Source organism: Hemiscyllium ocellatum, unplaced genomic scaffold (assembly GCF_020745735.1).
Source record: "Hemiscyllium ocellatum isolate sHemOce1 unplaced genomic scaffold, sHemOce1.pat.X.cur. scaffold_568_pat_ctg1, whole genome shotgun sequence".
NCBI classification, from domain to species: domain Eukaryota; kingdom Metazoa; phylum Chordata; class Chondrichthyes; order Orectolobiformes; family Hemiscylliidae; genus Hemiscyllium; species Hemiscyllium ocellatum.
Genome location: NW_026869120.1, coordinates 2806 through 74894, shown reverse-complemented (window position 1 = coordinate 74894; position 72089 = coordinate 2806). Strand labels below are relative to the sequence as shown.

The window sequence follows — 72089 nt, the reverse complement described above, 5'->3', positions numbered from 1 at the left end:
GCAGATAGTCTCCCGAGGCTGGAATTGAACACATGTCCCTGATGCTGTGATGGAACAGTGCGAACTACTGAGCCACTGTGCTCACCTGGGACCTCCTGCCAGCCTAATGCAAAGGGAATTCCGCCAAATCCAACTCTCCCAGGATAAAATCCCATTGCTAGCAGCTGTGTGAGTACAATATCTTCAGAAGCAGAGTAACATTTTGGACAATCTCTCAATTTTTCCTTTTGTCATTAGTTACACTAATATTTGGACAAGGTTCTTTCAATGTGAAATTGCAGAGATTGTGTGTGTGTGTGTGTGTGTGTGTGTGTGTGTGTGTGTGTGTTTTTTAGAAAGGGAAATATTGATTATGTATTTGCAATACCCAAACAGTTTGCCATCCATCTTTCCATCATAGTTGGAGTAACATTGCTCTGGATCATAAACGTGCTATTTGAGCAGATTACAGAAACCAGCCTGACTTGTTCCTAAAACTGACCCTGACCCAGTCTGAGACCGATATCATCGGCTATATCACCGACCTGGTTACATTTAACATTTGTTGTGAGCAGTGGAGGAGTGGGACTAGAAAAGGAAACAGTGACCCAAAAAGCCGGGGAACTGTAGACCGGTGAGCCTGATGTCAGTGGTGGGTAAGTTGTTGGAGGGGATTCTGAGGGATAGCATTTACATACATTTGGGAAGGTAAGGGCTGATCGGGGTAGACAACGTGGCTTTCTGCATGGGAAATCATGTCTCATTAATTTGATTGAGTTTTATGAAGAGGTGACAAAGAAGATTGATGATGGCAGTTTGGTAGACATTGTCAATATGGACCTCAGCAAGGTGTTCACAACATTCTGATTGGTAGGCAGATTAGTAAGGTTCGGTCACATGGGGATACAGAGGAAGCTCGTCACAATTGGCTTGAAGGAAGAGGGATATTTTTCAGACTGGAGGCTTGTGAGCAGCAGTGTGCTGTAAGAATCAGTATTGAGTTCACAAAACATTTCATCATTTATGTAAAGGATTTAGATGTGGATATTGGGACCACAGTTAGTAAGTTTACAGACAACATCAGAAAGGTGGTGTAGTAGATTATCTCAGAGTACAACGAGACCACAAATAGATGGGACAAAGGGGCAAGGAGTGACAGATGAAGTTTAATTTAGATAAATACGAAGTTAAGCATTTTGGGAAGGTAAATCAGGGCAGGAATTACATACTTAATGGTAAGGGCCTGGTGAGTGTTGTGAAACAAATGGACATAGAGCTGCAGGTACATTGTTCCTTGAAAGTGGAGTCGAATGCAGACAGTGTGGTACAGAACAAATTTTACACATTTGCCTTAATCAGTCAGAGCATTGAGTATCGGGGTTGTGGTGGCAAGTTGCATCTGTACAGGATGTTGGTGAGGCCACTTTAAGAATACTGCATCCAACTCGGTTTTCTGCAGAAAAGATTTACACGGATGTCCCAGGACTGGAGGTTTGAGCTTTAGGGAGAGGTTGATTAGTTTGAGGTGTTTCCCCCTGGAGTGTTAGAGGCTGAAGGGTGACATTATAGAGGTTTATAAAATCATCAGGGGCATGGATATTCTGAACAGCCATGTTCTGCTCCCCAGGGTAGGGGAGCCCAGAACAGGAGAGCATAGGTTGGAGGGGAGAGGACGAATGATTTAGAAGGGCCATGAAGATAAATGTTTCACACACAGAGTGGTGTGTGTACATAAAGTGCTTTCAGAGGAAGTGGTGAAGGCGGTTACAATCGCACATTTAAAAAGTATCTGAAAGAGGAGGGATATTGGCCAAATGCTGGCAAATGGAACTGGATCAGATTTGATATCTGATCGGAGTGAACTGATTGGACTATCAGGTCTGTTTCTATTCTGCATGACTCTGATTCTATAAGACGGATGATGAAAATTCTGAAAGTACGTTTCAAATCAGAATCCTCTTCACTGGAAGTTTATCATGCCTCTATGTTCGCGTTGATTGAAAGTTGCATTAGTGAAGTATTTGACAGAAAACTGAGTCACGGATAATGGGACGCAGACAGGAAAGTGGGGCTGAGACCCCAACCTGATCAGCCACAATCTTAGTGCCTGGTGGAGAAGGCTCAACGTATCTAATGACTCACTCCTGTCCCTCAATCCCGTGTTCCTGTGTTCCATTCAGACCATTAAACCTATTAGGCAGGAGCATTTAGAGACTACTTACTTCTATAACCTGGTTCACAGAAACAGAGGAGATCATTCGGCCCTTCAAGACTGTCCCCCATGCTTTGAGGTGATTTGAGGAATGTAATTGTAAAACCCAGGCTGGGTATGAAAGAGGCCCCTCATCTCTCTTTACAGAGTTTCCCCTCTCTGAAATTGTGCTCCATTAGTTGGTCATGTTGGAGACCCAAATTCACAATGAATACAGCCCCCATAACTCACCCGGCGATGGCTCACAAAATCCTCTGCTCTCCCTGACAGCAATATTCAATAACAGAACATCCATGAAAATTATACCCACTAATTTTCTAATAACAGAATGCGAGAACATCAGACACAGGGGCAGGTCATTCACTCCCCAAGCCTGCCTTGCCTTTCACTAAGATCATGACTGATCTGCTCTTGGTCTCAAATCCTCTTTCATACCCAATTCTTCATCGCCCTCAACTCTCTGACAGGTCAATGTCCATCTACCTCCTCTTCAAATACTTTCAGTCATCTGGCTCCCCGAACACTTTTGAGAAGAGACATCGTGACATTCAATGCCACCTGTTTGAAGAAAACCCTTGCTGCTCCTATACCATGGCCTATTGATATGAACAAAAGAGGTTGACACAAGGGGTCAGGTAAAAATGACTGGCCCTGATATCAAGGCTTCTGTTGACATCAAGTGCTTAACAAATCTGAACTGAATGGGAATCAGAGAAAACTCTCCAGTGTTTGGAGTCAAACGTGGCACAAAGGAAGATGTCCATCATCTCAGTCCTGGGTCACCTCTGTGGGAGATCCTCAGGGTAGCTTCCTCTTCACAAACAAATTCAGCTGCTTCATCAATGTCTCCCCGCCCCCACCCTCCTCACCATAAGATCCGAAGTGGGGATGGTCACTGAGGATTCCACAATGTTTAGAATAATTTGACGCCCCTGTCAGTTCTTGAACTGGACTGCGTCCATGTTCAGCAAGACATGGACTCCATTGAGGCTTGTGCTTTTAAAGAGTCCGTAACATTCATATAGAGGACTGTCTGACACTGCACATTGCCACAGTAAAATAAGAGTTCATTCCGCATCTCACACTGGTTTCACAGGAATATGAGGAAGTCGTTCAGCCCATTGACACTATTGGAGAAGAACAAGGACAGCCCATTCAGTGCCTCCAACATATTATTCAGGAAGAGAAGGATTCTAGTGTGATGGGCCGCACCAGAGCCCCTCGATAATATTTGAAGGTGGTAGCCTAGACTCTAATGTTTTCCTCTTTTTAACAAAATGTAAAGTGTCTGTTCCAGATGCAATGTGACTGGTCAAGCAACATGGTGTGAAGCATAACGCCATTTACTTAAACACGATAGATTAAATAAAACCAAAGAAAGAGGAATTTAGAATAACGTAATTATATTGGACAAGTTAACAGAATAATAGATCTAGGAACTAATAATAATGAACTGTTCCAATACTGGAAAATCACATGAACACAGCTCTTGGCAAAAATGAATATTCAGACACTGAATGACACAAATATTTCTCCAATTCGGGATTTAAAAACAGCACCAAGAGAAATTCCATAGAGAGTAGCTGCCAGGAGACATTCACTAAAGTTTTCAACTCGTTGGAGACCCCAATAATTTCTGATGTAACTGAGAAACCAAAACGCAGAAATCCTAATCTGTGAGAGCTGACCACACCCATTCCATCTGCATTAAAATAAACCTAAGGCATCACTAGTTGTTTATTCAAGTGGCCTTAACTAGCCAGCTTGGTAACGGTCATTCAATTTCTCTCGGAAAAGAAACCAGAACAAAATAACCTCTTAAAGCTACAGCATCATCGCACTAGTCAGCACATCGAGCTGTCATACAGGAACCAGGGGTAACCAATCAGGCCCTTGACCCTGTCCAATCGGACGAGGAGGAAGCCAGTCAGTCCCTTGAGTCACTTACACAGGAACAGTAGGAGGCCATTCCCCCTCAATGCACTTACACAGGGGCAGAATGAGGTAATTGATGCTGATTCCTGATGAATGGCTTATGCTCGAAACGTCGATTCTCCTGCTGTGCTTTTCCAGCAAACCACTGTCTACTCTAAACTTCAGCATCCACAGTCCTCGCTGTCTCCTAACTGATGCTCTAACATGATGAACAAGTGGAGCAGAGGCTGCACAGACAGACTGCTCCACGTTGTTACTCGTAGCTCCGTCTGTCATGATACACACGTGGGACTTTAACGTGGTTTTCTCGCGGTGAGGAGGGAAGCCATATGTCTTGTGTGAAGTCTCATGAAGGCATCTTCCATCTCCGAGAAGCCAGCCTGGTGCTCTCTGTGTAGGGTGGAAGCTGGTGGGAATGGCGACCTGTTTCAGATGGAAGGGATTGTGGCTGCTGTTGGGGATTGTGAGTAACCTGACGTTCAGTACGGGTTCACCCGACTGCACAATAACGTGGGGAGAGTTAATTTAGGCATATACACTATTAGGACAGTCACGTTAGACTGATGAATGGACTCTCTAAGTTCAAATAATGCTGATCTTGTTCATGTTGATCTTGTTTAGTGCACGTCCTGTTCAGTGTAACCGTATGCCTTACTCTGTCCATGTCTATTTCCATCCTATGTAAAGCTGAAAATGTGTTGCTGGTTAAAGCACAGCAGGCTAGGCAGCATCCTAGGAACATGAAATTTGACGTTTCGGGCCAGAGCCCTTCATCAGGAATGAGGCGAGTGTGCCAGGCAGGCTAAGATAAAAGGTAGGGAGGAGGGACTTGGGGGAGGGGTGATGGTGATGTGATAGGTGGAAGGAGGTTAAGATGAGGGTGATAGGCCGGAGTGGGGTGGGGGCGGAGATGTCAGGAAGAAGATTGCAGGTTAGGAGGGCGGTGCTGAGTTGAGGGAACCGACTGAGACAAGGTGGGGGGAGGGGAAATGAGGAAACTGGAGAAATCTGCGTTCATTCCTTGTGGTTGGAGGATTCCCAGGTGGAAGATGAGGCGCTCTTCCTCCAACCGTCGTGTTGTTATGTTCTGCCAATGGAGGAGTCCAAGGACCTGCATGTCCTCGGTGGAGTGGGAGGGAGAGTTAAAGTGTTGAGCCACGGGGTGGTTGGGTTGGTTGGTCCGGGCGTCCCAGAGGTGTTCCCTGAAGCGTTCTGCAAGTAGGCGGCCTGTCTCCCCAATATAGAGGAGGCCACATCGGGTGCAGCGGATGCAATAGATGAGGTGTGTGGAGGTGCAGGTGAATTTGTGGCGGATATGGAAGGATCCCTTGGGGCCTTGGAGAGAAGTAAGGGAGGAGGTGTGGGCGCAAGTTTTACATTTCCTGCGGTTGCAGGGGAAGGTGCAGGGAGTGGAGGTTGGTGTGGTTCTGCTCGCCGAGCTGGAAGATTTGCTGCAAACGTTTCGTTCCCTAGCCAGGGAACGAAACGTTTGCAGCAAAAACTTCCAGCTCGGCGAGCAGAACCACAACAACGGATACCCGAGCTACAAATCTTCAATCAGATTTTAAGTGGAGGTTGGGTTGGTGGGGGGTGTGGACGTCACGTGGGAGTCACGAAGGGAGTGGTCTTTGTGGAACGCTGATAGGGGAGGGGAGGGAAATATATCCCTGGTGGTGGGGTCCGTTTGGAGGTGGCGGAAATGACGGTGGATGATACGTTGTATGCGGAGGTTGGTGGGGTGGTAGGTGAGAACCAGTGGAGTTCTGTCTTGGTGGCGGTTGGAGGAGCGGGACTCAAGGGCGGAGGAGCGGGAAGTGGAGGAGATGCGGTGGAGGGCATCGTCGATCACGTCTGCGGGGAACCTGCAGTCCTTGAAGAAGGAGGCCATCTGGGCTGTACGGTATTGGAACTGGTCCTCCTAAGAGCAGATGCGGCGGAGACGAAGGAATTGGGAATATGGAATGGCGTTTTTACAGGGGGCAGGGTGGGAGGAGGTGTAGTCCAGGTAGCTGTGGGAGTCAGTCGGTTTATAGTAGATGTCTGTGTTGAGTCGGTCGCCCGACATAGAAATGGAAAGGTCTAGGAAGGGGAGGGAGGAGTCTGAGACAGTCCAGGTGAATTTGAGGTCGGGATGGAAGGTGTTGGTAAAGTTGTTGAACTATTCAACCTCCTCATGGGAGCACGAGGCAGCGCCGATACAGTCATCGATGTAGCGGAGGAAAGGTGGGGGGTGGTGCCACCAGCGTAGTTCCGGAAGATGGACTGTTCCACATATCCTACGAAGAGGCAGGCATAGCTGGGGCCCATGCGGGTTCCCATGGCAACTCCTTTAGTTTGGAGGAAGTGGGAGGATTGGAAAGAGAAGTTATTCAGGGTGAGGACCAGTTCAGTCAGTCGTAGGAGGGTGTCAGTGGAAGGGTACTGGTTGGTGCGGCGGGAAAGGAAGAAGCGGAGGGCTTTGAGTCCTTCGTGATGGGGGATGGAGGTGTACAGGGACTGGATGTCCATCATGAAGATCTGTCCGGCTATGCTTACTCAGCAGTCTCCACTGCTCATAAATACAGTGTTTCCCTGTACTGAGGGACACGTGACAATAAATCAAACCAATCAATCCTGGGTAAAGTATGGGATTTCTCTCCCTGTCAATGTCTGTTTTGGAAATAAGAGACCGCTGCCACTCCTCGTGTTTCAGCATCGAAATTTCTTCGTCTCTCACACTCTACAGGTTAAACACTCAGCTTCCTCACTCTATCCTCATGTTACCATCATCCGTGTCTGTGGTACGGGAATCATTCCTTACAAAGGATATCAAATCTGTACAGAATGTCCCAAATGCTCTCGCAGCAAGGTTCTACAACAGCCGGAAGATGGCTTTACTTATGTACTCGAATCATCTTACAATGAAGGACAGCATGCCATTGACTGCACCCATTACTTACACAGGGTTTGATTCGGAGCGGTCAGCATAGACTTGTGAGTGGGAGATCATGCTTCCTAAATTTCTTAGAGGCCTTTGATGAAGTGACCAGGGCGTTTGATGAAGTTTGATAAGTTTCCACATAGCAGGCTGCTCAGGAAGGTTACAACACGTAGAATGCGTGGGAACTGTCCAATTGGATACACAGTTGGCTTGATGGTAGGAAGCAGAGGGTTTAGTGGAAGGATGTTTGTCAGACTGGAGGCTGGGTCCATTGCTGTTTGGTATCTATGATTTGGTTAAGAATGTACAAGGTATGATTAATAAGTTTGCAGATGACACTAAAATAAGTGAGAGCATGATCAGTGAGGAATATTATCAAAAATTGCAGCAGGACCTTAAATGGGCCGAGAAATGGAATTTAATATAGAAGCGTGAGGTCTTGCATTTTGGAAATTCAAATCAAGGTAAGAGTTTCATGGTGAATGGGAGGGCCTTAAGGGGTGCAGTGGGCAGAGAGACCTTGGTGCTCAGGTGCACGGTTCCCTGAGAGTGGAGTCACAGGTAGACAGGGCAGTGAAGAAGGCATTTGGCACATTGGCCTTCATCAGGCATGATATTGAGTATAGAAGATGGGAATTTATGCTGCAGTTACACAGGGCTTTGGTAAGGTCACACTTGGAGTATTGTGTTCAGTTTTGTCACCTTGTTATAGGGAGGATGTTATTAACTTAGAAAGAGTGCAGAAGAAATTTACAAAGACGTTGCCAGGACCCAATGGTTTCAGTTATAGGGAGAGTTTGGACAAGCTAGGACATTTTCTTTAGTGTGTAGGAGACTGAGGGAGTCCTTATAGAGCTGTATAAGATCACGAGGGTCATGGATAGGATTAATGCTCTCAGTCTTTTTCCAAGGTGTAGAGAATCGAGGACGCGAGAGGATCAGTTTAAGGTTAAAGGAGAAGGAATAAAAGGGAACCTGAGAGGCCACTTCTTTACACAGAGGCTGGTACGTGGATGAGCTGCCAGCAGATGTGGCTGAGGGGGTACATTAACAACATTTCAAAAGCATTTGGAAAAATACGTGGACAGGAAAGGATTAGAAGGTTAGGGGCCACTGCAGTGAAATGGATGGAAATTTACAAGGTGGAGTCGAACCCCTCTGTTAATTAAAACCAAATACCCAGAAAAGCTCGCTTCACCTCGTAATCTGTTAAAATATGAGTCACACAGATCTCCTACATTCCACTATTTAAACAAAGATTAACAAGTTTATTTCTTAACTTTATTAGTGAACACTAAACAACAGCTATTCACAAATACAAACCTCTCTTTTCTTAGCTACTTACTATCTGACTCCAACTCTGTTAAAAAAAATATGCTGTTCCAACAACCGTCACATTAAACATTACAATCTCAAGACCATACAGTCTCTATCTTCCCCGCTATGTTCACTCTTTCAACTGCTGATCTCACTGGTTCACTTTTTTAATGCAAATAGGTTTGCATGAACATGTGTCTTTGATAGAGAGTGTTTCAGATGGCCAGTTAGCACTCCTGCTCTACAGCAGTTGCTCTACTGTCGGATGGCAGTAGCTCTCCCTCCAGTGTTCAAAATGCTGGGTTTATATATTCCCCACGATATAATAATTCTCATAATTTGATTACTTTCCAGGTGTCCAAACAATAATATTCAAATTCTGTTGGCATCTGGTATCCTGAGCGTTATTTAAACTCTTTGGTTACATTTGAATGGCTGTCAAAACAGCAACCAAAACTCAGGAATCTATTTCTCAGCTAATGGTGACATGTGGAACAGTGTAACCTTCAGCTGGCATCTGTGGCTTTAATTTCTATTCAGCAAAACCCGATCTGTTTTAAAGTGTCCATACATATTTTTGTCTTCATAACATCTCCCCGCTTCAGAAAATAAAATGAACTAGCAGAATGAAAAGATGGCTACATTTGTTTTCCTCTAATTCTTAATCCCAATTTTATGAAATACAAAAGTATTAATCTCAGTTACATCATTCATATTAATTCTGCACACCAATACAACACTGGAATAAGTCAAAACATATCTACACTTTTTCCTTTAAATCCGCGAAAACACATCTGCTATCACATTATAGGAGCCACAGCATGTACATTTTGTAAGTTTAAAGTTGGTGAAGTAAGACTCCAATGAAATAGTCTCATATTCTGGTCTTTAAATATTCCAAAACATGTAAGAGATTTGTCGTTGTCCACAACCATCTCCGACAATTTGTTTGTCATATAAACATTAAAATACTGTCAGGTCAGTGTGGAACTTAATCATTCTTGTTCAATAATGGAGATTTTCTATTTTTTTCTGTTGGATATTGAGTTTTTTCGACAAGTAGCCAATTAGCCATTCAATTCCATCATCTTCTTTCTGTATCAATACATCTCTGACCCCTATATCCCGAGCATCAAACACAATCTTCAAAGGGTTTCAGAATATTTGGTGCAGCTAAAACTGGTGTAGTGATTAATCCTGCTTTAAAATTCTCAAATACCTCCTGGCATTGTTCTGTCCACCACAATTCTGTGTTCTTCTTCAGTAAATCCATCAGTGTTACAAAGACGCTGCTGAAGTTTCGAACAAACTTCTGATAGAATCCACTCAGTTCCAAAAACCGAAGCACCTCTTTCTTCGAGGATGGTCGTGGAAATTCCTCAAAGCCCTTCGTTTTTGTGTTCCATGCGGTCAACCTTCCATGTCCAATGTAATGTCCCAAGAACGTCACCTCTGCCTTCGCGAATTCTGTTTTCTTTAAGTTTATTACCAAGTTTGCTTCTTGTAATCGTTCAACGTGCTCTGCCAACTGTAACATGTGAGCTTTCAATCACTTGCTGAAGATCACTACATCGTACAGATAAGTTGCACAATTTGTTCATATGGCCACCCTTCTATTCTTGAGTGTTAAATGTGACTGGTGCATTATACATCCAGATGAAATACTCGATAAAGTTTTTTTTGTCATCTCCGGTATCTTTACCAGGTAGTTTAACTGACTTCACACTTTTTTTTAATTTGAAAGGGGCCTGGCTTTGAATGGTTTTCTTATCATTGGTGGCGAAACTAATACGTCATCCCCACGAGAAATCGTCAAAGTTTCAGAGTTTTTATCTGCCACGTGCGTCACTCTACACTGTGCCCTCTTCAGCTGCTGTTTAACTAACTCACCTACTCCATCCAATCTCTCCCTCACCTCTGATACATAATCCAAGTGTGAGATGTCTGACTTTGGTCCTGTCAATTTATATTTAATTAATTTCTAAGGACCTGTCACTTCATGTACGAATGTTACGTCAAATGAAGTAAAGTGAGTAGATTTATTTGGGGCATCTCTAACGGCAAACAATTTAATGGGGCACCTTTATCCCAACCATTCGGGTAATCCTGACAGTACGCTGTATGCATGATCCTCAGTGTCTGATGCTAACTTTCCAAGGCTCCCTGGGATTCAGGATGGGACGCCCTTTATTTGAAGTGCTGTATGCCTAAGCTATCCATGACTTCCTCAAACAGCTGAGCAATAAAATGAGACCCTTGGTCTGACTAAATCTCTCTGGGCAGTCCACAGCGAGTAAATAAAGCTACCAATCCCTCCACCTTCATTTTTGCCTTAACACTCCAATAATGGAATTGCCTCTGGAAATCTGGGAGACACATCCATTATGGTCAGCAAATATTGTTTTTTACTTTTACTTTAGAAAGGGGAGCTACACAATTAATCATAACCCACATGAAGGGTTTTTCGAATGCAAGAATTGACAACAAAGGTGCTGGTTTTATTACTGCCTGTGACTTACCTACCATTTGGTATGTATGTCACGTACAACAAAAATGAACCGCGTCCTTGTGCATTCCAGGCCATTAGAAATGCTTCTGTACCTTAGCCTGAGTCTTCTTTACACCTAGGTGACCGCCTGCAGAGAGTTTATGTGCGACCCAAAACACTGTACATTACTGCTAACACAATCTGGTGCACTTCGGCGCATTTCCCTTCTGCAGTAACCTATCGGGGTCTCCATTTTAATTTTATGATTCTATGTTTAAGTTAATAACGTTCAACAATATATTCTGATTCCTTTTCTGTGTGTGTGAATGTGTGTATATATATCTGTTGTAAGTCCATTAGACTTTCTGGACTAAACACCTCTGCCTGATCCTCTGCTTGTTCAGGTTTTTCCTGCACCGTTACATTAAACAGGGTGTCAGTTCACTGAGCATCAACTCATTTGTCTTTTTAGTTCATTTCTTCTTCCTGCTGTAACTTATGACAGTGGGATCTTGTTACTACGCAGTCTGGAAAATATCCTGGGTAATTTTCTTTGAACTCACCAATTCCCTCATCTTCCTTTGGCTTCGCCACCACAAGGGGTGCCTCTCCCAACTTGCTTCCTGCTAAATCGTTCCCAAGAACAAGCTCTATTCCTAGAACAGATACTCTGTTACTCACTGTCACTGTTACTTCCCTAATCTTGATTTGGCATTCCATCCTGATGTTACATAAGGGAATGCTTAATTTCTGTTCCCATTCCACAAGTTATCACGTTCTTGATTATAATGCCAGAAAGAGTGAAAAAAAAACTTTCAACTCTTACTATTAGAGGGTGAGAGAAAGTGAGGGCGGCAGATGCTGGAGATGAGAGTTGAAAAGTGTGGGGCTGGAAAAGTCCATCATGTCGGCAGCATCCGAGGGGCAGGAGCATTGACGTTTCAGGCATACGTCATTCATCAGGAAAGTGGGGCGTAAGGAAGGGGGAAGGAGATTGAGAAATAAATGGGAGGGTGGGGGGGTGGTACTAGGTGAAAGGGAGCTTGGGAGGCAATTAGTAGATGTAGGTGGGTGTGATGGTGATAGGTCGTAGAGGAGGGTGACAGGACACCTATCGGTGGTAGGACAGCTGGAACCCTCAAACTGTACAGCATCAACGTTGACTTCACCAAATTCCAAATCTCCCCTCCACCAACCTCTCCCAGATCCAACCGTTCAACCGAGCACTGCCCTCTTGAACTGCCCTAACTGGCCATCTTCCTATCCACCTATCGACTCCACCCTCCCCTCTGACAAATCACAATCACTCCCACCTACATCGTCTTATTGCCTTCCCAGAGACCCTCCCACCTGCCCAGCTACTACTCTCATATTTATCTTCCAGCCCCCTTGTCCCCCCACCACCTTCCGGACGATGGGTTTCTGCCTGATATGCGATAGTCCTGCTGTTCGGAAACTGCCTGATCTGTTGTGCTTTTCTGGACCCTCACTTCTCAACTATTAGAGACTGAGCAGAGCCTGTATCTCACAAAATTATAATTTCTTATCCTTCTCCCCTGTTCTTTCTGAGTAAACGTTACCTACAGAGGCGAATTCTTTACAGAGATCAGGCACTTCCTCCATACCCAGTCCTTGCCTAGGCTGTGCAATCTTCTGCAGCTCCTCGGCTGCACTTGGGGTTTCCTTTACCAGTTTCACTAATGTCACTGGCTTAGCCTCTTCTACCGCATCTTTCCCCAAAGTGTCTTCCTTTAACGCCCCGCACAGTGTGTCCCAGCTAACTGCAGTGAAAACAACTTTTTCCATGTGCCCTTCTTAAACCATCAGTACTGTAATTCTATGTGTTCCACTCCCTTACAGTGAGAGCACCTGAGGCCTTTCACCACCTTTCAACCCCCTTGGGCTTCCTTCTTCACCTGTGGTAAACTATTGTGAGCTACTGTTCGCTGTGTAATGTGTGATCTTCCCTTCTCCCAATTTCTATCCCTCACAGGATGAAATTCTTGCCAGAAGCTAAATTTCATCAAATGCCTCAATGCATATTTACCTGCCATTTCTGCTGCGCTTCTTACTCCTTGAAAAAATATTCATTCACATGAATTCTTACCATCTCTGGAAGTAAGTCTTTTAACTTCTCCAGCAGATTAATCTTCCTTCAAGCCTCACAAGTCTTATCCATTTTTAAGGTCATTATCTACCTATCAAATGACTGTGGTTAATTCTTTCAAACTCAATGTAAGTCTGACCTGGTTCTGTCTCTATTTTTCTGAACTTCTGTCTATATGCTTCTAGTACCAATTCATAGCTAAGCAAAATAGCCAATTCGACATCAAGATAATGTCTTGATCCCTCATCTGACAGCGCTGCACATACCTCACTAGCTGTGCCCACCAGATTAGTCTGAACTAGCATTACCCACAAGTTCACTGGACACGTCATCTGCCGTGTCATTTTTTCAAATGAAATAAAAAACGTTTTGACATTTTTCTCACCGAAATATGACAAGTTACTAACCAATTGTATATATCCCTACGTTCTCCCTTCATCTCCATCCTGTTAATTTAACTTTCTTACCTAATTCCCAACTTCTGAATTTCAAATCCTCTCTCTCTTTCTTTCTCTTCTCTTTCTCTTTTCTCTCTCTGTTTCCGTCCCTTTACTTATCTTCTAACTCCAGTTGCCACATTTGCAATTTAAGTTTTTATAACTCTACTGCAGTTGCCTATTTCTCTGATACATCAAAGTGCTTGACCAACTCCATTACAATTTCAGCTTCCCTTTTCTCTCTGGTTAAACCCAATTCCAAACTATTGGCTCATTCTAAAAAATGTCCTCTTTCTTTCTTTCTAAATTTCCTTGGAAAATTTCGGAACCTCTTCAGTAATGTTAAAAGCCATTTCCCTCACTTTTCATTTAACCAACCACAAGTAACAAAATTAAATGAATTTTCCCAATGGTTTCATTTGAAGCTCAAAGTCACTAATTGCAATGAGTTGGAATTTGCTGGGATCTGTTGTATCTCAGATATGTTCAAGTCTGTCCAAATTCCATATGGCAAGGCCCCAAACTGTATAACATCAATGTCAAACCCCTCTGTTAATTAAAACCACATACCCAGAAAAGCTCACCTCACATCATAATCTGTCAAAACGTGAGCGACGGAGAACTCCTAAATTCCACTAATAAACAAAAAAAAAACAATTTATATGTATGCAAGTTAGCTCACTGAGCTTGACGGAATGTTTTCAGAAGTTTCGTCACCATGACTATGTTTCTTAAATTGGGTGATGTCATTTCCGGTTGTTTTAACAAGAGAATGTAGACAGAATCTAAATTGATGAGTTTATTGATGGACTTCTGCTTAGAATACCATTTCTCTAAGAAGGTCTTTGCGTGTCTTAGTATGTGTGTGTGCTTTGTCCCAGTCAAAGTGGTGCCCTTCTTTGTCTGTATGTATGGAACATAGTGACAGTGCGGCATGTCTTTTGGTGACCAGTTGGTGTTCATGTATCCTCGTAACACGACAACAGGACAGTTTCAATGGTGGAAAAAAGATTTTATATACACTGTTTAATCAATGTGTGTGTGCAGATAAGTCACATATGATGTATAATATTGATAAAATATTAAAACATGATTTGATCCTTTCAACGTTCCCTCTTTTTCTGGGATTCCCAACTCTAATCTCTCATTCTTACCAGGATGTGTGCTCCAAATTCTTGATTCTGGTGTACCAACTTATTTCAATATGTTGGCCTGCTGCGTTCTTTCCAAAGCTTGTGTGTGTCATATCATTGGAGATAAATATTCTGGCATCAGACTCAGCATTTGAATATATTACTCTGTTGTACGTGCACTGTACAAAGGACCACAGCACACAGGCATTGCCAAAATATTCGGGGATGTTCATCTACTTCTTTCGAGAATGTGGTTTTCTCATTTTCCATATCTTCATATCTATATACTCTCTCTCTCTCGTTCTGCCTTTGTAGCTGGTTTAGAATTCCACCAATTATTCTTCGTGTCCCATCTCTTAAAGCTCCTTCTTTTAGTTTACATCTCTTCAAGATGTAATGTGGTTATAATTAAACAATGTAACTACAAAGACACGCGGGCGTAGCAGGCCAGAGTTAATTGCAAGGGGAGCTGAGCAAGAAAGACCATGGAGCAGCAGTGGGAGGAGGTTCTGGGGATAATTTGGAAGATAATACAAGAAATGCAACCCCAAGAACATGAAACATACTCATGGGAGGACAAGGCAGCCACGAGTGATAAGGCATCAAACCAAAAGAGAAAATATACAATGTGGTGAAGATGATTGGGAATCCAGAGAATTCATTGGCTCTGAAACTACATAACTCTGGTATCACTGACACTACAGAGCTCTTAATCATGGTCAGGGAAAGAAACAGAGGAAAAATAATCACTTTAAACACACAAGACTGTATTTCTCAAGGAAAAGGATTCAGGTGAATTAAACATTTGAATTACGATCAGTTAAATACTTTGCGGAGTGTGTCAGATTGGAAGCAAAACCCGGGGAGACAGACCAGCAGCAGAATGAGAGTTGAAAATTGAAGTATTCCCACATCAGAAACCAGGTTAGGTCACTGAGTGCAGGGCTGATGGGTGAATGGGTCTCAGTGAGAATCGGGGAACAGACAGCAGAATTGCATTGCAGATATTGCAGCTCCAAACTGCGTATTCATGTAGTGCTTTAGACCACAGCAGCAGGAGAAGCAGAACAGCATCCAACCGCAACCTGAAACTTTTTGCCAGGATAACACTTCAGTCTGTCATTACCATCAACACCATCTATGGCTCAGTGACGAGTGTGGGTGGACATGTCAGAGTCAGAACCACATGAACCTTAACCTGATGCTAACTCATTAAAGCTACTGGACTTGACCAACAGATCTGAACGAAGCCCTGCAGTCCTGCCACATTCAGTTATAAATGGTGATGGACGATTAAACAAATAGCTGGAGGAGAGGGCTCCACAAACATCCCCATCCTAAATAATGGAACAGACCTGCCCATCAGTGTAAAAGAGAAGGATGTTTTATCTGCACCAACTTCTGCCAGAAGTGTTGAGTCGATGATAATCATCACCCTCGCCATGATGCCCACAAAATCACAGATGCCAGTCTTCAACTAATGTGATTCGCTGCACGTGACATGAAGAAACAGCTGAACACAGTAGATATGACACAGGCAATTGGTCCTGACCCCATTCCTGCAATAGGACTGAAGCCTTGTGCTGCACAACAAGCCGTGTCCATGGGGGAGCTGTTTTATTCCAGCTCCAACTCTGACATCTCCCTGGCAATGTTGAAAATTACTCAGCTAAATCCCGTTCCCTAAAACGGGAATAATTACAATCTGAGCATTTACCACCCCCTCATTCCCATCACGACAGTCAAATTGGTGGGAGTTCTTTTTGACAGAGCTGTCAAGCAGCACAGAAATAAACAGCTCAGTGTGGTTTCCGACAGGTCCCCATGTGGAGATGGTGCTGTTGTGGAAATGTCACTGGATTACTAATCCAGACCAGGCTAATGCTCTGGCAGTGGGTGGAAGTTAAAGACAATTAATAAAATATCGAGATCTAAAATCTGGTGTCAGTGACCTTGAAGCCAATATGGATTGTAAACAGAACTTCCTTCTCCAATGTACTTTTAGGAAGTGAATCTCCCGTGATTTCCTGGGCTGGCCTAAAACTGACTCCGAAGACCCTGACATGTGATAAACATTTCAATGGTCTCTGAAACGGCCAAGCAAGGGCACTCATTTGTATCAAACTACTCCGAGGTCTGAAAGGATGAAACCAGACAGAACACCCGGCCTCAGCATCATTGTCGGAAAAGGGAATGGGAACACAGCCCTGTCGACCCTGCAGAGACCCCCTTTCTAACATCTGAGAGCTTGTGACAACATTTACAGAGCTTTCCCACTGACTGCACAGAAACAGCAGGAAAGGAGTAGGTCATACAACACATTGAGCCTCCCCCATTCTAGTTTATGGAAAAAAAATCTCCTCAATGCACTTACCTCACACGATATACATATCTGTTAATGTGAGTAACCTTGGGAAACAATAAAATAGGAGGTGCAGTAGTACGTTTGGACCATTGAGTTTGCGAACCAATTCCGTGTAATGATGGTTGGCCCTTCAGTTCCACACCGTACTCCTGCTCTCCCATCATCCCTTTACTGTGTCTGAATCCTTACTTATAATCAGTGTCTTGTTTTCCGCATGCGAGCGAATTCCCCAGGTTCCCCAGTCTGTGAGTGCAGCCAGTTATTCTCATCTCAATGCAGTGTGACCTGCCTGTACCTAATACTGTGTCCCCTTGTTTTAGTCATCCCAGCCAGGGGAATATCATCCCTGCTTTTAATCTGTCACACCCTGTCGGAGTTTTATACATCTCACTGTGATCTCCACTCATTTTCCTAAACCCCATGGAATACAGGCCCAGTTGCCCCCAACTCTGCTCCCACAACAAGCCTGTCATCCCAGAGATCAGCCTGGTCATCCTTCACTGCTCTCCCTCAATGTCAGGTTTGTCGTTTATTAGGTAAGGAGACCAAGCCTGCACACAATACTGCACAATGCTCGAGATGGGATGTCTCCAAAGGCCTGTACAGCTGCAATAAGACACCCTTTCTCCTGGACTCACATCCCCCTGAAATGAAGGTCAATGCATCATTTACCTTCTTTACTGCTTTCTGTTTCTGCAATATTGCTGTCAGCGACTGGTGTACAAGGAGATGCAGATGCTTTTCCGTGTTATAGCTCCCCACTTGGTGGGTCTGTGTACACTGGTCAGCGTGCCATTGCCATGACCAGTATTGACTTCTGGTTACAGAACTCACTGCGCTGCAGGGACCTCAGAGGTTGATGCAGAAGGAGACGACAAAAAGAAGCATATGTCCCTTTATAAATCAACGTGTTTCCACCAATCCTTTTCAAATTGTAGGCTGACAATTTATCGTTTCCACCAAACAGCACACCGTCACGTCTATCCACATTGTTCTCCATCTGTCACGTACCTACCCATTCACTCCGCTTGTCTTAGTCTTCTTGGTGCTTTTTTTACATCCTCCGCACCCACTCACAATCCCACATCCATTAGTGCTGCCAGCAGGCTGGGATGTATTGTATCTGTTTCCAGCAACCAAATGTTTAACATTGTGAATAGCTGGGCCCCAAACACCGATCTCTGTGACACCTCAGCAACCGTCCTCTGTTAATTTCTATTTCTGTATTTCGTCAATCTGGGTGTCACTGGCTGGGCCAGCATTTATTGCCTGTCCCTAGTTGCCCTTGAGAAGGTGGTGGTGAGCTGCCTTGTTGAACGCTGCAATCCACCTGCTGTGGTTGACCTCCAATGCCATTAGGGAGGGAATTCCAGGATTCTGACCCAGCGACTGTGAAGGAGCTGTGATATATTTCCAAGTCAGGATGGTGAATGGCTTGGAGGGGAACCTGAAGATGATGGTATTTCCATACATCTGTAGCCCTTGTCCTTCTAGATAGAAGTGGTCATGAATTAGAAATATGGTTTCTGAGGATCTTTGGTGAATCATTTCATTGCAGCATGTGGATAGTAAAACACTGCTGCTGCTGCTGCGCGTTGATGGTGGAGCATTGTGGGTGAAGGGACAGTCAAACTGGCTGCTTTGTCCTGGATGGTATAAAGCTTCTGGAGTGTTGTTGGGGCTGCACTCATCCAGGCAAACTGGGAGTCTTCTACCACACTTCTGACTTATGCATTGTAGGTGATGGACAGACTTTTTGAAGTCAGGATGTGAGTTACTCGACGCAGCATTCCTAGCTTCGGACTTGCTCTTATAGTTACAGTGTTAATGTGGCGAGATGAGTGAGTTTCTGAGCAATGATTACCCACCAGGACTTTGATACTGGGGGATTCAGTGATAGTACCACCATTGAATGCCAAGGGGCAGGTTAGATTGTATTTTATTGGTGATGGTCATGGTCTGGCATTTGTGAGGCCTGAATATTATTTGCCACTTGCCAGCCTGGATACTGTCCAGATCTTTTCGTGTCTGAACATGGACTGCTTCAGTATCTGAGGAGCCACAAATGTTGCAGAACATTGTACAATCATTGGTGAACATCCCCACTTCTGACCTTAACATGGAGGGAAGGTTATTGATGAAGCAGCCCTGAAGAAGTTTCTGTTCACTGCTCGAGGGACTCGTACAGACATGGAGCTGAGTTGACTGTCCTTCATCAACCATGACCATCTTCCTACGTGTCAGGTATGATTCTAATCATCCGGGAGTTTGCCCTGATACCCATTGAATCCAGTTTTGCTAAGGCCCATTGATACCACACTTGGTCGAATGCAGCCTTGTTTTAAAGGGCTATTGCTCTCAGCCCACCTCTGGAATTCAGCTCTTTTTTCCACGTTTGAACCAAAGTAATGAGGTCAGGAGCTGAGTGACCCTGGGGGAGCCCAAACTGGGCGTCATTGACCAGGGTATTCCAGAGCAAGTGCTGCTTAAAAACATTGACACCTTCCACCACTTTACTGACGATTGAGAGTAGACTGATGGAGTAGTAATTGGCCCGATTGGATTCGTTATGCTTTTTATATAAAAGAGATACTTGGGGTAATTTTCCACATAATCAGGAAAAGCCATTGTTGTAACTGTATTGAAACCGTTTGGCTGGGGGAGTGGCAAGTTCTGCAGTACAAGTTTCCAGTACTATTGCCAGAATGTTGTCAGAGTATGGACCCCATAGAGTATCCCGTATCTCCAACCGTTTCTGGATATCGTGTGGACTGAATCGAATTGGTTGATGACTGGTAACTGAATTGCTGAGGACCACTGGAGGAGGCTGAAATGGATCATCCACTCAGCGTTTCTGACTGAAAGTTGTTACGAGTGCATCAGCCTTATCTTATACGCTGAAGTGCTGGGCTCTTCCATCATGGAGGAAGGCGTTATTTGCGAAACCGCTTCCTCCAATGAATTGTTTAATTGTCTCCAACGTTTCTCGACTAGATGTGGAAGGACTGCAGAACTTAGATCTGAACCGTTGCTTGTGGGATCACTTAGCTCTGTCTATCACTTACTGCTTATGCTGTTTGGCCCACGAGTAGTCCTGTTTGGTGGCTTCACCAGGCTGACACCTCATTGTCAGGTTTGCCTGGTGCTGCTCCTGCCATCCTGCACATCCATTGAACCAATGTTGATCCTCTGGATTGATGGTAATTGTTGCGAGGGGGATATGCCAGGTCATGAGGTTGTGTGGCTGTACAATTCTGCTCCTATAGATTAACCACAGCACCTTATGGACACCCAGACTTGAACTGTTAGATCTGTTCGAAGTCTGCCCTATTTCGCACTGTGATAGTACCACCCAAAATGGTGAATGTTATTCTCAATGTGCAGGTGTGACTTTGTCTCCACAATGACTATGCGGTGGTCACTCTTAACGATACTGTCATAGGCAGATACTTCTGCAATTGGCAGATTAGTAAGGCTGTGGTCAAGTGTATATTTTCCTCTTGCTGGTTCCTTCACTGCCTGCCGGAGAACCACTCTAGCAATTATATCCTTGAGGACCCAGCCTTCTCGATCAATAATGCTGTAGCTGAGATACTGTTGGTGGTGAACATTGAAATACCCCACCCAGAATGCTACCCCCAGTGCTTCCTCCAAGTGTTGGTAAGCATGGAGGAGTACTGATACATCAGTTGAGAGATGCTGGTACATGGTAATCAGCAGGAGGTTTCCTTTCCCAAATGCAAACTAATGCCATGGGGTACGGAGTCACTGTTGAGGACTCCAAGAGCAATTCCCTTCTAACTGCATCCGACTGTGCCGCCACCTCTGCTGTGTCCATCCTGCTGATGAGACAGGAGATATCCGGGGAAGGTGATGGGGTGTCTGGGACATGACCATACTGACAGAATCATACCTTACAGACAATGTCAGGCTGTTGCTTGATGAGTCTGTTTATTACGATTCACTGTTTACTGCCAGCTGTCCCATTCTCGAAACATGTCCATATATTAGCCCCAATCCACTCAGATTTGATATTGCAAATTGGGATTGGAGCTTTAGCAACATTTTCCCAAAAAATCAAAATGTTTTACATCCATTACTGCTCTTTCATTTGTCAGCCAGTCTGCTTCTCAAACATAATTCCCATTTCATAAATCTATGTTAGTGTTGTCTATGACTATTACTTTCAGCCACAATAATTTCTGCTAAACCATTTACTTACTATGTTCTATGTTCCACGTACTCTATCATTTTCCCACATCAGACTTGGTTTTCCTTATATTGTTAGAAAGTGTTGTGAAGACAGAACTGAAGTAGTGGCTTCATAGTTCTGCCATTTCCCTGTTCCCCATTCTCCATTCTCTGGTTCCAAACTGTAAGGAAACTACACTTGTTTTCTCATATTTCTCACAAAATTTTACAAGCTATTACAGTTCACACTTATAACCCTTATGAATATAACTCTTCAGAAACCCATCAATTCCTGCCTTAAAATGCTCCAATAATTGACCTTCCACATGGTACACTCACAGGAGCAAAGACTCTGTGCCAACAGAAATACGGCACGATCTATGTTAGTCCCAATTTCTACAGCAGTCCCATAGCCTGGAATGTTATGACACTTCCAAGTGCTTGTCCAAATACTTTTTAACGATTGTGAGGTTACTTGTGATAATTCCCCTCTCAGGAAGTAATCCCAGAAGCCCACACCTCGAGGTGAAAAAATGTTTAAATCATCTCTGAACCTCAAACTTTTCACTTTAAAAGTGTGCTCCTTTGTTCTTGACCCTCTGACTAAAAGGAACAGTTGCTGTCTATCCCCCCTGTCCGTGTCGCTTATAATCTTATCCTTCTGAATCACTGACCCCTCAGCTTTCTCTGCTCCAAAGTAAACAACCCGAGCTTATCCAGCCTCTCTCCACAACTGATATGCTCCATCCCCGGGAACACCCTGGTGAATCACCTCTGCACTCCCTCCAGTGCAATCACATCCTTCCTGGAATGTGGCTCCCAGAACTACAAACAGTATTCCATTTTGGCCGATCCAAAGCCCTGAAAGCTCTTATAATTTACGCCCTGATTAGGAAACACAACACTCAAGGTCCAATTCTTAACTAGTCCATTAACCTGTCCAGGAGAAAGTGAGGACTGCAGATGCTGGAGATCAGTGCTTAAAAAATGTGTTGCTGGAAAAGTGCAGCAGGTCATGCAGCATCAAAGGAGCAGGAGAATCGCCGTTTCGAGCATAAGCCCTTCTTCAGGAGTCTGCCCAAAACATCGATTCTCCTGCTCCTTTGATGATGCCTGACCTGCTGAGCTTATCCAGCAACACATTTTTAAGCATTAACCTGTCCAGTCACATTCAGGGATGTGTGGAGAAGCACAATCTGAGCTTCCCAGTGTGCTGCCATTCATTGAGTCCTCCCCTGCTGGTTCCTTCTCCCAATGTGCATCACCTCATATTTATCAGGGTTACATTGTATCTGTTATTGATCTGCCCATCTGACCATTTCATCTGCATCTTCCTGTAACTTAAGGCCTTCCTGCTCACTGCGAACCAACTGGTCAATCTTTATGTCAAACGTACACTTACTTATCACAGCTCCCTGACTCTCCACCTAGCCCCCTCCACATTGACATTTGTTTTTGCTATGAATAACACAAACAATAAGGGACACATCACTGATCCCTGTGGTACACCAGGGGACATTGGTCTCCAGTCACACAAACAGCCTTCTCTCACTACCCTCTGCCTCCTGCCACTAAGACAATTTTCGTTGTAACTTGTCAAATTATCATTTATATTTTGAGATTTTACATTATTTTTCAGTTTCCCAGCTGGAAATTTGTCAAAGGCTTTCCTACAAAGCTAAGCAATCGACCTCCTCAAACTAATTCCATCAAATCCATTAGATGTCACTTCCTTCTGATAAAGTCATGATAATTATCCCTGATCAGACCTTGTGACTCTGATTGGAGTTCAATTTTCTCCTTCCCTATTTTCTCCAGTAGTTTCCTTAACAGTGACCTAATACCCGCTCGTCTATTGTTCCCTGGTCTATCTCTCCCACCCGAACTGTGAAGTGGAATCGTGTTAGCAGTTCTCCAGTTCTCTGGCACCTCTCCTATGGTCAGATCCTAATTAAAATATTCAGACAGGGTCTTTCTCCATTCACCCCAACAGCCGCCTGTGATACAACTCATTCAGACATGGAGTTAGGTCCAAATTTATACAGAACAAAGCCTCAAATCCTTTCTCGTATTTTACATCAATCTGTTCAAGAGTTTCCCCATCCATCTCCTTGAATTCTGTACTTGTCTTCTCCGTCTCTAAAGTAAAATAGATGTGAAGGTCTCATGTAACAGTCCATCAATGTTCTCCAGCTTGACACACAGATTGCCCCTTTGGTTTCTAATGGACACTAACTGTTTGCTGATTATTCTGCTCTACTTGTCCGTGTAGAATATCATGGGATTCTCCCAGATCTCGCCTACTTGTACTTCTCCATGTCCCTGTTATTCAGTCCCCTCTGTGTTTCTAAGTTTCACTGCAACCACCTCTCATGTTTCAAAACTCGAGATCACAGGGTGAGTTTCCACATCAGAAAATCTTGCCGTTTTCGGGATGAATCTGAATAATACCTTTTGCAGTTCCTCTGTTGTCAATATCTTATTTCTTAGATTGGGATTCCGAACAATACAAAATACTCTCATGAACACTCGATACAACTGGTGCATGACGTCTTCTATATACCAATTACAATCACCTGAATGTAAAACTAATTTTTTTTTGCTATTTTCATATGTTCTTCCTAATACCTCTCGCTTTAACTTTTCTTATGAGCTTACTTTGTGAGTTTTTAAAAAAAATCTCATGAATATTCAACTCTACGTTATCCATTGGTTCTTCATTGCCTATGTCCATAAGAATCATCTTCAAACCATTCCAAAGAAAATGTTTGCCACTTCTGGTTTTCCTTTCATCGGTATATTCTCACACTCCCAAGTGGTGTTATTACCTTCTACATATGTAGTCGCATGTTCTTTGTAATCGAGTCCAACAGACACCCGACTGCGGATGACAAGATAACTGCTCTGTAGTTCACCCCTCTCCATCTTCATCCTTTCTCAAATGGTTGGATAATATTTGTAACCTTTGCCTTATACAGATTGGCTAAATGACTTTCGAGAATGTGTCGCAAGATAAAGTAAAAATCCGCGATGCAATCAACATGTCTATTGCTGCTTCCTCATAAATCCTTGTATGAAGTACATCTGGTCTGTCAGATTTATAAATATTCAATCCAGCTTTCTTTTCAAAGATGACCTCAACATTGATCAGAATAATCTTAGACTTTACTTACATAAGTCCCATGGCCACTTGGTATTTCTGGAAGAATTTCTGGACATTCTTCCAATGAAGATAGATGCAAATAAACTGTTTCTTTTCCCTGAGATTTCTCTGTTCTCTGCAATAAACTATCCTGAACTTACACCAACTGTTCCACATTTGACCTCGTTTTTATTTTTTTTCATACCTTGATAGACGCTTTTTAGCTGTTTTTATGTTTCTCTTTCGTTTGCATGCTTTTTCTCTTTTCTATTTTCTTCTCAGTTTCTGGATCATCCTTCGCTGGGTCCTACATTTCTCTGAATCCACTGGATTACTACAACTTGGCATTTTTCTAAGCTGCTTCCTTTCATCAAATAGGTAAGTGAAGGTGGGGTTGAAAGTGATAGTCGGAGAGGAGGGTGGACCAGATTGATAGCAAGGAAGGTGGACGCATAGGAATGTACAAAAGTGCGGTGCTGACTTGGAGGGTTGGAGTGGGATAGGGTGGGATTAGGGGAAATGGGGAAATCCACTATGATCCCCTGTGTTTGGAGGGTCCCAAGGCAGAAGAGGAGGCTTTCTTCCTGCTGGCTTCTGGTGGCTCGGGTTTGGCGATGGAGCAGGTCCAGGGCCCTCATGTCCTTGGCAGAGTGGAAAGGGGAGTTAAAGTGCTCAGCCACAAGGCGATGGAATTGTTCAATGTGGCTGTCCCAGAGATGTTCTCTGAAATGTTCCGCAAGATGACCTTCTGCCTCGCCAATGTAGAGAAGAACACATTGGGTTCAATGGATGCAGTAGATGAGGCGGTCCGTCTCCCTTCATCACCTATCACTTTCAACCCCACCTTCATCTACCTACCACAATCCCTGCTGACCTCTCCCCTGCCTCACCCCCTTCTCATTTATCCCTCAGCCCCCTTGACCCATAAGCTTCATTCCTGATGAAGGGCTTATGCCCAAAACATCGATTTATCTGTTCTTAGTATGCTGCCTGACTGTGCTTTTCCATCACCACACTCTTCGCCTCTGATCGCCAGCATCTGTAGTCCCGACTTTCTCCTCACACCTTGATGGCTTGCATGACTCAGATTTATAAGAGTTACTTCAAATAAAACAAAAACTGTCATGTTCTCAAACAGCATTAAAGAAAACCAGTACATTGTGGTCACTGTTCCCAAAATGTCCTTTCCAGCAAATTTTTCAATTAGCTCTTCTGATCACTCAACACCAATTCCTAAATCAACTGATATCGAGCTCAGTGCTTAACATAATGCTCATGTAAACCATCTCACACGTGGTCATGAAATCCATTTTTCCCAGCATTAGCATTCAATTGGTTAACAGAGTTTAGATAGAACTTAAACAGTACATTATCACTGCAGTAGCCACAAATGTGTATATCTCATTTCCTGTTTTATAACATACCCAACATTTGTCTTGCAGCTTTCACTTTGATATATAACCCCAATCAATGTTTGCTCCTCCTTGCTGTTTTTTTTAATCACCACCTTACTAGATTCTGTGGAATCTGAGCGATGTGGGCTCTGGGGAGATTAATGGTAGAGATCATCTCACCACATCATTTATGATCTTCTCAAACAATAATTACTCCAGATCTCCCGTTAGGCTGATGGAGTAGAGAAAGACAATGATCTTCCAGCAATGCTCTGTATCCCCCCAGAGAGCTGAGACAGCTCTAACCTGGGTGGGAATCTTCCAGCAGGCTGGTAAAGTGTTGCTGCTGCTGTACAGGCTCTTAGTGAGACCACATCTGGAGTAGTGTGTACAGATTTAATCTCTTCAATGAAGAAGGGATGTTGTTATATTGGAAGCAGATCAGAGATGGTTCCCTCAACTGATTCCTGCAATGAAGTTGCTAGCTTATAATGAAATGATCAGGTTGACCAAGTAGCCATTGGAGTTTACAAAGATTAAAGATGAACTTATTTGAACATAAATGGCAGAAGGAGTGAACGAGTGAAGTGAATTACACAGATAATGGAGGAATCCATTCCGTTCTCCAGCCTGTTACACAGGAACCACAGGAGGATATTCAGGCCTTCGACCCTGTTACACCAAAACAGGACGAGGCTATTCAGCCCCTGGAGCCTGATATACATTTAGAGAAGGAGGCCAATCAGCCCCTCGAGCCTATAACATTAGGCCATGCTGCACCAGTATCCTGTTAAACAGCAACAGGATCAGTCCATTCAGCCTCCTCAAGTTTGTAACATAGGAACTGGAAGAGGTCAAACAGTGACTGGAGATTGTTACACTGGGATAACAGGAGGCCATTCGGACCAACCGAGCCTATTGCAAGGGAATTGGATAAGGATTAAAAACTATCTGACAGTTCTTTCATGAGAAAGGAAGAGACAATTTAGACACGTGTCTGTTGTATGGGAACAAGATAAGACCAATCAATCCCTCGGTCCCATCTCCGGGATACATGAGGAGACCGTTCAGTATTTCCACCTGTTATAGAGAAGTATGAGAAGACCCATCAGTCCCTCAAAATGTTACCCAGCAACAGTAAGATTCCATAATCTCCCAATCCTCTAAAGCATCAACAGGAGGATGCCATTCTGGCCTTGGAGATGGCAACATGTGAACACCAGAAAGACGTCAGCCTATCGAGTGTGTACACCAGCAGGATAATGAGTCCATTCAGCCACACGTGGCTCTTACAGAGCATTTGGACCAAATCTCTTAAAAACGTGTGCCTTTTAATCAGGAATTCAAAGAAAACGTAAAGCTTTTCGAAAGGGAAGATCTTGTAATAATGGTATACATTATGGATGAAAGTGTAACAATAAACTATTGTAATTTAAGGCAAATTGGTAGAGTCCATTGTTCAGGATATTTGCAAATTTAAACCACAATTCATCTGAGTCAACATGGTTTTACGAAGGCTAAACCGTGTTTGAATTGTTTGCTTGAGTTATTTGAAGATATCACAAACAAGGTGGGTCGTGGGAATCCTGGAGATGGAACATATCTGGCCTTCCTGAAGGCATCGGATATGTCGCTTCTCCAAAGAGTAAATGGTAAGATCAGACAACATGGGTCTAGGAGTAATCTATTAGCTTGGATGGAGGATTGGTGAACCAACAAAATGGAGTCAGATGGAATAAATGTATAATTTTCTTTTGGCAAATGCAATTTGTGGGGTGCCATTGATTTCAGGACTCATGCCTCAACCATTTGTGATCGATGGAATGACTGTACTCTGTTGATGGGATAGAAAATACGATGCCACATTTTCAGATGACACTAACATCGGTGGGAAATTACTTCAGAATGATGGTGCAAGAGATTTTGAATCTATATGGATAGGTTGGGTGAATGGGCCAACATTTAGCAAGGAAAATTAAAGTGAAGAAATATTGGGATTTTAGGGTGTATGTTTGCTCGCTGATCTGTGGGTTTGATATCCAGACCTTCCGTTACCTGGCGAGGTAACATCATCAGTGGCGACCTCCAAGTGAAGCGTAGCTGTTGTCTTCTGCTTTCTATTTATATCTTTCTCCTGGATGGGGTTCCTGGGGTTTGTGGTGATGTCATTTCCTGTTCGTTTTCTGAGAGATTGATAGATGGCATCTAAATCTATATGTTTGTTTCTGGCGTTGTGTTTGGAGTACCACCACAAAGAAAAGCCACCATTTCGACTGGGACAACACATCTATCCTAGGACAGGCTAAGCAAAGACATGCCAGAGAATTCCTACAGGCCTGGCACTCCAACCACAACGACATAAACAAACACATAGATCTAGTTGCCATCTATCAACTCCTCAGAAAACGAACCGGAAATGACATCACCACAAACCCCAGGAACCCCATCCAGGAGAACGATATAAATAGAAAGCAGGAGACAACAGCTTAGCTTCACTTGGAGGTCGCCACCATTGATGTTATCTCACCAGGTAATGAAACGTCTGGATATCAAACCTACAACTCAGCCAGCAAACCAACATCCAAAATCTCAACCTGAGCTACAAACCTTCACAAACCTTGCAAAAGCCATGAGCGCAACACACTACAACTTGCCCGTAGTTGGGAAAGGAATGTCATCCGAGAGAGTTCCACTCGTGAACAACTGTACTTCCTGCATGAATGTTTAAGAAAACAACTACTGCCAAAAGGTCTGCAATATAAACGCCGATAAAAACACCTCAAGCCAAAAGTTTAACATAACAAAACGGCTGCAGAATGCTCCGAGAATTAATCAATGACGCCCGCCACAGACTCTGAAAATACAAACGGGAAATTGCGCGCCAAAAGCCGTTATTCAAACAAACAACAAACCAAGTATTGTCAGACGTGATAGAACAAGCCATCAACACCAAACACCGACAAAGACAGATAAAGAAAAATCCGGACGTGAAGAAAAAACTGGACAAACTCACAAAAAAAAGACAAAACCGATAACACAGGGACATGGATAAAGAACTTATCAGACCGGACCCTATCAGACACAGAGAAAGCGGGACTAGTCAAAGGATTAAATTTCAATTACCGAGACCCTGACAAGAAGGAATTACTTGCACCATTAGAAACCACAGTGAAGGACAACAATCTCATGGAAGAAACACAACAAACGATCAGACAGACAGTTGCACCTATTCTCAGCCGAAAGAGGGAAGGAAACAAACTGACCACACAAGAAAAGAAAGCCCTAGAAAACCTCAAAAAAGACAAAGACTTCATTGTATTACCTGAAGACAAAGGTCAGCTCACAGTCATCCTGAACAGAAGGGACGACATCGAAAAATCTAATGCACTACTCGCAGGCACCAACACCTACCAACAGGTGGCGCTTTACCCGACCACACAACTAGGAAAGAAAATTACTTATCTCCTAAGAAAATTACACAATTCCAGACAATTAACCAAGACAGAATTCCAGAAAATGAAAGCCGATGAGACCAATGCCCCACAATTCTACGGACTACCAAGAATCCATAAACCAGGAGCCCCCCTCAGACCTATAGTCGCACTAGCCGGAACACCAATTTACAGACTAGCCAAAGAACTACACGCAAGACTAAAATACCTAGTAGAAGAGTCACAACACTCCATCCACTCCACCCAGGAAGTCCTAAAAATCATCAAAAACGCCAACATAGAGGAAGACGATGCAATGATCTCATTCGACATAACAGTACTGTTCACCTCCTTTAATATCGACCTGGCAACGGAAACACTTACAACACTTTTAGAAGAGACCATCACACACACACCAACCACCATCAATCACATTACCAACGAAAATATCATGAAGCTAATGGACCTGTGCCTCACCACCCACTTCACCTTCAAAAACATAGTCTGCAAGCAAACCAACGACACACCCATGGGATCTCCACTTTATCAGGATTCATAGTAGAAACGGTAATGCAAGGACTAGAAACAGCCCTACCAATCATCAAACCAAATATCTGGGTTCGCTACGTAGATGACACTTTTGGCATCACAAAATGAAACAAGGTAGAAGAGACATTTAACATCATCAACAACACTCTCACAGGCATAAAGTTCACCAAGGAGGAAGAAACCGACAACAAACTCGCATTCCTGGACGTCACAGTCGAAAGAAAGGACAATGGAGAACTACAATCCTGCATATAGAGAAAACCGACAAACACTGACCAAATACTTAACTACACCAGCAATCATCCCTACACACACAAACGAAGGTGTATCAGGACACTATTCCAACGAACTCAGACGAGATACGCAAAACAGCGAGAACCACCTATACGACGTATTCAAGACGAACGGATACTCAAGAAATACAGTGCGCAGATTCCTCAAGGACAAACCACGACAATCAGACCAAACACAGCCAGAAACCCTAACCACCTTACCACACATCAAAGAAGTTTCAGAAAAGACAGCCAGACTACTGAGACTCATCGGAATCCTAGTAGCACACAAACCCACCAACACTCTCAAACAAAAACTAACAAACTTAAAAGACACAGTACAACTCATGGACAAAACCAATGACATCAACAAAATTCCATGCAAGGACTGCCACAAACACTTTGTAGGACAAACAGGAAGAAAGTTAACCCCCAGGATACACGAACACCAGCTAGCCACAAAAAGACACGACCCTCTCTCCCTCGTAGCCCTACACACGGATGAAAAAATCCACCCTTTTGACTGCGACAACACATCTACCGTGGGGCAGCTAAGCAAAGGCATGCCAGAGAATTCCTAGAGGCCTGGCACTCCAATCACAACGCCATAAACCACACATAAATCTAGATGCCATCAATGAACTCCTCAGAAAACGAACCGGAAATGACATCACCACAAACTCCAGAAACCACATCCAGGAGAAAGATATAAATAGAAAGCTGGAGACAACAGCTTCGCTTCACTTGGAGGTCGCCACTGATGATGTTACCTAGCCAGGTAATGAAACGTCTGGATATCAAAACTACAGCTCAAGGAGCAAACATACACCCCAAATCTCAACCTGAGCTACAAACCTTCACAAACCTTGAGAAAAAAAATGGTGCTATTCAAGTTGGCCAGTATTAATGGAGAGACAAATTATTATCTAAATGGCGAGAAAGTTCAAAGTGCTCAGGTGCAGAGGGATCCGGATGTCTGCTTGCATATCACAGAAAACCTGCATGCAGGTACTGCAAGTAATGAGAAATGCAAACATAATTTCAGTGTTTACTTATAAAAGGACAGAGTAGGGAGTGTTGGTGTAGCTATGCAAGGCATTAGTGAGGCTGCAACTGGAGTACAGTTTGGGTGTCCTGCAGAATGAGGTATTTCCATTGGAGGCAATTCAGAAGAGCTTCATTAGATTGATTCCATATTTGAAGTGTTTGTCTTATGAAGGGAAATTGAGCAGTTTAGGCCGATACGCTCGAGTTTATAAGAATGACAGGAAATCTCATTGAGTTCTGTAAAATTCGAAAAGTAATTGAAAGTGTAGATGTGGGTGGATTTTGTTTTCATGTGGCGCAATCTACAACAAGAGACTAGAGTTTTAGGATGGAGAGATGGCAGGAAATTGGAACAGAGGCCGCGTTGACATCAGCCTCATCGAGCGGTTGGATTCCTCACAAATTCTCCTGGTTCTTATTCAACTGTTGGACTGTGTTGTATAGGAATGAGGGAGGATTGTGTATCATGCAGGAAGCAGGCACTCAGGATAAAGCAGTTAGAGAGAACAGTGACCAGCACTGGGTTCTCAACTATTTACATTCTATATTAATGATCAGGAAGATGGAACAGATATACAGATGCTGAGTTTGGTGATGTCGCTGTGATAAGCAAGAGATTACTTTATGAAGAGAGGGTGGAGAGTCTGCAAATAGATTCAGAGAGGTAAAGACAATAGATAATAGTTTGTCAGGTGGAATCTAACATGATATACCCTGTCATTTCATTTACATAAATAATGGAAGGCAGTATGTTACTGAAATGGAGAGGGATTACAGAACCTAGTAATACTGTGTACCGGGAGGTTCACTCAGACCCGTTCAGAAATGGCAGATTTTGCTCCATCCCTGATTGTCAGCTCCCAGACACTCCAAGTGACCACATTGCTCTCCGTACACATGGAAAACTTTGATGTGATTGATTGATGGTGGGGCTGGTGTTTTGAAACCTGCATCAAGAGGATGTCATTTATCCAAGATATATTCATTTCTTTCCACGTGGAGACCCGATGACGATGAAAATGCCTGACTGCTTCTGAATGAAGAGGCCATGACTGCTACCAGGACAGTGGGTATTCACCAACATGATATACTGTGCATGCGTTACATTAATAGAGAGAGAAATCCTTCAGTTCCTCTACCTCTCCCCATTGACATGGGTACTCTGCAGATGCACTGTACACCATCGGAAATCCCACTATACTGGATATACCCGGCAGCTCCCTGCTGTGGGAGAAACAATGTATTTACCTCATCCACCACGTATATCCTCCATCACCGAATGGTGACATTGATGTTGAGATATTGGGAAATGATGGATGTGTCACCTTGTCCAGCCTGGAATGTTCTGGATCATAGAAGCTGTATGAGAAACAGTAACCCTAACAGCCACTGCCAGCACCATCCTCCCCCTGGTGTGAAGCTGCAGGTCGTGTTGAAGGAGGTGGAGGTGATACCATTCTATGACCAGCTCCTTGTTCAATCAGTGTCCCCTCAAACTCTGCTCCTGGGTTAAGTGAAGCTTGGGAAGCTGTACCTGGAAAACCCAATGTGGATACAGCAGATCCCTTTCCCCACACACACTCGCTGCGTGGTTTCAGAGTTCCCCTCTCTGCAGCCTCTGCTCCATTCATTGTTCATGTAACAGACGCAGATGCTGCATCCAGCGTTGGGTCACCAAATCCTCAGGTCTCCCTGCATGTCTGAGGCAGCTCACAGCACATCCTCCAGCAAACCATCCCCAGTCCCTCCACTTAATTTTCATTTACAGGAGTCATCACAAATCCCTTGGCTACAAGTGTTGTGGACCAGTCCAGATCTCCCCAAAATATTTTTAAGAAGGCTGCTTAGACCCAAAACCTTTCCTTATTTTGAATATAGATGGGAGGTGTGCGTTCCAGATATGTTGTGACTGGTCAAACCACTCAACATTAAGCAAAATATAATCTATTCAAATGCTTTACTTAAAATAAAATCAAAGAAAAGAATATTTTGGGAGAGCTTATATGTTGGAACACTTACATAAACACTAGATACGGTACCCTCTTGGTTTACACTGCTTTGCTTCGTATATTCAAATGCAGATCCTTACAGCAGTTTGCCAATCCTGGAGGTTACAACATCAACAAAGAGCTCATAGAGAAAAGCAGTTCGGATCATGTATTGAAACTTCCAACCCTTCTGGGATCCCCAGCAGCTTCTGAATGCTGCAACTAAAAACAAAATGAGGAAACCGGGTCTGGGAGAGCTGGCCACTGCCCTTCCATTGTTACCACCGTTTTAATGAAACCTAAAGGCTTTCTCAGTTAGTTACTTAAACTGTTTTCAGACAGCAGTTCTGCACCTCTGCCTTTAAAACGTCTCTTCAAAAAAAAACAATAGAAAATAAACGTTTTACAATGATAGTATCTTCACAACTCATTCTTTAATAAAATAACCCATCAATGCACAAATGTGAATTCCTTTTAGACCTCCTAATCTTCCTCTATTAGCAGACTGAAATGCATATATATTACATTGACTCTGAGCATACAAATATTCACAACTATTTCGATTTCAGTCATTTTACTCCGGCCACAGAGTGCCTTTGTCTTTCTTCATCCAAGTCTCCACAAGATGTCAAAACTTAGGTTTTCTCGCCCTATCACCTGTATAATTTCAAATTTAATGGCAGCAATAATAAGCTCAATCGAAACAGACTGGTATCCTTCTCCCTAAATTTCTCCAAAAACTTTAAGGGATCACGATCAGTGAAAAAGACTTGTCTCATGTTTGTTATTGGCAATGTAAATCTGAAATGTTGTAACGCCAACACCAAGCTGAAGGCCTCCTTCCCCATTGTGGAATAAATCTGTTAATGTTTCTGCTGGACCCTCCAACCACACGTTACATAATGGAGCACTTCTCATCTTTTCAATAGTCCTTCTGAATGACATAGCTCCCCATGTCTCCGTGTAAAAGAATTATACGTTTCCGTCCCTCTTAATGCTCTAACCTCTTTACCTGCTACTACTGGCCTATGCCAGTAAACCTTACTTTCACAGGTATATGTTTTAAGAAGATCTCACACATTCTTCAATCTCTCACAGAATCCAAGCTTTGATTTCTGAACTCAATCAGCATCATCAGCCATTTCAGCTTCTCACCTTGCTATTTTAACTCTCAGCTCTTCCACACGAGTTCTCACGACTGCAGGAAGTGAATTGTTGAACTTCTCCAAAATAAGAATCTCTCTAAGAGTGTCATAGGTTTGCTCTGTTTTTAATACCCTTACCGACCTTTCAAAATTACTTTGTTTGATCCTTTCAAACTCAATGCGCGTTTAACCAGAGACCCTTTTTTAGATTCCTGTAATGCTGTCTGTCAGCTTCTGGCCCAGTTCATCTGCACTTTCAGTTGGCATACTGGCCACTCCATAGTGGCCAGATACCTCATCCGATAGGGATGCAAATACCTATCAGCCTTGTTTGGATCAACTAAATCCACATGGTCACTGGTGTCTGCATTTGCTTAGCTACTTCTCAAACGAAATTCAAAAGGCTTCCCCATCCTTCTCATCAAATTTGGAGAACGCCTGGATGCATTTAAACAGATCCCCATTAGGCCATTGTTTACAATAGGGTTGCTCAACCTCACTAACCTCCTCATCCAGCCGACCGTCTATCTTCATCTCCGCCCTCTATGTCAACTTTATTCTCTAATTGCTAACTTCTTAAGTTGAAACTCTTTGCTTCTCTTCTGCCCTTTTTTCTCTTTCTTCTTCATTTCCCTTTCATTTATTTCTACTTTTCATCATAATTCAAACTGTTTCAATTCCTTCTCATTTTCAAAGTGCCTCATTTGAAATTGAATTCCAGCCATTTCCAAAGAGTCTGATGGCGTTTCCACCAAATATAATTGCCGAGCTATAGCTGTAATTATCTCTCATTTTCTCACAGACAATCGCAAACCCAACTCCAGCTTGTCTGTCAATTCCTACAGTTTTGCCTTCATTACCTGTTGTAAAAACCACAACTTCACATTTCCACACCCAGAGAATTCTTGGTGACTGAATCTTTATACAAAAAATACCAACCGAATTCAACATCGGGAAAAAAGACACTAGCAACTACCATACGCGACCTTTGAACCCAATAGTCTCCTGGTGCATACTCTCCAGTGTCGGCATGAGCTTATTCTGGATGCTTTGGTTTCCTCCCACAATCCAAAGATGTACATGTCAGGTGTATTGGCCATGATAAATTGTTCATAGTTTTCAGGGATGTGTGGGTTAGGTGCCTTAGTCGGGGTAGATGTGTAACAATAGGGTAAAGGAATGGGTCTGGGTAGGTTACTCCTCGTAGGGTCGGTGTGGACATGTTGGGTCGAATGGCCTGTTTGCATACTGTATGGATTGTAATTCTAAACCCAATTTGGTATTATCGACTTAGAACCAGACAAGAGACCCCAGTTTGCTATAGACCAACCAGACCGCCTCAAACTATTTTAAGAAGGTACCTTGGATGCCAATCTTTCCTTATTTTAAAGGTAGATGTGAAGTGGGAGTTCCAGATGTGATGCTACTAGTCAAACCACTCACCATTAAGTAAAACGCAATATATTTAAACACTCTAATGAAAATCCAGACAAAATGAAGAGGAATTTAGAATAACTTAAATATTGGAAATCTTAACCGAATAATAGATGCAGTACCTTCTACAAGTGAACTTTTCCAATATACTAACGTCACCTAAACACACCCCTTGGTAAAAAGGAACATTCAGACATGTGTTCCTGCATACGGTTCTCCAATCCAGGAGGAAACAGCATCAAGTGAGGTTCCAGAGAGAATAGCAGCTCGGGATAATTTACTAAAACTTCCAACCTTCTGGGACCCCAAGCACCTGGTGATTGTTATAGTTACAATAAAAAGAAATCTAGAAAGCCTTGTCTGTGCCAGCTGGCCATTGTTACAACAATTTATTTTTAAAAACCCTAAAAGCCCGGTAATTTATTTACTTGAGCCGTTTTCAGTAGGCGGTTTGGCCTTTAAGATCTCTTACTAAAAAAAGGATAAAATAAACTTCTTTTAAAAAAAAAGTGACAGCATTATCAGGCAATCAGGTGCCTGGTCCTTTACTCAGTGGGCTTCCTCGTGTTACTGATCGCAAGATCACCAGAGAGGGACAGCCACAGGCACTGACCAAGTTACAACGATGTTTCTCATAACTTCTGAAACACGCCTATCCATGGACCATCATATGGGACATACCAGGAAGTGAACAACCGCTTATCACACCCCATTTCATTATTTCTGAGCTACACAATGCCAGCACTCGATACAGTAGGGAGCCAAAACCCAAGGCCAGGGAAAGATACAAAGGTACAGAGAGATTCACATTAAAGACTGAAACAGACAGTTAATTAACTAAAAAGATGTTTTGGAAATATGGGGAAAAAGTCAGGGCAGTGGGACAAACTGGAGAAGTGAGATCTTCGTGAGTAAAATTACAAGAATGAGAACATTCAATAAAGGCATTACCAGATTAGCTGAAATGGTTTGTTACATCAAATTCTGAATCTGCTTCACAGAACACCACAAACAACATTAACTGGGACAAGATGACAGCCCCGTATGGAGAGCTGTGCTGATCATGCTCGCGTGTTGCTCAGTAAATTGCACTATCTGCCCAGTATGAGAGTATTGCAAACTTTGCTATCATGTGCTAAATATATTCACATCAGGTTACTGCCTACAATGGGAAGGTTTGCTCTCTCTGCTTGTGTGTGTGTGTTCATCAGGGAGAGAGAGAGAGAGAGAGTGTGTGTGTGCGCGTGATTGACGTGGTTAAATGAGAAACTCATTGTCTGAGAAAGAACGCACATGAAGAAAACAGTTTTAAATACGAACAACTGGCAGGCTTTTTGTTAGTCAACACAGAGAACGAGAGAAGTTTCATGGACAGATGAGGTAAAGTGTTTGAGAATGTTAAAATAAAGGCATTGCCAGACACAACAGCAATATACATCAGCGTGCATGAATGACAGATGGATGGGAGTTTAGTGTGAGTTTGAATCAGATTTGTTTGGGCAGGTTTGACGCCGGGAGCATCAGCAGCAGATTCTTGCCTTCATTAAGACTGTATTTCATATCTCAAGATTCAAACAGCAGATGGAATAAACCAGTGAGACATATTCTGGAGTGATGAGTATCTCAAGTTAGAAATGGTCAAGGAATGGTGTCAAGAATCAGCTCAGTGTCAAAGGGATCTACCACATTTGTGACGTGTCTGCTTCTGCTGCAGATATTGTCCAGGGATGGGATGGAAACAGTAGAGGAAGTGGAGTTTGTAACCAGAACAGTAGACAATGACCTCCATGCCCTTAACAGCAAAGGCAATGATATATTGAATTATGGTTCTCCCCGGAAACAGAATAGGTCAATATAGAGACCCGGAGTAACATTGCCAGAGCAGAGAGCGAGACAATAATTGAACACCTTCATTGATGTCAGTTAGTAGTGGTCTGTAAAGTGAATATCTGGATTGAGAGATTCCACAGGAACAATAATTTTGGCAAGAAGTGTAGACTATATGAAATAACAATAATATAGTGATAACTGGTTTATAGAAAACAAAATCTGGACAGTAACACTCACCAGGAACACCAACGATAGCCAGGAAGGGATAATAGAAGTATTGAAAAATGAGAAGAGCGTAATAGATCTGCGATGATAATGACAACCAATTAGATGCAGAAAGATACCAAACATAATTGGATAAGCGCCTGTCTATTGTTGGAATATTCCTGTCTAATGTTCTCAGATTCTGATCCATTGTTGGAATATTCCAGTCTAATGTTCCCAGATTCTGATCCATTGTTGGAACATTCCCGTCTAATGTTCTCAGAGTCTTATCTCTCCTCCCCCACTCTCTGGATTTGCTGATCCCTGTCAGTGCTGTCGGTGATGCTCCCGCTCATGCTATGGGTTGACACATTGTACGGAGAAACTTATCATTAAAAGATGGACACTCTCCACTGGGATAATTAGAATCCATGGAGGTTGGCATTAATCACAGTCACTGAACAAACAGACTCAGTTAACCAGTTCCATACATCACTTTTCATTTACTGGTTTTGGGTGGAATAGTTGAGGGTTGCTGAGGGATGGACCATAAATCTTTCAATCTTTTAAATCTTTTTTTCCTTGTATATGGGAATATTAACAGAACACTGCAGCAGTCTATATATGTTCCACTCTGTTTATGAAAGGAGGCAGTTACAAAAAAAAACAGATCGGCTGCATAAAAAAAAGTCTATTGGGCAAGTTTCTAGATCCCTGAACACAAAGTACGGTACTTATTGACCAGTGTGAGGCCAATAGGTTTTAATGCCCTGTTATCAAATCCTTTCACAACCTTGAGACAGAGCATTGAGACTGCTGCTCAGGAACTGGACAAAACAATTCTGTCCCTATGGGCAACTTACAGAGGGATAAGAGAAAGCCATTCAGCCCATATTAGTCTGTTGCTACTTGAAAAGGTGGAAAACTGGAATATTGGCACATTTTTTCAACAGAATCATTCAAAACAAAGAGATGTGTCACTGCAGCTGTATGAGCTGTTACTGAGAGGGCACCTGGAGTACATTGTGTTCTCTGTGTTTCTGTAACTGAGAATGGTTGGACCCCCATTAGATACAGTTTACTGGCAGCGCGTAATCCATGGGTTGCTGTGTCATTTGATCTCTCGGGTCTGTTACACAGGGACAGGAGGATGCCATGAAGTCTCTTGAGTCTATTTCAGAGGGACAGGAGGAGGTCTTCCAGCCTCTCCAGTCTATTACAGAGGGACAGGAGGAGCCAATTCAGCCTCTCAAACCTGTTCCAGAGGGGCAGGAAGTGTTTATTTAACTTTCAAATCTGTTACACATAAATATTAGTTTCAAACTAGTTGTGGAATAGGAACGACCTGATGTAAACATTAAAGTTCTAACTTTGAATAAGGCCAATTTTGAAAGTGTTAGGCGAGCCCGGTGAAAGGTTAATTATGATACCCTATTCACAGGGAAAGGGATGGTTGGAAAATGCAAGGCGATTACAACTTGGTGTCAGAGAGTCCAGAACCAACGTGTTCCTATTAGTGAGATGGGCGAGGCTGGTGGCTGCAGGGAGTGCTGGATAGCTAGATATATTGATGCTCTGGTCAAGATAAGGAAGGAGGCATATGTCAGGTAAACAGAGCTGAGATCAAGTGAGTCCCGAGAGGGGTATAAGGGAAGTAAGTGTATAGTGAATGGGGAACTCCAGCTAGAAAAATATGGGCATGAGATGGCTTTAGAAATAGGGTTAACGAGGCATTGAAGCAACTCTACACGTCCTTTAATGGCAAAATAATAACTAGGGAGAGAATAGGGCACCTTACAGGTCAGTAAGGCTACCTATGTGCGTAACCATAGGAGGTGGAAGGGTTACTATCGGACATTTTAAAACATATAAAGGTGAACAAATCCCTGTGACTTGATCAGTTGTATCCCAGAAGTTTGTGGGAAGCTCGGAAAGAGTTTGTTCACCCTTTTGCTGATATATCTGTATTATTGATTTACACTGGTGAGGCGTCAAAAGACTGGAGGGCTGCTAACATAGTGTCATTATTTAAGAAAGTAAGGAAAATACAGCTAAATATAGATTGGTGAGCCTGACGTCAATGGTGACTAAATTGTTGGCGGGGGGTGGGGTGGGGGTGTTGATGGAAAGGATGTATATGCATTTGGAAAGACAAGGACTGAAGAGAGCTTTGTACATTGGAGATCACGTCTCACTGACTGGGTGGATTTTTTTGAGGAAGTGAAGAAGATGATTGATGACGGCAGGACAGTGGATGTTGTCTTTATGCAATTCAGTAAGAAAACCAAAATGTTCTACATGGTAGACTAGTTATCAAGGTTAGACTGCCGGGAATCCTGGAGAGCTCGTCATTTAGGTCCAATTTTTTCTTGAATATTGGAGATAGGGCGTGACAGTGGACATTTGTTCATTGAACTTGGAGACCTGTGACTAGTGGCGTGCCACAAAGATCAATAGTGAGTCTTTTGTTGCTTATGCAAATCATTTGTACGTGAGTAAGTGAAGTATGGTCAGTAAGTTTGTAGATAATTCCAAATTTGGTGGTCACGTCGACAGTGAAGAATAATGTCTCAGAATATAATGAGGCGTTGATTAGGTGAGCCGAGGAGTGGCAGATGGAGTTTATTTTAGATAAATGTGAGGTGTTGCATTTTGGCAAGAAATATCAGAGTATGAAATATAGGTAGGGTCCTGTTGAAAGTCGCCAATCAAGGATAACTCCACAGAAATTATGGAATCCCTACATTGAGGAAACAGGCTATTCTACCGATCGAGTCCACACCGATCCTCTCAACAGTATCCCGCTGGACAAACCCCTACCCAATCCCTCTGAGCCTGCATTTCCCATGGCTAACCCACCTCGCCCACACATCCCAGGGTACCATGCACAATTTAGGATGGTTAATCTACCCTTACCTGGATACCTTTATTCTGTCAGAGGAAAACATAGTACCCGGAGGAAACTCACACAGACACGGGGAGAATGTACACACACCACACAGTCAGTCATTCAGGGATGGAATTAAACCCAGATCGCTGTCCTGTGAGGCACCTTGTGGTGCAGGTTCTCAGTTCCTTGAAAGTGCCGTCACAGTTAGACAACATAGTGAAGAAGCCACTTGTTGATCTTCCCTTTATTGGTGTGTGCTTTGACTCTAAGCATTTGCATGACGTGTTGGATCTGTACAGGATATTTGGCCACTTTTGTAATATTGCCTTTAATTCTGGGCTCCCTGCTGTCGGAAAGATGTTGTCAAACTTGAAAGGATGCAAAAGAGATTTGAAAGAATGTTACAGGTGTTGGAGGGTGAGAATTACAGGGAGTGTGTGAATAGGTTGGGAATATTTTCAAATGTTATTGCTGAGTGGGGACCTTAAAGAGGTTTATAAAATCATGAGGGGCATAGATAAGGTAAGCAGTCAATGTCTTTCCCCTGGATAGACGAGTCCAAATAAAGAAGAAAAAGTTTTAAGATGAGAGGGGAACGATTTAAAAAGGGACATCAGGGACAACATTTTCACATAGAGACTGCTGTATGTGTGGATTGAACAGCCAAAAGAGGTGGTAGAGGCAGGTACAGTTACACCATTTAAAAGGCATTTGGATGGATACACGCATGGGAAGTGTTTAGAGGGAGATGGGCCAACTGCTGGCAAGGGGGACGAGATTAATTTAGGATAGTTTGTCGGTATGGATAATCAGACCGAAGGATCTTTTTCTGTGCTGTACATCTCTGAGAGTCTATTGACAATTAAGTGTTTAACATTGGAACAGAAGGTGGTTATTCAGCTTCTGAATTCTGTCAGTCAGCTTGTTTGCTCAATTACTGACAGCCAAATACAAAAATACATCATTCAGATTTTGATGGTGTTTTACAGAAACAGGCTTTTAGTCAAGAAAAGCTGTAAAGAATGTGAAGAGGCCATTCCACAGAAGCAGCAGTTAAGCACAGAGCTATTGGAGCCTGTTACTCTGGAGCAGGAGGAGGACATCTACTTTCACAAAACTTTGCTTAGGAGGAAGTCGCCCAGCTGCTGAAACCTGGTACACGGAGAAAGGAGGCAATCACTCAACTGTTCGAGACTGGGACAAAGGAACAGGAGGCAGTCACTTAACTGTTCGAGACTGTGACAAAGGAACAGGAGGCAGTCATTCAACTGTTCGAGACTGGGACACAGGAACAGGAGGCAGTCACTTAACTGTTCGAGACTGTGACAAAGGAACAGGAGGCAGTCATTCAACTGTTCGAGACTGGGACACAGGAACCGGAGGCAGTCACTCAACTGTTCGAGACTTTGACACAGGAACAGGAGGCAGTCACTCAACTGTTCGAGACTGTGACAAAGGAACAGGAGGCAGTCATTCAACTGTTCGAGACTGGGACACAGGAACAGGAGGCTGTCACTCAACTCTTCGAGACTGTGACAAAGGAGCAGGAGGCAGTCACTCAACCGTTCGAGACTGGGACAAAGGAACAGTCATTTACACAGATACCCATTAGACCATTGTTTACAATAGGGTTGCTCAACCTCACTAACCTCCACATCCAGCCTACCGTCTACCTTCATCACCGCCTTCTCTGTCAACTTTCATCTCTAATTGCTAACTTTTTAAGTTGAAACTCTCTGCTTCTCTTCTGTCCTTTTCTCTCGTTCTTCTTCATTTCCCTTTCTTTTATTTCTACTTTTCATCATAATTCAAACTGTTTCAATTCCTTCTCATTTTCAAGGTGCCTCATTTGAAATTGAATTCTAGCCATTTCCAAAGAGTCTCATGGCGTTTCCACCAAATGCAATTGCCGAGCTATCGCTGCAATTATCTCACATTTCCTCACAGACAAACACAACCCCAACTCCAGCTTGTCTGTCAATTCCTACAGTTTTGCCTTCATTACCTTTTGTAAAACCCCCAACTTCACTTTTCCACACCCAGAGAACTCTTGGTGACTGAATCTTTATACAAAAAATACCAACCGAATTCAACATCGGGAAAAAAGACACGAGCAACTACCATACGCGACCTTTGAACCCAATAGTCTCCTGGTGCATTCTCTCCAGTGTCGGCATGAGCTTATTCTGGATGCTTTGGTATCCTCCCACAATCCAAAGATGTGCATGTCAGGTGTATTGGCCATGATAAATTGTTCATAGTTTTCAGGGATGTGTGGGTTAGGTGCCTTAGTCGGGGTAGATGTGTAACAATAGGGTAAAGGAATGGGTCTGGGTAGGTTACTCCTCGTAGGGTCGGTGTGGACATGTTGGGTCGAATGGCCTGTTTGCATACTGTATGGATTGTAATTCTAAACCCAATTTGGTATTATCGACTTAGAACCAGACAAGAGACCCCAGTTTGCTATAGACCAACCAGACCGCCTCAAACTATTTTAAGAAGGTACCTTGGATGCCAATCTTTCCTTATTTTAAAGGTCGATATAAAGTGGGAGTTCCAGATGTGATGCTACTAGTCAAACCACTCACCATTAAGTAAAACGCAATATATTTAAACACTCTAATGAAAATCCAGACAAAATGAGGAGGAATTTAGAATAACTTAACTATTGGAAATCTTAACCAAATAATGGATACAGTACCTTCTACAAATGAACTTTTCCAATATACTAACATCACCTAAACACACCCCTTGGTAAAAAGGAACATTCAGACATGTGTTCTTGCATACGGTTCTCCAATCCAGGAGGAAACAGCATCAAGTGAGGTTCCAGAGAGAATAGCAGCTCGGGATAATTTACTCTAACTTCCAAACTTCTGGGACCCCAAGCACCTGGTGATTGTTATAGCTACAATAAAAAGAAACCTAGAAAGCCTGGTCTGTGCCAGCTGGCCATTGTTACTACAATTTATTTTTTAAAACCCTAAAAGCCCGGTAATTTATTTACTTGAGCCGTTTTCAGTAGGCAGTTTGGCCTTTAAGATCTCTTACTAAAAAAAAGGATAAAATAACCTTTTATTAAAAAAAAGTGACAGCATTATCAGGCAATTTAGATGCCTGGTCCTTTACTCAGTGGGCTTCCTCGTGTTACTGATCGCAAGATCACCAGAGAGGGACAGCCACAGTTACTGACCAAGTTACAACGATGTTTCTCATAACTTCTGAAACACGCCTATCCATGGACCATCATATGGGACATACCAGGAAGTGAACAACCGCTTATCACACCCCATTTCATTATTTCTGAGCTACACAATGCCAGCACTCGATACACTAGGGAGCCAAAACCCAAGGCCAGGGAAAGATACAAAGGGACAGAGAGATTCACATTAACGACTGAAATAGACAGTTAATTAACTGAAAAGATGTTCTGGAAATATGGGGAAAAAGTCAGAGTAGTGGGACTAACTGGAGAAGTGAGATCTTCGTGAGTAAAATTACAAGAATGAGAACATTCAATAAAGGCATTGCCAGATAAGCTGAAATGGTTTGTTACATCAAATTCTGAATCTGCTTCATAGAACACCACAAACAACATAAACTGGGACAAGATGACATCCCCGCATGGAGGGCTGTGCAGATCATGCTCGTGTGTTGCTCAGTAAATTGCACTATCTGCCCAGTATGAGAGTATTGCAAACTTTACTATCATATGCTAACTATATTCACATCAGGTTACTGCCTACAGTGGGAAGGTTTGCTCTCTCTGCTTGTGTGTGTGTGTTCACCAGAGAGAGAGAGAGAGAGAGACAGAGAGAGAGTGCATGTGTGCGCGTGATTGACGTGGTTAAATGAGAAACTCATTGTCTGAGAAAGAACGCACATGAAGAGAACAATTTTAAATACGAACAACTGGCAGGCTTTTTGTTAATCAACAGAGAGAACGAGAGAAGTTTCATGGACAGATACAGTAAAGTGTTTGAGAATGTTAAAATAAAGGCATTGCCAGACACAACAGCAATATACGTCAGCGTGCATGAATGACAGATGGATGGGAGTTTGGTGTTAGTTTGAATTAGATTTGTTTGGGCAGGTTTGAAGCCGGGAGCATCAGCAGCAGATTCTTGCCTTCATTAAGACTGTATTTCATATCTCAAGATTCAAACAGCAGATGGAATAAACCAGTGGGACATATTCTGGAGTGGTGAGTATTTCAAGTTAGAAATGGTCAAGGAATGGTGTCAAGAATCAAAGGGATCTCCCACATTTGTGACGTGTCTGTTTCTGCTGCAGATATTGTCCAGGGATGGGATGGAAACAGTAGAGGAAGTGGAGTTTGTAACCAGAACAGTAGACAATGACCTCCATGCTCTTAACAGCAAAGGCAATGATATAATGAATTGTGGTTCTCCCCTGAAACAGAATAGGTCAACATAGAGACCCGGAGTAACACTGCCAGAGCAGAGAGCGAGACAGTAATTGAACACCTTCATTGATGTCAGTTAGTAGTGGTCTGTAAAGTGAATATCTGGATTGAGAGATTCCACAGGAACAATAATTTTGGCAAGAAGTGTAGACTATATGAAATAACAGTAATACAGTCATAACTGGTTTATAGAAAACAAAATCTGGACAGTGACACTCACCAGGAACACCAACGATAGCCAGGACGGGATAATAGAAGTATTGAATAATGAGAAGAGCGTAATAGATCCGCCATGATAATGACAACCAATTAAATGGAGAAAGATACCAAACATAATCGGATAAGCGCCTGTCTATTGTTGGAATATTCCTCTCTAATGTTCTCAGATTCTGACCCATTGTTGGAATTTTCCAGTCTAATGTTCCCAGATTCTGATCCATTGTTGGAATATTCCAGTCTAATGTTCTCAAATTCTGATCCATTGTTGGAACATTTCCGTCTAATGTTCTCAGAGTCTGATCTCTCCTCCCCCACTCTCTGGATCTGCTGATCCCCGGCAGTGCTGTCGGTGATGCTCCCGCTCATGTTATGGGTTGACTCATTGTACGGAGGCCATTTATCATTAAAAATTGGAAACTCTCCACTGGGATAATTAGAATCCATGGAGGTTGCATTAATCACAGTCACTGAACAAACAGACTCAGTTAACCAGTTCCATACATCACTTTTCATTTACTGGTTTTGGATGGAATAGTTGAGGGTTGCTGAGGGATGGACCATAAATCTTTCAAACTTTTTAATCTTTTTTTCCTTGTATATGAGAATATTAAAAGAACACTGCCGCAGTCTATATATGTTCCACTCTGTTTATGAAAGGAGGCAGTTATAAAAAAAAACAGATCGGCTGCATAAAAAGAAGTCAGGTGGGCAAGTTTCTAGATACCTGAACACAAAGTACGGTACTTATTGACCAGTATGAGGCTACTCATGGTTTTAATGCCGTGTTATTAAATCCTTTCATAACCTTGAGACAGAGCATTGAGACTCCTGCTCAGTAACTGGCCAAAATAATTCTGTTCCTATGGGCATCTTACAGAGGGATAAGAACATAGAAAACATAGAACATAGAAAAATACAGCACAGTACAGGCCCTTTGGCCCTCGATGTTGCGCCGACCAAAGTCTACCTAACCTACACTAGGCCAATAACCTCCATATGCTTATCCAATGCCCGCTTAAATGACCATAAAGAGGGAGAGTTCACCACTGCTACTGGCAGGGCATTCCATGAAATCACAACCCGCTGAGTAAAGAATCTACCCCTAACATCTGTCCTATACCTACCACCTCTTAATTTAATGCTGTGTCCCCTAGTAACAGCTGACTCCATTAACAGAAAAAGGTTCTCAGTGTCTACCCTATCTAAACCCCTAATCATCTTGTACACCTCTATCAAATCTCCCCTAAACCTTCTTTTCTCCAATAAGAACAGCCCCAAGTGCCTCAGCCTTTCCTCATACGATCTTTCTACCATGCCAGGCAACATCCTGGTAAACCTCCTCTGCACTCATTCCAATGCCTCCACGTCCTTCCTATAGTATGGCGACCAAAACTGCACGCAATACTCCAGCTGAGGCCGCACCAGAGTCTTATACAACTGCAACATGACCTCAGGACTCCGGAACTCAATTCCTCTACCAATGAAGCCCAGTACATCATATGCCTTCTTCACAGCACTATTTAGCTGGGTGGCAACTTTCAGAGATCTGTGTACATGGACACCAAGATCCCTCTGCTCATCCACACTACCAAGTAGCCTACCATTAGCCCAGTAATCCATCTTCTTGTTACTCCTACCAAAGTGAATGACTTCACACTTAGCTACATTGAACTCCATTTGCCACCTTTCTGCCCAGCTCTGCAACTTATCTATATCCCGCTGTAACCTGCCACATCCTTCTTCGCTGTCCACAACTCCACCGACTTTCGTGTCGTCCGCAAACTTGCTCACCCAGCTTTCAAGCCCCTCCTCTAGATCATTTATAATGATGACAAACAGCAATGGTCCCAAAACAGACCCTTGTCGAACACCGCTAGTAACTGCACTCCAAGATGAACCTATTCCATCAACTACTACCCTCTGTCTCCTTCCAGCCAGCCAATTCCTAATCCAAACCTCTAATGCACCCTCAATGCCATACCTCCGTAGTTTTTGCATTACCCTACCATGGGATACCTTATCGAACGCCTTGCTAAAATCCATATACACCACATCTACTGCTTTATCCTCGTCCACCTCCTTAGTCACCTTCTCAACGAACTCAATAAGGTTCGTGAGGCACGACCTGCCCTTCACAAAACCATGCTGACTATCCTTGATCACATTATTCCTATCCAGATGTTCATAAATCCTATCCCTTACAATTCTCTCTAAGAGTTTGCCCACAACAGAAGTGAGACTCACTGGCCTATAGTTACTCGGGCTATCCCTACTCCCCTTCTTGAACAAGGGGACCACATTCGCTATCCTCCAGTCCTCTGGCAGTATTCCCGTAGACAATGACGACATAAAAATCAAGGCCAATGGCTCTGCTATCTCCTCCCTAGCTTCCCAGAGGATCCTAGGAAAAATGCCATCAGGCCCAGGGGACTTATCTATTTTCATCCTTTCCAGTATTCCCCAGACCTCTTCCCTACATACCTCAAGGCCATCCATTCTAATCACGTGTGATTCTATATTCACATCAGCAATAGTGTCCTGTTCCTGAGTGAATACTGATGAAAAGTATTGATTTAGTGTCTCTCCAATCTCCTCCGCCTCCACGCACAACTTCGCACTACTATCCTTGACTGGACTGATACCTACCCTAGTCATCCTTTTATTCCTGACATACCTATAGAAAGCCTTCGGGTTTTCCCTAATCCTACCAACTAAGGACTTTTCATGTCCCCTTCTCGCTGCTCTTAGCTTGCTCTTTAGATCCTTCCTGGCTACCTTATAACTCTCAATCGCCCCAACTGAACCTTCACGCCTCATCTTTTCATAGGCCGCCCTATTCCCTTTCACAAGGTATTCCAATTCCTTATTAAACCACGGCTCCCTCACAACACCCTTTACTCCCTGCCTGACTGGTACATACTTATCAAGGACACCCATTAGCTGTTCCTTGAACAATCTCCACATATCGTTTGTGTTCTTCCCTTGAAGCCTATTTTTCCAATCCACGCATCCTAAGTCATGCCTCACCGCATCATAATTTCTCTGCCCCCAGCTATAACTCTTGCCCTGCAGTGCACACTTATCCCTCTCCATCACTAAAGTAAAAGTCACCGAGTTGTGGTCATTGTCCCCGAAGTGCTCACCTACGTCCAAGTCTAACACCTGGCATGGTTCATTACCTAGAACCAAATCCAGTATAGCCTCACCTCTTGTTGGCCTGTCTACATATTGTGTCAGGAAACCCTCCTGCACACATTGGGCAAACACCGACCCATCTAACGAACTCGAGCTATAGCTTTCCCAGTCAATATCTGGGAAGTTAAAGTCCCCCTTAACAACCACACTGCTACTTTCACTCTTCTCCTGAATCATCCTCGCAATACTTTTCTCTACTTCTCTCGAACTATTGAGAGGCCTGTAGAAAACTCCTAACAGGGTGACCTCAACTTTCCTATTTCTAACCTCAGCTCAAATTACCTCACATGGCAAGTCTTCCTCCATCGTCCTTTCCACCGATGTAATACTATCCTTGACAAGCAATGCCACACCACCCCCTCTTTTACCCCCATCTCTGACCCTGCTAAAACATTTAAACCATGGAACCTGCAACAGCCATTCCTGCCCCTGTTCTACCCATGTCTCTGTAATAGCCACAACATCGAAGTCCCAGGTACCAACCCACGCTGCAAGTTCACCTACCTTATTTCTTATACTTCTGGCATTGAAGTATACACAGTTCAAGCCAACTTTCTGTTTACACGCACCCTCCTTCGAGATCGATGCCTTGTTCCTAACCTCCCTACACTCAAGGTCCTGTACCATAAAGCTACAGTCCAGGTTCCCATGACTCTGCAGAGTTAGTTTAAACCCTCCCAAAGAGCACTAGCAAACCACCCCCCAAGGATACTGGTGCCCCTCAGGTTCAGGTGTAGACCATCCTGTTTATAGAGGTCCCACCTTCACCAGAAAGAACCCCAGTTGTCCAGAAACCGGAATCCCTCCCTCCCGCACCATCCCTGTAGCCACGCATTTAACTGTTCTCTCTCCCTATTCCTCGACTCTCTATCACGTGGCACGGGTAACAAACCAGAGACAACAACTCTGTTCGTTCTAGCTCTGAGGATAAGAGAAAGCCATTCAGCCCATATTAGTCTGTTGCTACTTGAAAAGGTGGAAAACTGGAATATTGGCACATTTTGCCAACAGAATCATTCAAAACAAAGGGATGTGTCACTACAGCTGTATGAGGTGCTACTGAGAGGGAACCTGGAGTACATTGTGTTCTCTGTGTTTCTGTAACTGAGAATGATTGGACCACCATTAGATACAGTTTACCAGCAGTGCGTAACCCACGGGTTGCTGTGTCATTTGATGTCTGGGGATTGTTACACAGGGACAGGAGGGTGCCATGAAGTCTCTTGAGTCTATTTCAGAGGGACAGGAGGAAGTCATTCAGCCTCTCCAGTCTATTACAGAGTGACAGGAGGAGCCAATTCAGCCTCTCGAACCTGTTCCAGAGGGGCAGGAAGTGTTTATTTAACTTTCAAATCTGTTACACATAAATATTAGTTTCAAACTAGTTGTGGAATAGGAACGACCTGATGTAAACATTAAAATTCCTACTTTGAATAAGGTCAATTTTGAAAGTGTTAGGTGAGCCCTGTGAAAGGCTAATTAGGAAACCCGATTTGCAGGTAAAGGGATGGTTGGAAAATGCAAGGCGATTACAACTTGGTGTCAGTGAGATGGGCAAGGCTGGTGGGTGCAGGGAGTGCTGGATGGCTAGATATATTGATGCTCTGGTCAAGATAAGGAAGGAGGCATATGTCAGGTAAACAGAGCTGAGATCAAATGAGTCCCGAGAGGGGTAAAAGGGTAGTAAGTGTATAGTCAATGGGGAACTCCAGCCAGAAAAATATGGACATGAGATTGCTTTAGAAATAGGGTTAACGAGGCATTGAAGCAACTCTACACGTCCTTTAATGGCAAAATATTACCTAGGGCGAGAATGGGGCACCTTACAGGTCAGTAAGGCTACCTATGTGCGAAACCATAGGAGATGGAAGGGTTACTAAACAAGTATTTCTCCTCAGTATTTAATGTAGAGGAGTTTACAACAGTGAGAGAAGGAAGAAATATATAGTGATATCTTGAATAGTATCTATATTACAAGGAGATATCGGACATTTTAAAACATACAAAGGTGAACAAATCCCTGGGACCTGATCAGTTGTATCCCAGAAGTTTGTGGGAAGCTCGGAAAGAGTTTGTTCACCCTTTTGCTGATATATCTGTATTATTGATTTACACTGGTGAGGCGTCAAAAGACTGGAGGGCTGCTAACATAGTGTCATTATTTAAGAAAGTACGGAAAATACAGCTAACTATAGATCAGTGAGCCTGATGTCAATGGTGACTAAATTGTTGGCGTGGGGGTGTGGGGTGGAGTTGATGGAAAGGATGTATATGCATTTGGAAAGACAAGGACTGAAGAGGGCTTTGTACATTGGAGATCACGTCTCACTGACTGGGTGGAATTTGTTGAGGAAGTGAAGAAGATGATTGATGACGGCAGGACAGTGGATGTTGTCTTCATGCAATTCAGTAAGAAAACCAAAATGTTCTACATGGTAGACTAGTTATCAAGGTTAGACTGCCGGGAATCCTGGAGAGCTCGTCATTTAGGTCCAATTTGTTCTTGAATATTGGAGATAGGGCGTGACAGTGGATGTTTGTTCATTGAACTTGGGAGACCTGTGACTAGTGGCGTGCCACAAAGATGAATAGTGAGTCTTTTGTTACTTATGCAAATCATTTGTACTTGAGTAAGTGAAGTATGGTCAGTAAGTTTGTAGATAATTCCAAATTTGGTGGTAACGTCGACAGTGAAAAATAATGTCTCAGAATTTAATGAGACGTTGATTAGGTGAGCTGAGGAGTGGCAGATGGAGTTTATTTGAGATAAATGTGAGGTGTTGCATTTTGGCAAGAAATATCAGAGTAAGAAATATAGGTAGGGTCCTGTTGAAAGTCGCCAATCAAGGATAACTCCATAGAAATTATGGAATCCCTACAGTGAGGAAACAGGCTATTCTACCCATCGAGGCCACACCGACCCTCCCAACAGTATCCCGCTGGACAAACCCCTACCCTATCCCTCTGAGCCTGCATTTCCCATGGCTAACCCACCTCGCCCACACATCCCAGGGTACCATGCACAATTTAGGATGGTCAATCTACCCTTACCTGTATATCTTTATACTGTCAGAGGAAAACATAGTACCCGGAGGAAACTCACACAGACACGGGGAGAATGTACACACACCACACAGTCAGTCATTCAGGGATGGAATTAAACCCAGATCGCTGTCCTGTGAGGCACCTTGTGGTGCAGGTTCTCAGTTCCTTGAAAGTGCCGTCACAGGTAGACAACATAGTGAAGAAGCCACTTGTTGATCTTCCCTTTATTGGTGTGTGCTTTGACTCTAAGCACTTGCATGACGTGTTGGATCTGTACAGGATATTTGGCCACTTTTGTAGTATTGCCTTTTATTCTGGTCTCCCTGCTGTCGGGGAGATGTTGTCAACCTTGAAAGGGTGCAGAAGAGATTTAAAAGAATGTTGCAGGTGTTGGAGGGTTACAGTTACAGGGAGAGTTTGAATAGACTGGGGCTATTTTCAAGTATTGAGCCTGAGGGGTGACGTTAAAGAGGTTTATAAAATCATGAGGATCATAGATAAGGTAAACAGTCAATGTCTTTTCCCACGATAGACGAGTCCAAATATAGATAACAAAGGTTTAAGGTGAGAGGAGAAAGATTTAAAAAGGGACGCTAAAACAACATTTTCACACAGACACTTCTGTGTGTATGGATTGAACAGCCAAAAGAGGTAGTGGGGGCAGGTACAGTTACACCTTTTAAAAAGCATTTGGATGGATACACGCATGGGAAGTGTTTAGAGGGAGATGGCCAACTGCTGGCAAGGGGGAACGAGATTAATTTAGGATATTTGGTCTGTATGGATGACCAGACCGCAGGATCTTTTTCTGTGCTGTACATCTCTGAGAGTCTATTGACTCTTGAGTGTTTAACATGGGAACAGAAGGAGGTTATTCAGCTTCTGAATACTGTCAGTCAGCTTGTTTGCTCAATTACTGACAGTCAAATACAAAAATAAATCATTCAGATTTTGTTGGTGTTTTACTGAAACAGGAGAAGGGCTTTTACTCAAGAAAAGCGGTAAAGAACGTGAAGAGGCTTCAGTCCCTCAACTCCATTCCACAGAAGCAGCAGTTGAGCACAGAGCTATTGGAGCCTGTTATTCTGGAGCAGGAGGAGGACATCTATTTTCACAAAACTTGGATTAGGCGACAGTCACTCAACTGCTCGAGACTGGGACACAGCAACAGAAGGCAGTCACTCAACTGCTCGAGATTGGGACACAGGAACACGACGCAGTCACTCAACTGCTCGGACTGCGACACAGGAACAGGAGGCAGTCACTCAACTGCTCGAGACTGGGACACAGGAACAGGGGGGAGTCATTCTACTGCTCGAGACAGGGACTCAGGAACAGGAGGGAGTTACTCAACTGCTCGAGACTGGAACATAGGAACAGGAGGCAGTTATTCAACTGGTCGATACTGGGACACAGGAACAGGAGGCAGTTATTCACCTGGTCGAGACTGGGACACAGGAACAGAAGGCCATCATTCAACTGCTCGAGACTGGGACACAGGGTCCAATCACAAGAATGAAAACAAATAATAAAGGTATTGCCAGATGTTTAGCTCTCTCACATTCGCAATCCAATTCACATAGCCACTCCATCCATTATATGTTCACGATGGAGCACTGTGTAGATCCGGCTAGCGTACTGCTGAATGCAACCCAGCAATATCCAGAATGAAACTCTGTGCAGCCCACACCACTGCTCGATCTATAATCATGGGGTAAATGTCCAGCGTGGGGAGACCCAGACTGTTGCATTGTTCGGTAACACTGTGTTAGATTGCAGCCCTATGTGGGGAAACTTGCAAACAATGCTGAAAGTGACAGGATGTGCAGCTCCCATCCATTTACAGCTCCATATCTCCACTGTGCCTTGACAAGGGGTGCCATGATGTGAAAATCACTGCGATGGAGAGATGTAAATGGAAACAGTTTAAATACGAATAGTACTGATGAAGGCCAGTATCACACCAGTATTTAAAGTTGAAATGACTGAGATAATATCCAATGAGGTTTTGTGAATGGTGCAAAGTGGTTAGAGGGGGATGGTAATGTTATAGTGGTTGCACTGTAAGCCTCCAAATCAACAATGGTAATTAGAGGAAGAAATATACAGGGAGACTGGGGAGACTTGCAGGAGTAACAGGATTGTTATAATAGGTGATTTCAATTTTCCGAACATAGACTGGGACTTCCAGATGGTTGAGAACTTAGATGGAACGTCATTCGTTAAGTGTGTTCAGGAAAGTTTCCACAATCAATATATAGAATAACCTACTCGGGAAGGAACAAATTCGACCTACTGTTGGGAAATAGGGCAGGATAGGTGAAGGAGATAAAGTGGAGGAGCATTTTGAGAAAAGTGATTAGAGTTGTATTGATTTTAAAATAGTTATGGGAGGGACAAAATTGGTCCACAGATTCAACTTCTAAATTGGGGCAAGGCGTATGTTGTTGGAATTAGACAGGGGATTGCAGGGAATGATTGGAGCTGTTTGTTTCGAGGTAAAAGGATTTCAGGCAAGTGGGATGGCTTTAAAAGTGAGAGAGCTCGAGTTCAAGGTTTCCATTTTCCTGTGAGGGTGAAGGCAAAGTGAGACTGGAAGAGAGAACCCGGGATGTCAAGAGATATTCAGGCTCTGACCAGAAAAAATGGAGGCGTGGCTCAGGTTCAGGCAGCTCGGATCAAAGGAATCCCTGCAGGTATACAGGGGATAGAGGAGTTTAGTGAAGAAGGAAATCAGCAAGGTGAAAATAGGGTATGGGATAGCCTTGGCTGAGAAATTTAGAGAGAATCCAAATTCAGTATAGTAAAGATAAAGAACAACTAGGGAGAGAATAGGATGCTTTAAAATCCAAAATAGACATGCATGTGTAAAACCTCAAGAGATTGGTGAATTCCTCAATTTCCCCTCTGTGTTTACCATGAAGAAAGACATGAAGACCTGTGACCTTTAGGAGGTTTGTTGTCAAATCTTTGTACTGTCCATATCACAGTAGAATTGCTGTTGGATATATTAGAATGAACAAAGTCAGACAAATCTCTTGGTCCTGACCAGATAGGTCCAGGACCACTGCAAGAAGCGAGAGATAAAGCTTAAGCGCCAAGATCCCGGAAGACTGGGCAGCAGCAAACGTTGTGCCTTATTCAAGAATGGCTACAAAGAAAAGCCAGGAAATATAGACCAGTAAGATTCACACCTGTTTTCGCTAAACCACTTGAGAAGCTTCTGAAAGATAAAATGTGCATGCATTTGGAAATACAAAGTTTGATTTGAAGCAGTCAGCTTCGTATTGTGCATGGCGGATCATGCCTTACGAAGTTTGTTAGAGATTTGTGAGGAAGTGACCAGGAACGTTGACGAGGGCACAGTGGTAGACATCTTCTATTTCGATTTCAGTAAGACCTTTGATAAGGATCCACATAGTAGGCCACTCTAGAAGATTATATCACATAGAATCCAAGGTGAACTGGCAAATTGGCCACACAATTGGCTTAACATTATGCAGCAAACGGCTATGGTGGAGTTATGCTTGTCGGACTGGAAGCCTGTGACAATTGGCGTGCCTCAGGGGTCGGTCCTGGGCCCATTGCTGTTTGTTATCTATATCAATGACTTGGATCAGAGTGCACAACGCAAGGTTAGTAAGTTTGCAGATGACACTAAAATTAGAGGCATCGTTCAGAGAGAGGAACATTATCAGAAATTGCAGCAATACCTTGACCAGCTGGGAAAGTGGGCAGAGAATTAACAAATGGAGTTTAATATAGATAAGTGTGACGTCTTGCATTTTGGAAAGTCAAATCCAGGTAGGAGTTTAAGGATGAATGAGAGGGACTTAAGGAGTGTAGTGGAACAAAACGACGTTGGAGATCAGGTGCACGGTTATCTGAAATTTGGGTCACAGGTACACAGGACCATGAGGAAGGCTGTTGGCACACTGGCCTACATCAGGGCATTGAGTATAGAAGTTGGGACGTTATGTTGCAGTTGTACAGAATGTTGGTAAGGCTGCAGTTGGAGTATTGTGTACAGTTTTGTTCACCTTGCTCTAGAAAGGATATTATTGAACAAAAAATAATGTAGAAGAAATTTACAAGATGTTTCCTGGGCTAAAGGGTTGAGTTATAGGAAGAATTTGGACAGGTTAGAACTTATTTCTTTACAGAGTAGGAAACTGAGGTGGTTCTTATGGAAGTATAGATTTTATCAAATTATAAGATGCATGCCTGGGGTGAATACTTTTTTTTTGCAAGGTTGGGGAATCGAAGACGAGAGGACATCCGTTCATGTTTGGAGAGGAAAAATAAAACAGGAACTGGAGGGTCATCTTTTCTACACAGCGTGTGGTACGCATATGGACTGAGCTGCCAGGGGAAGTGATTGAAGTGGGTACAATAACAACATTGAAAAGACATTTGGACAAATACACAGATAGGACAGGATTAGATGGATACAGAGCAAAGGCAGGGAAATGGCAGATTGACAGATAAGGGGCAATTACAGCATGGTTTGTTGACGGAGCATGGCGGGCGTATCAGATGGTCTACTACAGAGGGAGAACATTCTCTTCCCAGAGGGAGCCACACCACTAGACCCACCAATCATGGTCTGAGTTCACCGCCCAGCTCAGTGCAGTATCTGAGGTCTGAAGAAATGTCCAGTAGTACAGGACAAATATCAATCACCTTCCCTGCTCTTTCAGGATAAGTGTCACCGTATTCTCTCTGCTCCCTCACACTCACTGTATAACTGTGATCGCACCTACCCCCGAAAAAGACTCATGGTCCCCCACTCTCATAACTGCATGCAACGCTTACTCTCTCGCTCTCTATCTCTCACCTTTGCAGAACATCCCACACAATCATGGAATATGGTCTTCTCAGCTCCATGTTACGGGATCTTTGAGTCATTCAACTCCCGAGGTTCCTGTCATTGGCCAAACAGCACTCAGACACTTTTACCCCTTTTTTTTCAAGCGCCTGTTTGAGGGCATTTCCCATGGGGATGGACACTCCTAACAATATATTCCATCATCTTTATACTTTCATGAAATGGTCAGCTTAACCCAGACCAAACAAAAATCTACACTTACTTTATGGTTATAGATATCCAATCACACTTAGTAATTCTGGTTATTTTACTTGACTCACCTTAATGATATTAAAACAAAGACAGCTTCTAAACACGTCTTGTTATAAAATACAATTTCGAGCAGAGACCGTTTTTACCCTCAGCCGTCATCTTGACCGTTACCTGAATTGTACCACTTTACTTGTTATGAATGTTTCTTTTACCCTTTGTCTGAGACTGTTTCTGTCTGTATAAGTTACACAGTTCTCCCATTCAGTTGGACAGACGGCTGGTTTGTGATACAGAGGGAGGCCAACAGTGCAGGCTCGGTTCCCCACACCTACAGAGTTTACCATGAAAGGGACGCTCTCTCAACCTCACCCCATCACCCGAGGTATGGTGATCCTCAGGAGAAACCAACATGAGTGGTCTCTCTGATGAGAGTACTTTGTGACTCTATTCTATCAATGTTAGCGTTTTAATTTTCAAAAATATTTTATTGAAAAAGAGATTTTTGATATTATAATAAATCAATAACAACACAACTCAAATAACTGAAAAAATACATCCAGTTGCATGTACATACAAAACAAGTTAAAACACTACACAGACAGAAGAAAAACAAAACTAAACAATAAATAATGAATAAACAATACAGCTCAGCACAACAAAACGATAGCTCTCGTTCATTAAGAGCATTAACTGATACATTTTTTATGTTCATGGTTCTTCATCGATGGATATTAGATTCATTAGACAATAGCATCACGGTTATATAAAAACCCTTCTTGGAGTGGCCGATAACTCTGTATTGCCGTAATCCAAAAAGGGCTGCCATGTCTCATATAAATCTTTGTTTTTTGGTGCACCATACCAGTGAGAAACTCGAAAGGGATATTCTCCATGAAGAGCTGACGACGACCCAACAGACTATATTTCCTAGCATGGAAAGTACGGAAAGTAAGGATATATTTATTTTTCCCCATGTTTATCTGTGGAAACTACCCTGGGCAGAAGCAGGAAAACAGAAACCAGGTCCATCTCCAATTCAGTCCTCAATACCCACTCTATCACACCTACCACAGTGCTCAAATATAGATGAAGCCTGCAACAGGACCACAAGCAATGAGTAAGAGTGCCTGTAGTCATTCAGCATTTAGGACATGAAGGTAATCCCACTTTGCATTTTGAGAGACAATTTGGGGTCAGATAGACCCTATGAAGAATTTTCAACTGCATGGAATGGGTCCTACTACAGATCAAAATCCTTTGAGCATTTTCACAAATATCCTCCCATGTCTCCGAAGTATTCTGAACTCTCTCTCACAGGCATCACAAAGCTGCAGAGTCTTGTCTGAGGGGACACTCTCCAACTAATGATAGAGGGTACTGACAGAGAGTGTATTCTGAGCAATAGGCACCCTCTTCCCTCCATCGGATCTGTAAGAGTCTGGTAAAAATCTGCTTTTTTAAAAATCAAATCTCTGATCTTGAAAAAAAATACAAAAGAGGTCTCTACTAGGTAGTCCATACGTACGAGTTATTTGATCAAATGATATCATTATTTCTCCATCAAATAACACGTGGTGACTCAGTGGTTAGCGCTGCTGCCTCACAGCACCAGGGTCCCAGCTTTGGTTCTGGTCTTGGGTGACTGGCTGCGTGGAGTTAACATTCTCGCCATGTCTGTGTGGGTTTCCTCCCACAGTCCAAAGATGTGCAGGTTAAATGAATTAACCATTGATAAATCACCAATAGTGTTCAGGGATGTGTAGGTTTGGGCGTTCGTCAGGGTAAATACAGGCTGGTAGGGAAATGGGTCTGGGTGGGTTACTCTTCAGAGGGTCGAAGTGGACTTGCTGGTTCCCAGGGCTTGTATCCACACTGTAGGGATTCTACGAATTCTAAATCACTCAAGCAAGGTCCACCCCTTGCTGCCTACAGTTTAAACCTTGAATCTATTATCCCAGGATGACAACCCGTTATACGAATTATAGGAGTAAGAAACATGGTTTTGGCTGTATTTCCCTCAATCTGATGCATTGTCATTCATGCTTTAACAGTATTGATAATTATTGGGTTATGACAATACTTCTTAAATGTTGTCAATTTAGCTAAGAAAAACAGACTAATTAGGGTTCACTTTGCCTGAGAGGTTTCAATATCTCACAGTATTACGCCGAGTCCTCAGCGTCCCAGGCAATAACATGGGATAAAAAATATCTTAATTGATAGCTTTTATCTGGGCGATCTACTCCCCACAATCTGTGGGGTAGTTGCAATCTGGTTAGCTTGATAAAAAGTCGCTTATGGTGCCAAATAAAATAGATAAACCAGCCATAAAGTCTCTTAAATATCTGTCTGGGAAACATCAAAGGAAGCATTCACAAGCGGTATAGCAAATAAGGAAGGACATTCATTTTAAGAACAGCTTTCCGACCTAGCTAGGATATTGGATTTGCCTCCCATCTTTGAAGGTCTTGTTTAATTTTGTTAAACAAATCGACATAGTTCACGTTAAATAAAAGACGGATGTAATGAATATACCGAAATAGGGTCCTTCCCCACCCTACGCCTCCCCCCACGTGACCATTTAAAAGGAAACCAGGATTTGCCCTCAACATCACGTATTTCCCCAATATCTCCCATAGGCATGGCCTCCAACTTTGTAAAATTAATCTTAAAGCCCGAAAAAGTGACAAGCGAATTAATGCATTGCATCACGTGAGCTACCGAAATTGCGGGATTTGACAAAAACATAAGACCATCTGCATACAACATAATCTTATGTGACTTCTATCCCACTTCTTGGGCAGGTATGTTGGGATAATATTCCTAATTGCGCAGGATGCCACCGAATCTAGGATTGTTGCAGGGATGGGGAAGAGATCAACCCTCGAGTGCAATTTCTGCGGGTTAAAGAAGAAAATAAAATCCCTACTTGTGAGGCAGATTTGCCTCCAGACATCCACCAGCTCTAGTTCTGCACACAAATCCACTAATTGCTTACATTATAACGAGGATGTTGGGGGACCTTTGGATATTCTGTCCACAGTAGTGCCATAAGACAGTCGAAATTTCCTTCTACAATAATGTGCCACGATGCAAGATAACTTAATTTGGGAAAGGCATCTTCCAGGAGCTTGAGAGGGTGCACCGGGTGGCAATAAACATTCAAATTAATTCCCATAGTTCAAGGCTTTGAGGATTACGATCCTTCCATGGGTTTTTCATATAATCTAGCAATTTAAATGGAATATTCTTCCTATCCATTATGATTTTCCCCCACTCTTAGTATTAAAACATGAGAAATAAACCCGATCAAACCCTCCCTGCTGTAACGTCAAACGTTCCTTGTAATCAAGGTGCATCTCCTGCAATAGAACAACATTCACTCTCTCTTTTGTAAGACGATAAAGTACATTTTCCCTCTTGAATGGCAAATGGCTCCCCTTAATGTTCCAGGTACACCGTTTAAGCACATCATTATCCATAACATACTGGAGCAACATTTGAACTCGAGAGAATTTCATATCGAATTACACATCGCTAAGCATTGATGACAAAAGACTCATCGAGCTTAAATCTGTACAAACTAAAACTACTGCAACTAACAAGCTCTCAAAACTTTGCAAAGCTAAAAACATTAAAAAAATGAAACAAAATCCAAAGTACCAATGACACTTGATAGAGTTTTCTCAACTCCCTCCCCCCCCCACCCCGCCCAATGGGGATGCTTACATATCACAAAACTTTATCTTCTGCCCGCTTCCAATATGGCATCCAGGGCAATTAATAACAATTAATAGGTGGGCACTTAGTCATCACAACTACATTTGTAACTCGCTCCAGCTTGAGCCACACCCCAGACATAAGCAAAGAATGAGAAAAAGTGTAGTAATAGTATGGAGAAGTTAAAAGTGAGTATTCTACCAATCCCCGACTATAATTTAACACTGGTTAATAGTAGAAAAATCCAACAAAATTTCTTTAAGAGAGAAACATGATTATCTCAACATCCAGACATACTTTAAAATGTCCACAAAGTTTTTGCTTTCTCTGGAGAGTCAGACAAGTTCATTAATCCATTCAAAGCAATACGAAGCTCCGCTGGGAACCGTAAGGAATACTGAATCCTGAATTCCATTACTCTTCTCTTGACGTCATCACAATATTTTATTTTCTGTATCACCACCGCTGAAAAGTCCTGAAAAAACATAATCCTGGAGCTCTCATGAAATAAAGCCATTCGAATATACATAGAGCTTCCATCGGTCTTCCATCAGTTTTGAATTATATTCCTGGATGTTCTGGAGCCGTGTCATTTGGTACTACTGTCTACATTTTCCACAGATCGTACATTCGGGCCAATCCCCGATAATACTCGACTCCATTGTTATTTATGAACCTTCTGTCTGTGCCTCAAAAATATTCAATATCTTTGCCTTCAATGATTTGTGGGGAAGAGAGTTACAAAGACCCACAGCACTGAGAAAACAAAAATAAAACACAAGCTCTGAGTGTGAGATTAATTTTTCTTTATCTCCTTATCTGAGGAAGGATATAATTACATTGGAAGCAGTTCGAGATGTTTCAATTCACGTATTCCAGGAATGTGTACCTGATATTACGAAGGCTTTAACAGGTCACTCTTGGAAACACAGGTGATCTTATTGAAACATACAAGACCGAGAGGAGAGTGGATCAAATAGATACCTACTGGGTATAGTCCAAATTTATTGTCATTTTTAAAGAATATCTTCAGTGTGGAAGCAAGGAGATCCCATCCATTAAGTCCACACTGTCCCTCCAAACAGCATCCCCCCAGACCTGCCTGCCTTTCACTATCCATGTAACCCTGCATTTCCCATGACTAACCTACCCATCCCTGGACACTATGGGAAATTTAGCATGGCCAATCCACTATAAGTTGCATATCTTTGGACTGTGGGGGTAATTGGAGCATTGTGAGGAAACCCCACACAGAGCGTCGCCCGAGTTTGGAATTGAACCCAGCTCCATGGTGATGGGATGTAGCAGTGCTAATCACAGATCCACCATGCACACGCGTTAGTCAGGCACACACAAATCTGCCTGACTTGTTCCTGCCACTGAACCTGACCCAGTCTGAGGCATTTATCATTGGCCATACACCAACCTGGTTACATTTAAAAATTGTTGGGAGCAGTGGAGGAGTGGGACTAGAAAAAGAAACAGTGACTCCCTCTAATCTCAGTCAGAGCAGGAATTAGGAGAAATTCATTCGGATTTCATTCAAGCGGGAATTCTCTTTCCCAGAAGTTTGGGATGGCTGAATCTTTATATTATATTGAGCTTGGTTTCACCTGATTGCCCATAGACAGGTGAATCAGGGATAATGGCACACGGAGAGCCTGCCTTTTGATTCTCAGTTTCATCCACAAACTCGGATGTATATTGCACACAACTCCTTCTTTCAGGCTGTCAGTATAGATTGTCAATAACTGATGCCATCGGACTCATAGCTGTGGTACTCCAGCAGATAAACATTTATCATACAGATCCATTAATCCTGACTCTCCGATTTCTATGTGTTAACCAATCACCATCGCATGTTAATACATCATCCATCATCCTACGATCTTCTGGCTTGAGTAAGATCTTTTATTTGGATATTCACCCAATCCATACCTCTCATGATTTCATAAACTTCTGGAATGTCAGCCCCACAACCTCCATCTGACACTAACTTCAAGAACATACATTTCAAGATAAGTACTGCAAATTTGAAACAATGTTAAACATGGCAGTAAAATAATATTCAGCCCAAACTTCATACTGTTATTTGTCTTTCTCCATATTACAATACTGAAGCAGCATGAAACACTTACGATTGCCAATAAGACGTCAAGCACCTGAATTTCTTTGTCTAAAGGAGGTGATGATCTCGACAATGAAAACGTATCTATGGCCAGATCTAAAAAAAATACCATATAGTCTACATTCTCCCTCCTGGTCTCCCTATGACCTTGTGTGCTTGTGTCTTCCTTATCTCACACTCAATCGAGAAAACCCATTTCTCCCAGTCACTTCTTAATTTAAACTCGTTTAACATAAACTTCTTTTATCTTTTGAACACCCTACTTTCCCTGTCACCCATTCCCTATCTCTGGCTACGGATTAAAAGCACATTTTCCAATCATTTTCAAATCTGAAGAAGTGTCACACTAGACTTGAAACACTAATTCTGTCTTTTTGTCTCTCTGCAGATGCTGACAGACCTGCTGAATTTATCCAGAAATGAATAGGGGCACAGAACAAATTTTCAATTAAACAAATAACGATCGATACTGGAAATAAAGTACCAAAAATTGCCGGAGAAACAGGGAGCTTTGTAGAAGGTTCACTGGATCCGCAAGTTTATATCTGTATTCACTCCAGAAAATGCTTCAACATCTTCAGCAACGTCTTCAGCAATTTCTGTTTTTGAACAACTTCCAACGACATATGTTAAAGATGCCCAAACATTCAGTCCAACATGGAGCGCCGTACACTGGGAACTGAACGATAATGCATAAGTTCCTTGACTCTGAAACTGCAGAAGGCTGGCATCACTGACACTGCAGAGCTCTGAGTCATCGCCAGGGAGAAAAACAGAAGGAAACACATTCACTTCAAATACTGAAGATGGCGTTACCGAAAGGAAAACATTCAGAGTACTACCTTAAATTGATTGAGTTAAACTAACAAATTGGAGGCATGACACCAAGGAAAGAATTGCAGCAGAATGAGACTATGAAAATGGAAGGGTTGCCGCATCAGAAACCAGAGTAGGTCACTGAATACAGGGCTGTTGGGTGAATGGATCGGTGTGAACTGGGGGACAGTCAGTGGAATTGAATTGTAGATATTGCAGCTTAAACTGGGATATCATCTGATGCTGTAGAAACAGAATTGTATTCAATGACAATCTGTAACCTTTCGCTCAGGGTAATCTCTCGGTCCACCATTACCATCAAGCCGATCTATGGTTCACTGATGAGTGTGGTGAACATGCCAGGGTCAGTACCATCGGTACCTTTACCTGGTGACAACCCATTAAAACCACCGCAATTGTCTTGTTACATTCGAAACAGCTGAACTAACATCTGGTACAGAGGCAGAAATGATCCAACGACTAACAAATCTGATCTAGGCTCTGTCATTCTGCCAAATCCAAGCATAAATGTCGATGGACCATTAAACAACTTACTGGAGGAGAAGACTCCACAGATATTCCCATCCTAAATAATGGAACAGTCCTGTACACCAGTGTAAAAGTCAAGTATGTGGTGTCTGCACTATCCTCAGTTAGACATGTTGAGTGAATGATCCACCTCACCCTATCATGATGCCCACAGAATCACAGATGAAAGTCTTCAACCAATTCGATTCGCTGTAGAAGAAACAGCTGAACACAGTAGATACGACAAAGGCAATGCGCCCTGAACCCATTCCTGCAATAGAACTGAAGACTTGTGCTGCACAACAAGCCGTGTCCCTGGGGAAGCTGTTTCATTCGAGCTCCAACTCTGGCATCTCCCTGGCAATGTGGAAACTTACTCAGCTATGTTCAGTTTTCTAAGAGAGGTATAAATACAATCTGACCAATTAGCACCCCATCAGTCCCATCACAACAGTCAAATTGGTGGGAGTTCTTTTTTTTTAACAGAGTTGTCAAGCAGCTCAGAAATAATCAGCTCAGTATGGTTTCTGATAGGTCTCCATGCGGAGATAGTGCTGTCGTGGAATTGTCATTGGATTACTAATACAGACCAGGCTAATGCTTGAGCAGCTGGTGGCAGCTGGTGGGATAATAAAAACAATTATTAACATTTTGAGATCTAAAATCAGGTGTCAGTAACAGTGATCTTGTGTCCAATGTTGATTGTAAACATCTATCGCCTTCCCCAATGTACTTACAGGAAGTGAATCTCCCGTGCTTTCCTGGTCTGGCCTAAAAGTGACTCCAGACACACAGACATGTGATAGACTCTTCAATGGTCTCTGAAACAGCCAAGCAAAACACTCTATTTATCAACTGGTCCGAGCTCTTCAAGGATATATCCGGAGAGAACACCCGGCCCCAACCTTGGTGTTGGAAAAGGGAACGAGGAACATAGTGCTGTTGACCATGCAGAGACCTCCTTCCTAACATCTGACGGTTTGTGACAACATTTACAGAGCTTTCCCAAAGACTGCACAGGATCATCAGGAAATGAGTACGTCACACAACACATTGAGCTTTCCCTGTGCTAGTTAATGGCCGAACATCTCCTTAATGCAGTTTTACCCATACAATATTCATACGCCTTAATATGTTTAAACATTGTGAAATATAAAATAAGAACTACGGTCGTCCCTTCAGCCCATCAATTTTGCTCCTCCATTCAATATACATGCAGTTCTCAGATAACACGTGTCGACTAAATACAATTTGGCTGCAATGTGACTCGTGAACCTTTTTCCATAGAGCGAACTCCCGTTCACTGTGACGCAATTCCTTGCCAGGAACCAGCTGAACAGCAAAACCCAGCCTCAGGATCATCTGTCTGCAAAATATACGATCAATGTGTTCAGCTAAAACAGGAATGCAATCCGCTCTGGAAGCCTTGAATCTGAGCCTGAAACCGGGAATTGTAGTCTTCATTTACAAAAAACTTTATTTCAAACTGTGGGGATAATCTTGAGGAGAACTGGAATTTCCCCATCGGCATCACGTGGTCAGTCAGCCCCATGCACTTTTTGGAGAAGAATGTGGTGACAGGTACACTGCTGTGGTCAGTGATTGTAGTTTGAAAGTGTTACATTTGGAGGACAGTTTCATTACAATATGTGATTTAAGTATGTATTTAGACTGTGCTCGTGTGTGCTAGACTAAACTTAATTTTTGGTTTTGCTGATATATTTGGGGGTTTGTACCTTATCCTCTTTTCCCCATAGACCGCATTATTAATATTGCACGATTTTCTACAACACGGTGGTGCACAGGAACACAGCTACTGCGTTATTGGAGAACAAAATGGACGGATAGCTGATCTACCTTCACACGATACTCCTGCTCTCTCCCTATCCCTATAATTTCCAGAAATCCTTATTTATATTCAGTGCCTTGGTTTCTACAGCCTGATCTGGGAAAGAGTATCCCTGGTTCGCCAGTCTCTGAGTGCAGACATTTATTCTCATCTCAATGCAAAGTGGTCTGTCTGTACCTAATACTGTGGTCCTTTGTTTTAGACGTCCACGCCAGGGAATTACCATCCCTGCTTCCAATCTGTCTCGCCCTATCAGAGTTTTATATATTTCACTGTGATCACCACTCATTTTCCTAAACGGCATGGAATACAAGCCCAGTCGCCCCAATCTCTGCTCCCACAACAAGCCTGGTATCCCAGAGATCAGTCTGCTCATCTTTCACTACTCTCCATCAATTTCAGGTTTGTCCTTTACTGGGTAAGGAGACCAAAGCTGCACACAATACAGATGGGGTCTCACTAAGGCCCGATACAGCTGCAGTAAGATACTCTTACTCCTGTACTCAATTCCCCTGAAATGAAGGTGAATACACCATTTATCTGCCTACCTGCTTTCTGCTCCTGCAATATTGCTTTCAGTGACTGGTGTACAAGGAGATCCAGATTAATTTCAAAGTTACAGTTCCCCACTTGCTGGGTCTATATACACTGGTCAGCGTGCCAATGCCATTCCCAGGATTGACTTCTGGCTTCAGAACTCACTGCCCTCCATGTACCTAGAGAGCTGCGCAGAAATAAACAAAAATGCAGCTTAAGTTCCTTTTAGAGCAACATGATTCAACCACGCCCATTTAAAATGAGAGGCTGCCATTTTATTGTTCCCATCAACGTGCACAGCATGTCATCTCTCCCATTGGTCTCCATCTGCCACGTATTTTCCCAGTAATTTCATTTGTCTCAATTTCTTTGGACCTTTTTTACATCCCCCTCACCCACTCACATGCTGACTTCGTTCTACTTGCTAGTTGCTAATTTCAGTATATTCTCTTTTTATCACCAGACTAAATATCCCTAGTATTGCGAGGAAGTTTTCTTTTTTGTTTTGTTTTCCACTGTGGAGGCATAACTGAAGCATTTGCTCCATGGTTCTCCTATTTCCCGGCCCTCAAGAATCGGGTATCAAACTGCAAGAAAGCTGCACATTTATTTCTCTTCATTTTACCATTGGCATATTTTCAGAAAATATTACAAGTTCTGTCTTATGAACTTTGTTAATATATTCTTCAGAAACCTATCAATTCCTATTTTAAGGTGCCCAGTGATTGGTCTTCCACAGCCATACAATCACAGATGAATTTTAAGGCATTTCAAGAGCATAACCGTGCATTTTCTAATGGTTTTGAGTTTACAATGACAACTCCCCTCTCAAAAATTGTATTTCAGTCACCAACACACTCTGGGTGAAAAGCAATCCTCAAATCCTCACTAAACCGCAAACCCTTCACTTTATAAGTGTGGCCCTTTGACTAAAAGGAACGGCTGCTGTCCATCCACCTTGGCTATGCTCCTCGTAATCCTATCCTTCTGAATCACGACACCCTCAGCCTCCTCTCCTCCAATCTAAACAACCAAAGCTTATCCAGCTTCTTTCCATAGCTGATATGCCCCATCCCAGGGAACATCCTGGTGAGTCTCCTCTGCACCCCCTCCAGTACAATCACATTCTTCTTGTAATGTGGTTTCCAGAACTACACACAGTATTCCATCTCGGCCTCACCAAAGTTCCGCATAGCTCTTATGTTCCTCAATGAATCAAGGTTATATTTACAGTCCCCTATGCTTTCCCACATTGTGTATTAACGTGTCTATCACATTTACGGATGTGTGTAGAAGCACCCTCTGACCTTCCTAGTATGTTGCCATTCATTGAGTCCTCCCCTGTCTGGTTCCTTCTTCCAAAGTATATCACCTCATATTTATCAGGATTACATTTCATCTGCCATTGATCTTCCCAGCTGACCATTCCATCTGCATCTTCCCATAACTTAAGGCCTTCCTCCTCAGTGCCAACTAACTGGCCATTCTACGTATTAAACACAAACTTACTTATCACACTCCCCACCCCTCGTCCATATCACAGCTACATCATTTATGAGTGCCACAAATATTAAAGTTGAAAATCACACATCATCAGGTTAGAGTCCAATAGGTTGTTCAAAGGCACTAGCTTTCGAAGCGCTACTTCTTCATCAGGTGATTGTGCGCTTTGATGAAGAAGCAGCACTTCGAAAGCTAGTGCCACCGAATAAACCTGCTGGACTATAATCTGGTGTTATGCGATTTTTAGCATTGTCCACCTAGTCAAACCCCAGCATTTCCGAATCACAAATAATAAGGGACACAGCACTGATCCCTGTGGTATACCATTGGACACTGGCCTCCAGTCACACAAGCAGCCGTCTACCACCACCTTCTGTCTCCTACAACTAAAGTTCATTTGGATGCAACTTGGCAAGTCACTAATGAGTCCGACCTGTTCCCTGGTTATTCTGATTCTGCTGGACACACTTGTAGAATATCTTGAAATTCTCCCTAACTTGCCCTGCCAGCAGATATCCATGCCCCTGTATTAGTTAGTCCCCTACACGTGCAGAATTTCCTCCTTATTGCAGCCTTAAATGGTCGTGCTTTATCCTGCCATTAATTCACTTGAATGTGGATTAGACAGCCGGAGAAATATCCTGTTAATTTCCAACCTGTCACATGTTTTGTGAATTTTATAAATTTCACAGCGACCCACCACTTATTCTTTGAAACTCTAGAGAACACAGGCCGAGTTTCCTCATCACGTAATCTCGCCAACTGAGGGATGAATCTGGAGAATGTCCATTGAACTTCCTCTGTGGTCAGTATATTATTTCTCAGATTTGGTCACCAAAACTTTACTCAATATTCCAGGTACAGTACTCACCAACACGCAGTTAAACTGATTCAACATGTCTTTACATCTGCGTTCTGACTCTTAGAGCAAGGCAATCCAAACTTTAACTTACCACTTGCATATATTCCTCCTAACACGCTTCACATTCATTGCATTTACGAACTCATTGTTTGAGTTCTTATAGAAAGCCTTCTGATAATCTAAAATGTGTCAATCCTACTGGTTCCCCATTATCTATGCTGTAAGAATCAACTTCAAATAATTCCAAAGGTGTCAAGTATGATTTCCCTTTCAGAAATTCATACCGATTCTCTCCAATGTTGCTGTTAATTTCTAAATAACGAATATCACATCCTATATAATAGATTCCAGCAGTTTCCCCACAAATGTCACGTTAATTGTTCTGCAGTTCTCCACACATCTCTTCTTCCCTTTGTAGATGCTAGAATCCCTATTGTTCATCTATAATGCTTGGATCAATTTACTAATGTCCATTTAGCTACATTGGCTTCCAGACTATGCAGAATGCACTGGAAAATAGAGCACAGTCATCGATAGTGCAATTAATACTTCTATTAGTGGTTTATTTCTGAAGATTCTGGTATGAAGTACATCTGGTTTGTCAAGGTTAGCAATGCTCAATCCAGCTGCATGTTCAAGTAAAGCCTTGTTAGTGATATAACTTGACTTTATGTTTTTCAAGCCACAAGTCCGAGATGATCATTTCACATTTCTGGGTGATTTTCTGGATCTTCCTCCATGAAGACAGGTGCAAAAGTAACTGGCTATTTGCTTGGCCATTTCCCAGTTATCCATAATAAACTCATCTCTCCTGATTGCAGATTTCCACATTTGACTCTTTTTTCCTTTGAAATATAGATCATAGATTTATGTTGTTTTTGTGATCCTGCTTGTTTGCATGCATGTTTGATTTTTGATTTCCTTAACAGTTTCATGGATCGTAAATTTCTGAGAATTCTCAGGATTCCACAATGTCTGTAATTCTTCTGAAGTCACTTCCTGCGATTAATATAATCTTTATTTTTTATGCCAATCTTTGTTAACGAACTTTCTCACTCATGGGTGTTTTACCTGAAATAAATAGACTTACTTTTCAGACTTTGTAGTATTTCTATAAATATCCTGGTTCTGAGCAGATATATTCAGGAACACTGCAGGAGGACAGGAACGAAATAGCGGGGGCCCTGGTTGATAATTTTGCATCATCGGTAGCCAACGGGTGAGGTCCTGGAGGGTAGTGAGTGCTATGCCCTTACTCAAAAAGGGCTACAAAGAAGAAACGGGGAACTATAGACCAGTAAACCTAAAATCTGTAGCAGGCAAGTTACTTGAGAAGATTCTGAGAGAGAAGATATACATGCATTTGAAAAGACTGGGCTTTGTGAATGGGGGATCATGGCTCACAAATTTGTTAGACTGCTTTGATGAAGTGACCAGCAACTTTGACAAGGACATAGTTGTGTATATAGTCTATATGTATTTCAGTAAGGCCTTCAATAAGATTCCATATGGTACGCTGCTCTGGACGATTAGATCAGATGGAATTGAGGGGGAGCTGGAAAATTAGGCCCAAAATTGGCAGAATCATAGGAAGAAGAGGGTAATCCTGGAAGGATGCTTGTCGGACTGGAGGCCTGTGATGAGTGGAATGCCTGAGGGGTCGGTGCTGGGACCATTATTATTTGTTTTAAGTATATATATATATATATATATATACACACACACACACACACACACACACATACACACACACACACACACATATATTACACATATCTATGATTTAGATGAGAATGTACAGGCATGATTTGGAAGTTTCAAGGTGACACTAAAATAGGTGGTATCGTGGACAGTGAGGAAAGTTGTCAGAAATTTCTGAAATTATAGCAGTATCTTGATCAGGTGGGGAAGTGGGCCGAGAAATGGCAAATGGAGTGTAATACAGATAAGTGTAAGTTCTTGCATTTTAAAAAGTCAAATCAAGGTAGGAGTTTCATGGTGAATGGCAGGGCCTTAAAGGGGTGCAGTGGAGCAGAGAGACCTTGAAATTCAGGTGCACGATTCTCTGTAAGTGGAGTCCCAGGTCGACAAGGCAGTGAAAAAGGCATTTGGCACACTGTCCTCCATCATTTAGAGCATTGAGTATCAAAATTAGCGAGTTATGTAGCAATTATACAAGATGTTGGCGAGTCCATACTTGTAGCGTCATGTTCAGTTTTGTTCACTTTGCTCGAGGAAGGACTTTATTTAACTGGAAAGAGAGCAGAAGAAATTTACAAGGATTTTGCCAAGACCCAATGGTCTGAGTTACAGTGAGAGTTTGAACAAGCTAGGAGTTTGTACTTTAGAATGTACGAGGCTGAGGGGGATGTGATAGTAGTGTATAAGATCATGGGAGGCATGAAGAGAGTCTCTGCACTCAGTCTTTTTTTCTCCAGGATTGTGTAATCACGGACTGGGGGCATCAATTTAAGGTCAGAGGGGAAAGAGTAAAAGTGAACCTGAGGGACAATTTCTTTTACGCACAGGGTGGTATGCATATGGGATGAGCTGCCAGCAGAAGTGGTTGAGGCGTGTGCATTCACAAAATTTAAAATACATTTGGACAAATACACGGATAGGAAAGGATTAGAAGGATACAGGAAAATGGGGTTAGCGTGAATGGACATTTTGTTCAGCATGTCCCAGTTTGCGCCGAATGTCCTGTGCTGTAAGACTCTATGAGTACAACAACCATTGTTCTCCTACTGAATGTTATATTGTACTTTCCCAATTCACTGGAGCGAACTTGACACTCTAGCCTCTGGGCTTCCATGATGTCTGACCAGAATGTTCAAACATTCCATATTGTATGCAGATGCCGTGTAAAATACAACATATTAATGTCACTATTCCTCCAAAGCTGCTTCAGAGCAAGGTTAGTAATTAGTCCTTCCGACTACACAACACCAAATCCGAAATAATCTGCTCTCTCGTTTGGTTCACAACATACTCTTCAACCTACCTGATATACACTAATGGAATTTATTTTTCACAACATTAGCAGTCACTTAGTTAACTCAGTTTCGATGCAACTTGACACCATCCATTATTACTGCAGAACCCACGATTATTTTTACTCATTCACAGGATGGGGGCTTCGCTGGATAATCAGCATTTACTGGCCATGCCAAACAGCAGTTAAGAGTCAACAGCGTTGCCTTTGGTCTGGAGTGACATGCATGCCAGACCAGGTAAGAATAGTCGTTTCTTTCCCTAAATGACATCAGTGAACCAGATGAGTTTTTCCAACAATCAACAATGGATCCCTGATCATCATAAATCCTCGATTCCAGATACTTATTGAATTCAAATTCCTCAATCTGTTATGATAGGATTTGAAACCGTGTCCCCAGAACATTACCTGGGTCTCTGGATTAAGAGCCCAGCGATAATATCAGTAAGTCGTAGCTTCCCTGTGCATATAGTTGCATATATAATTTCCAGACAGTATGATGCAAAGCATTTGCGTGACAGTTTTGTTTCAGATATATAATACACCAAGTTTGCTGCTCCTTGCTATTTGTAAGACCCACCCAAACTGATTCTGTGAATCCTGGGGGACATGGCCTGTGTCGTTACTAGTGATAGACTTGCTTAAGGCATTCGGGGAGGCTTACCTCGATGCTAAGATGGTCTGAAGAAATGTCCAGCAATACAGGACAAGCATCAATATCCACCCCGCTCTGTCAGGATAAGTGTCACCGTATATTCTCACTGCTCCCTCACACT

General features: G+C 42.8%; 1 long non-coding RNA gene across 1 annotated transcript in view; it reads left to right on the top strand.

Moving 5' to 3' along the window:
• LOC132813957 (uncharacterized) overlaps positions 1 to 303 on the top strand; it is a 6857-nt gene extending 6554 nt beyond the window's left edge. Inside the window, exon 3 of the long non-coding RNA XR_009644240.1 lies at positions 1 to 303. This exon is cut by the window's left edge and continues 561 nt beyond it. This is a non-coding gene — a long non-coding RNA (uncharacterized LOC132813957).
• The last annotated feature ends 71786 nt before the right edge of the window (positions 304 to 72089 follow it).